Source organism: Sturnira hondurensis, unplaced genomic scaffold (genome assembly GCF_014824575.4).
Source record: "Sturnira hondurensis isolate 20B ecotype Veracruz unplaced genomic scaffold, ASM1482457v3 Scaffold0006413, whole genome shotgun sequence".
NCBI lineage: Eukaryota > Metazoa > Chordata > Mammalia > Chiroptera > Phyllostomidae > Sturnira > Sturnira hondurensis.
The window spans coordinates 927,110-978,960 of record NW_028079044.1 but is presented as its reverse complement, the minus strand read 5'-3'; the positions used below and the strand labels follow the sequence as shown (position 1 = coordinate 978,960).

The 51,851-nt window shown below is 43.2% G+C and overlaps 1 pseudogene; it reads right to left on the bottom strand.

Annotated features, from left to right (window-relative positions):
- Positions 1–37,854: 37,854 nt before the first annotated feature.
- LOC118989043 (uncharacterized) lies at positions 37,855–37,969 on the bottom strand (annotated as a pseudogene).
- Positions 37,970–51,851: the final 13,882 nt, after the last annotated feature.

Below are 51,851 nucleotides of genomic sequence, written 5' to 3'. Positions count from 1 at the left end.
TGGGAAGGAACCAGTGACCCTTTGAGTCCCAGGCTGGTACTAAATCCACACCAGCCAGGGTAGGAAGGCTTTTCTCAAATCAGCAAACACATTTATAGGGAGCTAAATTCAGTGTTTCGAAACCCTTCGTACAAAGTCTTCCTACATTCTCTGTATCTGAACAGAAACAACTGGTTCCAGAGGACCAATCCCTCTTCTCCCTAAAGAGGGATTATACAGGCAGCATCTCTAGGTGGTGCCTCAGTACCAGAGGGGTGACCTGGATGAAACCAACAAAAACAAGCACCAAAGATACACAACCAAAGGAAATTTCGACGTATTATTCCAAACTGCTGTTTCTCTGAAACTTATTTCAACCTCAAACACCACTGAGAGGGCCAATGACCCTCAGACATCTCTTAAAGTATCCATGCCTCCAGAAGTGACATTCAAAATATTAACCACCAGTACAACCCAGATACTGATCTCTGAAAATGGACACTGGCTGTGAACGATCTCTTCGGCCATCCTGGCACAAAGTGGGTGAATGCCACCCCTGCGTTGTTTCTTCCCAACCCCTGACCCCAACTTAGACCTGGTCACATGTCACCTCTCCTCCAACTTTCACCCTTCAGTCCTGTCCTGGCCAGCCTCTCACACTGCCTTCATCCGCTGACCCTTTCCTCCAGATTCTCTTTCACCGAATCCCAAGAAGCAGTTAATACAATACAGAATACTACTTGGAGGGGTCAGAGTAATAATTAAATAATTCCAGAAACTCTAGAGAACAATGAACTGGGTACAGAGGCTAACAGACAATCTTTATTTTGCCACACACAGGACTAGTAGCCACGGCACTGGACGTTGTACTCAACAAGGGGTGGGGGGGGAGCACGTGTCAAACACAGGGAGCCCTGCAGACTTGTCTCTAGAAGGAAGACACGGAGGGAGGAACAAAGCAAGAGGAAAGGCCCTTCTGCTCTTGCATCTCCAAGATGTGACCCATCTTAAGAGAAGTGACGCTCTGCGTTGTTTAGGCTAGCCTCAAATAGCCCTCATTAGAAAATCAAAAAAATCACTGAAACTGATTTTTCTTCAATTCTAGGGAGACAGCCAAGAGCTTTGGGCTCATAAAGTATTTAATCTTATTATAAAAGTTTATAAAGACCGGCAAGGAATAAACTTCCAGCTTCTGGATAATAAGGGGAATTGGAGAAAGAAGACAAATATATAGGATGTTTTGTCTGTTTAATATCTCAAAGAAACTAACTAAAGGCATAAAATAAAGCCAACCGTGAGATTGTGCTCACTAATTCTCATCAAATGCTTTCAGCTGCAAGAAGCAGACACTCCAAAAATGGCTGAAACAATGAGGTCAATTACATGAGAGGCTACAGACTTGCATGGGAAGCTCAGTGGTCTCAAGGACCCAGGACCTCTGCGTGTTTTTGCCCTACCATCCTTGGAGTGTTCACCTACAATTCATGAGAGTGGTAGCAAGGCTGCTCTAGCAATTCCAGATGCCACATATGGGCATGACCAAATCCAGAAACAAAGAAGAAAGGTCTTTCCTTCCATGCAACTCTCTTTTCAGGGGAAGAAAACTTCTTCCCAAAGATCCTCGGCAAACATTCCTTCCTACCCATTATTCATGATCACTGCCCTGGCTGCAAGACAGGTGGCAAAAAGAATCTTGGCCACATTTGGCCTCCAGAGGTGGAAGGCAGGACGGTGGAAGGGGCAGCTGCAGTGGGAGGAATGTTGGGAAGGCGATCTCGTCCCCCAACCTGAGTAAACCCAGATCCTCTATCATGGGATGAAGCCCATGGAGCTCAAGGTCCAGGTACATGTGGCCCCTACACACCTCATTGTATGTCCTCTTCCCTCTCTCCTCTCCCTACACCCTATATGCCAGCCCCTGCTCCCCACGTTTGTCATTTTATTCCTCCTTAGAACAAATTCAAAAGTTGCTTAGATCTGAAGGCAACCATTGGACTCGGACACTGCCCAAGAAATGCCCTGTTTAAGGCAAAATGTAAAAAGGAAAGAGAGAAAGAAAAGAAATTAAAAAATGAAGTCACAAATAAAAGAAATGCGCCAAGATAGAAAGAGGGGAGATATGAGGAGAAGAGAGGGAGAAAGGCAGGACAAACTAAAGAAAGGAGCAACGTGGAAGGGCGCCAGGCCCTGACGGTATCTCTTTGAGCTAGTACTTGCTTGTCTTGGTCTCAAAACCCTTTCAACGTGTTGCAAGATTTCAACTCAAAACATGAATAGGCTCAGTCTCAGATGCCAGAAGAAAGGCCCACTGCTCATATCATGACGTTCCAGACTGCCCAGGGCTCCACACACCACAGTCTGGGCCCCTGAGAGCTAGTTTAAAGAATGGGTAATAGAAAAGTATTTCTGGAGGTTTTCAAAGGCTCCTCACTTCAAACATCAGACAATGCAAGAACACCTGGACCCTTTTCATGAAGACCCACAGTCTTCATAAGATTCTATTCTCTCCAACAGCACTACCCACGGCCCCTGTGCATCCTGTTCTGGGATAGATAATCCTCAAAAATTCACTAAATTCCGAAGTGTGTAGGTACTCTGTGTTCTCTTGCTTCCTATTTTTTTGTTGTTGTTCTCTGTGCAACACAGAATCTTGAGACATTCCCTTTAAACAAACACAAAGGGAGAAAAATATCATAAAAATCATCTTATTTTTAGCGATAGTTTCCACATAATAAGATGCAAACACATTTTCAGCTCCGCATTTAGAGAATTTTCAGGCAATTTTTCCCCCATGTATCATTAGCTAGGGTCATTTAAACTTCCAGGTACTAATAATTTGCATGAAGATGAGGTTTGGGTACACAAGGTTTTAAAGTTGTCTCATAAACGGCAGAAGCTATGCTGCAGGGTTCCTGTCTCTGAAGAATGAATCTACCAAAGAGCTATATGTTCCTGATTTACATAAAGTGAGGGGAGGGGAGGAAAAAAAAGAAGAAAAGGAAGGGGAAAAACTCGAAAAACACCAATTATAATACACTGCCTCAGTGTATAAAGTGATGGGAACACTTCCTAGGACACATCCCTGCAGAAATTCCAACAAAATTATCCCCTCCATCTCCTCCAAGTACATCATGAGCTTTTTCCAGCCCAGGCTCCCCAGTACCATAAGCCAAGGTAGCAGACCCTCAGGACACCGCCCAGGAAGACCTCCATCCACATTGAGCTTACCCACTTTGGGCTGTGGGCCAATCAGGCTAGTGTGATAAGCCCTCTTTTCTAGAATACCTGAAGTACTTAAGGCAGCTTGTTTTCTTTGTATTACAGTGAACATCTTTCTATCAAAATTCAAGAGTCTAATCAAAAGACATAGTGCTTTGCATTTGAAATTGTGCAAATATCGGGTGTTAGGATAAATTATATCTCACTGGTGACCACTTATAGAAATCAAAAACAAACTACGAAGAAACCCCCCACAGTTCTGTTTTCCTTTCATCCATTCACTCATTCAATAAATATTTAATGAATGTCTACTCTAAGCCAAGCATGATTCCAATCACTGGAAATACAGTGGCAAATAACCAGACAAAATTCTGCCCTCATGGAGCTTACATTCAAGTAGAAGTTCCAGAGGATGTACAAGCTAAATAAGTTAAATGTATTGAATGCTAGACACAAATTAATGACAAAACACAAATCAGGGAAGCAAGACATGATGTGAAATGTCAGAGGATAACTTAAGTCCTCCCTGAAAAAGTGGCTTTGGACTAAAGGCAGGAAGAAAGTAGGAAGTGAGACATATGGGTATTGAGGGAAGGGTGTTCCGGGCAGAGGGAACAGCAAGTGCAAAAAGCTTTCAGGCTAAACTGAGCTTGTTGTGTCCTAGAAAAATAAGGTCAGTGTGGCTGGTGCCACACTGAGAAAAGGGGGCGAGAGAAAATAGTAAGGGGCAAGGACAAAAGAAAATGCAAGCGGCCAGATCATGTTGATTTCTTTACTTCCAAAAAGGTGAAGGTGAAGTGGTAGAAAAATATCCGAAAGTTTAAAGTAAGTGTTCATTGAGCCCATGGGCATAGATGTCCTAGGCTACTACTAAGCACTTAGGAGATCTCAAATTCCAGGCACTTTCCATCTCTGTAACAGCTGTTCCTCCTCCTCCTCCTCCTCCTCCTCCTCGGTCCTCATCTTCCTGGTCTCCCCAGCCCCCCACCCCTTTTCATCCTTCACATCATCTCTCCACCCTCCCGATAGCAAACTTCCTCTCGTACAGGCCTGTCACTTGGTGAGGGATATGATAAATGGTTCACACCACACTGATAATAATCTCTTACATTTCAATGGGCTTTACACATTCTTGAAGACTTTTACTTGCACTGGCTCATTAGGTCCTTAAAATATTCCTGGGAGGTAGAAGGATTCTCTTGTTATAAGGGAAGAAATCACATTTAGAGGTTAAGTAACCTATCTAGGGTTAGGCAGTAAACAGAAGGCACAGCAAGATTAGAATTTTAGTCGCCCACCGCCCCCTTCCTAGAGGTACACAGAAGTGGAGACACTGGAAACACCGGCCTTAGCCTGAACGAAGGGCAGCGGCCCATATCAGACGCCTCTGACACAGGACCAGCCCAGCAGCTACCCAGCTGCCTGTGCTCACAGAGCTCCTGCTCACGGGTCCCACTGAAGCCCTGATGGTGCAATGTGGATTAGAGGGACACAAAAAATGGAGTCTGGAAGCACAGCATAGCACTCAGGTGAGCAGGAATTTTCCTAATTCCCTGTAACGCCATTTCTCCTCCTGACCCTAAACACAGGGCCACCCTGACTGGCACACAGCTAAGCTCAGCAAAAGGCAGAGTGAGAAAAAAGTCCATGCAGTGCACTCTAACCCAGTGGAGCCCTAACTCACAGGCAAAATCTGGCCGTGGGCCGAGGTAGTTAAGAAGGAGTTTGAACACTCTAAGGTATTTCCTCAAGAAGGTCATAACCTTTAAGTGTATTTTTGATCATCCCTATAAGAGCCCATTGGTATGAAAAGTGACCTGAGCTCTTTTCTCTGCCATAATGAATCATTTCACGAGTGAAACAATATGAAGACAGCAGTGCCCTTAGACCCTGCCCAACACACCACTGCAGCGGCCCCACTCTGGCCACGCCCCACTCACCGCTTAAGGAGCCCAGCAGCCCCCAGGGCCCAGCAGACAAGACCACCCAAGCCTGCACTGAACATGTCAATACTTGTGGCCCCAAAGTCTCTGCCAAAATACTCAGGGCCTGCCTTGTCCTCCCTACAGTGAGCCATACCCCCAGAGTACATACCACAAGGCCTGGGGATCACTGTTTGCAGAGTGTTGATGGAGCCCAGAGGCGTAGGCCCCATGCACGCTCGATGGAATCAGGATGGGGAGAGAAGGGAAGGGAGGAGCTGTGGGCCAGTACCCCTACTTGCCCCCTGCCCTGAGTCCTGCAGATGCTGATGGTGGTCTGCATGGAAGAGCAGGGTTGAACTGGTGCCCTCCCATCCCCACTCCTGAGAAAACTATTCAAGGCTTTCAAGGTCGATTTTTCTCCCCTAGGTAAAGTGCTTTTTATTTTTAGACCAACCAAACATATTTAATATACACACCTTCCAATATACAAGCTGCAATCACAAGAGGATCCACAAAGCAGCAAGGCGATAGGGTGCAGTGGGGAGCATGGCAGGGGAGAGGAAGGCTTTCAGGGCCCCGACTGCTTCTCTTGCCCACTATCACTCTGTGGCCTGTTAGAGCACAAGGCCTCACATCTCTAAGGGCCAATCAAGGCAGCCAGAGGCAGAGGGACCCTGATGCCAACCCTGAGACACACAGCACAGCAAGTCCCCACAACGTGCCACCCCACAACATGACATCCCCACAACATACCTTCTCCCCACAAAGCGGCATCCCCACAATGTGCCATCTTCCACCGTGTCAGCCTCCAGTTAAAGCCAGATGTGGTAGGAAGGAAACAGGAAGGCACGTGGCTCAGAGGAGAGCCAGCCACCACTCCTCAGCATCCTTCTCATCACACCTTTGGGAACAGAGTTTTCCACGTGCTGTTAAGTCGAAAGGACCAAAAAATCATCCTATTCCTTCACAGCTTGCAGGCCGGTATTGCCACCTTCATTAGGGACACATCCATGTGGACCCTGCTCTGCCCTTCAGAGGAGTCCACCATATTTAGTAACATTCTGGCATAATAGGGGCACTTGTTAAAACCTTTGTCTCCATCTGCTTCCCCAGTGTTGCACCTTCCTGGTGACTCTGGCATCTCCGTGGATCCCCCAGCCTGGACCTCAGCCTCACAATTCTTTAACTTACTCACCCCCAGTGCCTTACACCTTCATAAACTTTGGTAACATGTAACTACAATTCTGATCTTATAATCTCCAGAAATAGTCCCCATCCCTCAGAAGTGTTCCCCCAAAAATCTGCTCCCTGATCCCCTCACTATTCTACTGCCTTTCTCAATCTAAACCTTCCCTCCTGGAACCTGCCTGCCTTTCAGGCTGCTGTGCCTTTGCATTTGCTATGCTCCCTATCTAGAAGACACTCCCTGCCTACCCTGACTGCCCAATAAGCCCAGCTCATCTGCAAAAACTCAGCTCAAACATCACTTCTCTATGTAATGTACATCGATTGAGCACCTACTTGGGAGCAAGCTGTGCTAAGCAACAAGATTACAACAATGAGTACAACATCTTCCTTTCCCTGTAGAGACCAGCTCAGGAAACAGACAGGGGAACATATAATTCCAACTGCAGGAACTCACCGTGACTAGACTTGCCCTACAAGAAATGCTAAAGGGCATTCTTCAACTGGAAATAAACGTATGCTAATTAACATCATAAAAATGTGTGAATATATGTGTGTAAAATTCACTGGCTCAGGTGAATACATAGCCAAAGTCAGGTTATCTAGTATTGTAATGGTGGTGCACACTTTACTTAAAATTAGTAACAAATGTATTAAAAAGAACTATCAATACATGGTGTCAGAAGATGATTGCACTTTGGGTGGTGGGCACACAATGCAATACACAGATCATGTATCGTGCAAATGTGCACTTGAAACCTACGTGACCTTATTAACCAATAAAAGTAAAATAAAAAATAACTACAGCAATTTTTAGTGGATGCACAATATAAGTATGTAGCATCAACAGCCTAAAATGTGAGGAGAAAAGAATAATGTTTCTATATGCGAAGGAAGATAGGTTGTTATCAGCTTAAACTAAGACGTCACAAAAATAACATATTTTCTATAAGCCTCACGGTGACCACAGAGGACAAACCTCCAGCAGATCCACCATGGACGAGATACAGGACACGGAGCAAACCCCCGAAAGAGTCATCGAGCTGCAATGGAAGACCGCGAGACAGACAAGACACGAAGGCTCTACAAAACAGTCAGAAAACAACAAACAAAGCCGCAATAGAATGTCCTTGCTATCAATAGTTTCTTTAAACATAAATAAATTAAAATCCCCAATCAACAGACATAGGATGGCTGAATGGATTTTCTTAAAAGCCCCAAAAACTAGATCCAACATTATGCTGCTTACAAGAAACTCATTTTAACTTTGAGGACATGCACAGACTGAGAGTAAAGGGGTGGAAAAACAGTATTTACAGGAAATGGCAACCAAAAGAAAGCAGAAGTAACTGCACGCTAAGCTGGAAATGGTCAAAAGAGACAAACACCGCCATTTTATAATGATAAAGGAGTCAATCCATCAGGAAGATACTGCAATTGTAAGTAGTTATGCACCCCGCATCATAGCACCTATATAAAGAGAGCAAATTCTAACAGAACATTCTTCTCAATACATCTATCTGACTAAGGATTCATAGCCAGAATACATAAAGAACTCCTATAAATGAACAATAAAAAGATAAACAATACAACAAATAAGGAAAACAAATGCATTTCCCATATGTCCTAGCAACTCCCAGGTATTTCTACAAGAGATTTTTTTAAATACATGACAAAAAGACATGTATATAGAAACCTTACCTGTAAAACCAAGAGCATTTCCAAATGCAAATGTACATCAAAAGGTGAATGGATCAACAAATGTCAGTATATTTAAACAATGGAATATTACTCAGCCAGAGACATGAGCAAACTACTGATGCATATTTCACACTGATGAATCTCAAAAGCGTTGCATGAAGTAAACAAAGCAAGATACAAAGGACTGAATACTGTATCATTACATTTATATAAAGATCAACAATAGGTAAAGTGGCTATCTTGGGCCCTGGCTGGTGTAGCTCAGTGGATTGAGTGCAGGCCTTCGAACCAGAGGATCACAGTTCAATTCCCAGTCAGGGCACATGCCTGAGTTGCAGGTCAGTTCCCAGCAGGGGGCATACAAGAGACGACCATACATTGATATTTCTCTCTCTCTCTCCTTCCCTTCCCCTCTAAAAGATAAATAAATATTTTTTTAAAAAGTGGTTGTCTTGGGGTAAGGTTTTGCCTGGACAGGGGGACTTTGAATAGTGATGGAAGCAGGTTGTGTGTTATGTGGTGGCTACACTGATGCAAACAATTATCGAACCTGTCAAACTGAACACCTAAGACCTGTGCATTTTATTGCATGTCATACCTCAATTTTTTGACAATCTGCCAAAGAAGTACGGTTCTGTTCCTTTAGTAACAATTAGCATATTTAGTAGAGGAGGAAAGGAGAACCCTCATAATAGTAAAATACATAGGAATGATTATTTTTAAAAGTTCAAGACTTCCACAAAGAAAATTATAAAACAGGGAAGACCTAAATGACAATCGATTATGTTCAACAACGTGAACTTCCAATATCCTAAAGCTATCATTCACCTCCAAGTGAGAATACAAATTCAATGTGGTTTCAATAAAATCCCAACTTTAGTTCACAGGTAGGGATTTATGAAACCTTGGAAATCAGTTTGGCTATATCAAAACAAGGAAAGATGCCTGTATCATAAAACTCAGAATTTTTACTTCTAGGAATACATTCCAAGAAAAGACTCACTCTAATGCACAAAGACAGTAGATGATCATTGAACCATTCTTTAACAAAGACCAATAAACATATAAGTTGCTTTTAATTACTGTATTTTTAGACCATAATATGCACCTAGATTTTAGAAGAGAATAGGAAAAAAATTTTAAGCAAAAAATGTGTTAAAATATTTAATAACATAAATAACATAATATTTCACCAATGTAAATGCAAACAGAACTCAACAGCAGCATTAACAACCATTATTCCTCCCAAATTTGTGGGGAGAGGGGGGCCAGGGGAAGGGTGTGCCTTACAGTCTGAAAAATACGGTTGGACTCTTTCTTTACAGTTGAAGAAACGGTAGAAGGTTGATTGTTTGAAATTGAATGATAAATCCTTTCTGACCTAACATGGCAAATTTTTTTAAAGTCATCATTTTCACTCAAAATGATGTACATTCTCTGTTTATTTGTTACTTATTTACCTTTCTTCCTGGAAATAATTGCTCCCTCCCAGACTTGTCTCGCTTCTAACTAAAGTCTAGCCCCTGGAGGTTCTTCTGAAGTGAAGCCTTGGTAGTAATTACTAGGAGATACTGTATGCCCCCAAATATCTGTGTTCCAGCCTCACATCTAAATAACAGTTTTGCTCATTATACAATTCTACTTTTACTGTCTTTTCTTCAACACTCTGAAGATATCGATTCACTTCTCTCCCATACCAAGTATGGCCGTCAGTTATCTGTATGAATTTATCAAGTATGTAAGTATAACCATATAATCTGATTATAATCTGACACACTCTTGTTTCTTCTGGGCAGTATGCTTTTATCTTTAAAATCTTTTAGAATTTCCTCTTTTTCTTAGCCATCCTTTCCTGTTGCCGTGGAACTTCTCTGGGTGAGGCCTTCTTGCCCACTCAGCACAATCTCCATCTTTCCAGTTTCAGGTCTTTTCTTCCGTGAGTCTGTTGAGGGAAATTTGTGCTTCTGCTTCAGTTCCCCCATGCCTCTCATCTCCCCATCTCCCTTCCTTTTCCAATGCCCTCTGAGAAAACCCCTGTCCCAGCATCTCGGTCCAGTGCGTTCCTGGGCTGTATCCATTCTCACGTGCAGTCCATCCACTGCATTCTTTACTTCAACAATTATCTTTAGGTGTCTGGCATTCCCAGTTTGTTTTGCTTCCTATTGCTTTTTTCCTGCTTTATTTTTCAATATTCTCCTCTTTAAGGATAATTACCATGTCTATGTGTTAAATTATTCATTCCTCTGGTTTGGTTTATTAATTTGGTTAAATATCATTCATAGAACTTTCACTCTTCACACGCCTCACCATTTTTTGTTAGCTCACTTTTATTCCTTGAGGACTACCACCTATTTTGCAAATAATGTCTTCCTGGGAGAGATGCAAAAAACGTAGGCTTTGCTTGTTCTCCGAGTGAGTTAAAGAAGGATGGTCTTAAAGAGCCAGTCTCCAAGGTTACAGTCTGAATTCACCCATGCCCTGATCACCACCACCACCACACATTCCCCTGGCCTTCAGGGAACACTTCGTCACCTTTCTGGACACGTTCTCCTAAGTAAAGATAGCCTCTGCTACAATGCCTCGCTCACTGAATGCAAAGAGAAGGCAGGAGACGGGAATGATCAGAGGGCATAGAGCTGATGGGCCTACTGGCTTCTCACTTCGGTGCCCCCACGCTACCCTCCCTCGTGCTGCCACATCTGCCTGGCTCTGCTGCTTGCCTAACCACAAAGACAGGCAATGGGTCACCCAAGTAACAAAGGAAGAAAAAGGACACATTCAAAATTTCCCTGCCAGTCAATCCACTGGGTGGCCCTTGCCTTCTTCCTCTCCAGTCCCTCATTTGTCTCTAGGGTTCTCACAGTTTTCACCACAGTTAATGAAAATAGTTGAGATCCAATGGTCTTTACTCCCTGTGACATCTCCACTGTTAGGTTCAAAGAAGAAGAAAACACCATGCAAAGACAGAGCCATGTGGGACTCCAGATCCACTAAGATTATATGATAAAAACTTCATTAAGAGATTTTTTTAAATATACTATAAGACCAGGATATTTATGACCGCGTGTAGAACTGGATTATGTGTCAGCTCCTAGTTCCGGCTACACAGCTTTTCTGACCACCCTCAAAATGAAGAAAGAATTTCAGCGTAGGTTTAATCTAATCAAAGCCCCCCAGGAGCGCTGGAGAGAGAATGTTTGGCTGCTTCCTGCAGTTGTTCAAAGGCAATGACTCCTGAAAGGACTGGATAGACAATCACAGAAATATGTCCCATAGGACATAGTACCTGCCCTCATCTAACTCACTCTTTCTCTTAATGTATCTTTTCAAACTTGTATCACTCTCTCTCTGTTCCTTTCCCTCTCTGATACTGAATCTTTGTCTAGTTTTATTTATTTTGTTCCAATGAAAAGGTGTGGGCAATGGCTAGAATAAAGAGTCGCCAGTGGGTTCTAATATGAGAAGGACCACAATTCAGTCCCTTCAGTGAAGTCTGGGCAAACACTAGTTACTCTGAGACAAAGCAAGACACTCTTCATGGGTCAATTACGGAAAGCCTGGATTACAGAGGACAGAATCTAGTTCCTTCTTTCTGCCAAAGGCAATTCAGCACTTGCACCGTATCCTACAGAAAGCTGAGGAAAGCAGCCGTGGCTTGAGCATCCTGGAAATTTGCCTGCTACAGACATTCTTTTCTTCTAATGAAACAGTATCAGTTTAAAACCCAAATCACTTCCGGATAAATTTCTAAAGTGTTCCTCATATAAGGCCCTATGACTACACATAGAGTAAAAAGGCTGTCATTATATTAATGATGAGATTGATAATAAATCTTTAAATACATTGAGTATCATGAGACTGCTCCCAAGCCCCTAAACTGTAGCGCACGGACACAAAACCGTCATCTTCACAGGTTATGAGGATTCAAAATAACTGAGGATATCTTGACCAATCAATAATAATAATTCCCAGAAATGATGTGCATTTTTTATTTCTCCTTCTTTCTGTGATTCTGGACCTACGCAGACCCATAGGCAGACACACGCACATACACACACCACACCACACCACACCACAGCACACCACACCACACCACAATACCATTATAGAACTTGCCCCCTTGCAGCCTTTACCTCTGTCCCCTCGCCTACTCCCAACTTGTGGCGAAAACTCACGCCCATGGTTCTCCCAATGAAAGAAGCATCTACGAAGCCTCCACCCACCTGATCAAGTACCAGAGTTAAAAAGTACACCGTGACCGACCAACATTCTTTAATCCCTTCTTTATTTTCCTTTCAGAGATGCTAAAGCTCAGCCTCTTTTTTGGCTTCACTGGTAAAACAGAAGGTCTTGGGGAAAACTGGCCCAGTCTCAGACAAGTTAGGTATTAACCTCTCCCATTTTACAGAGGAAGCAACTGAGGCCCCTAGAAGTTAAATGACTTGGCAAAAATGTCACAAGCACATGGCAACAGCTGACCTAGAAATGAAGGGCTTATGCTTCAGAAAACAGTACTCTCATGCGCCACACTGCAGGTTTTTAGCCTGATATTCCTGTATTCTCAGTTTATCATAGTCTGTGCAGAGTTGGGAAGACACTGGTATTCCTCAATTTGTATACATCAACCATTTTATTTCTCAACATTACAAAAGCTTCTCTGTTTCACTGTGGTGGGTTTCAACTGCCTGTAATTGACGCTCTGCCACCCTTTGTTAATGGGCAATTCACCAGGCCAGTGCAAGGTCACCATCTAGTGGTGAAAGCCACTAACTGCTGGCCACACAGCACTTCTTGACAGATTCTTCTCTGTGCCCTCTTTGCCGTCTTTCCACACTCACCTCCCAAGCCAGCACTTATTTCCAGCAATCTTCCAGAAATGAAGGAAATAAGAAACTTTTAGTTACATAAAACATAAAGTGATTTTTTTTAGTCATTTTCTGGATTAGGCATTTACTAAATTGATACACTTAGACTCTTAGCAAGGTAACCATCTACCCTACCAGCAGCGTGCTCATAGCAGCCTAGAGCTTGATGTGCAAGGAGACATCAAGCAAATACTACATATGGACCACATGGTGGATCTTTGTTGTAAATACAACTTGAGGGCAGTGCTAGATCTGACTGCACTGAAGGAGCTCTAGGATCTGAGCAACTTCCTGAGAATGCGGCAGGTACTGAAAACTGAGAAGAGCAAAAAGAGCTACTTCTAAAAAAATATATAAACTCTGTGTCTACTCTCAAATGAGTATTTCTTGAACACCCACTATAGGCTTAAATAATAATATGAGGTATGTTATGTAAGTATTAAACAATCCTCTAGCAATCTTGCTTTTGCCCACAACTCGCAACTCCATAGAATCTGCTATCTCAGTCAACAACACTCTAATAACTAAGCACAGTGTCGGATGGGTACGAGATTTCTTGAGAATGATCACTTAGTTATATAAGGTCTAATCACTGGGGTGTACACCTAAAACTAGTAATTGTATGTCAACTGTAGTTGAAAATTAAAAAGATTTAATTTTTTAAAGAGTCTACAATCTTCGTATTAAATCTTTTAGATGCCAGATTCTATCCTTTTTTCTGATCCTAAACATCACGAGCTTCTCTGCAGACAGCACCACTGACCGCATGCTCTTCCTAAGGCTTCCCCTGTCTTTGACTCCTTCACCTACTGTACTCTCTTCATTGTATGCCTACGATGCTGATCACACCTTCAGTTTTTAGCAGCCCTGACTCTTGAGGTATGTATTTCCCAGGGATTCAGCCTGGGGCTCCTTGTCTTTTCATTCTTTTCACTTTATCTTGACAATCTATCAAGCTGAATGCAAAATTTGATACAGATTTGTTGCTCTATTCACTCAGTCATCTTGAATGTGACAACCACACAGTACACATGCTCACTCAGTGGCATCTACCACCCCCGACCGACTAGCACAGTGAAATCATTGTTCATGCATGTGCATTCCAGTCCACTCTCCTTGGCTCCAGGTCACATTGATGTCACACAAACTGTTCTCATTATATTAACAATGACTGGACTTCTCCTGGACGGACCTCATAATATCTCTATCACTGACTTTTCTTCTAAGCTCTACTCCAGCGCTACATTTCAACTGCCTACTGGGTATCTCTCCCTGGAATGTCACACTCAACTTGCCTACGTCAGGAGTCAGCACCTTCCCCTCCAAACTCAACTGCTCTTTGTTCACAACGTCAGTGCAACAGGATCCACACTTTATTCCGACACTAACTCCCTCCTTTCCCAGGGCACTCTCATCTAATCAGTCCCAGGCCAGGCAGTCCTGTGTCTGCACTGATCTCTTACCATCCCTTCCTCCCTCTTCCCCCAAGGCCATTGCTCTGATTCAGGTCCTCATTCTCTTCCGCTCTGACCACACTGTTTGAATATTATTCATTCTATGTATATTTTTTGAAAGGTCAATGTATACCAGGCATTTATTAGGTACCAGGAACACAGCAGGGACCAAATGAGACAGCAGCCTTGTTCTGGCGGGGTTTAGAGCTTATTGCAGGGAAAAAGAAAACAAAGATAAGTAATGATGAAAGGTAAAAAAAAAATAATTCTCATTCTTGCCTCCTTGATTCAACAAAACAAGATCTCTATCATTATCTTGACCCTTTAGTTTTTTAGTTATTCTATTCTACCCATTTAAGTGACATGTAATGAAACCCCTCAAAATTCAAAGTTTGTACATAGTTGATGAGAAAAGAGTGGGAAAGCAAAAGTGTAAATTATTTCCCTAAACCTCTAACTCTTCAACTTTAAAGTTATTTTCATAAATTAAGAAACAACTTCTAAACTTCTGAGGATGAATAGAGTTAATTAGGCAAAAAGTTATACCTGTGCCTTGTCATAGCAAATGCTATGAAAAAACTACCTTTTGTTACGAGGAGGCAGATTTGTAGTGTAGGCCTGTTTTGATCATTTATTGGAAAACTAAAAGTCTAAATTATTTGTATTGTCCTCACTAAACTGACACTTACTAAGCCTCAGAAGCAATTGACAAGACTTGTTTGTTCATAATCTCAGTATTAATTGCTGAGTCTTAAGTCTTTATATACTTGAGTGACTCATTCTCTTTCACTAAACAAACATGTATACCAATCCCACTATGCACCACATGAGTCTGGCTTCTGCGGTGAGGTATATGGCATTGTAATTACCCTCAAGAAATCTGAAGACTGGTGTGACAAGGATTTGTGAAACAGTGAGAGAGATGAGAATTACAACAAAAACTCAAAGTTCTCCGAGACGAAAATGGGCAGGGATTAAGCAAAACTTCATCAGAGACACTTAGACTGGGTGGTCTTGAGGGATGAGTGTTTTCCGTGACGATGGAGACATTGCAGACGGAAGGAAAAAAGACGCACCCAGAGCCGTGACACAGCAGGCCATTCTCCACTGGGTCAACTGCCAATACATGACAGACAGCCCCAACGTTAGATAACAGTTATCAGACTTGAACAGAAATGTCAATACAGTGTCATACTTGGGCGAAATCAAGGTACTAGCCAGTTTCCAATGTCAGCTTGTTTGACAGGCGCTCAGGTCACCATGCGCAGTATGAAAAGACAAACACATGAATCTACTCCCAAAGCACAAACTACTGGTAACTTTTCAGCTGGACTCTGCCTTTAATCATTTCATAATTCTTCCAAGATCTTAAATTAATACACCACCGTGTGCCCAGGTTTCTCAAGGCAACCATGAATTTATTTTTTAATGGAACTTTAGCTCTGCCCACTGGTTTGTGTTATATAGCATTTTGATGTCTATGTTGTTACCACAGCAATAGGTAGAGAGTTAAACTTGGCATAGAACATGAGGCGCTGCTAACATTGTTTTATGAAGTACTTCCTGGTACTATTTCACCCGAAAGAGGTAGAGATAATACATTGAGCCGCTGCCTCTGAGGAAGAATCAAAGCCGGAGCAGAGTGGGTAGATAAGGAGCTGGGTTCCAAAAGGGTCCCATGGACCACATCCTGTGGCCAGGAATTAACAGCGCTCACCAGAAAAGTCTCTGAGGCAAAGAGTGGGGTGAACGCTGATAATAACGCCGATGTGACCGTGGCGTCCCAAAGAAGGAAAGGTTCTTGGGCTTTCCAGCCTAATTGAACCCGGTCACTTTTTCACTGTAGGCTCAGGGACCTTCTGTGAAACAAACACTGAGCAAATAATGAGTTAGATAATATTATAGTTTCAAAAAAAACTATATTAAGAACCTTACGTAAACATTACTAAGTGAAAGAAGCCAACGTGCAAAGACCACAAACTGTTTGATTCCAACCATATGACATTCTAGAAAAGGTAAAAAAAAAAAAGAAGAAGAAAAACAAATCAGTGGTTTCCAGGGGCTGGGGAGCAATGACTAGGCAGAGCACAGAGGAGTTTTAGAGCAATGAGATGATTCTGTAACGGCAGATGGATGTCGTTATACATTTGTCCAAATGCACAGAAAGTACAGGCCACCAACAATGAACCCTAATGTAAATGATGGGCTTCGGATAACGACGAAGTGTCGGCGCAGGTCCATCAACAGTGACAAATGACCACTCTGGTGGGGAATGTTAACAGTGCAGGCGGCTGTGATGTGTTGGGTCACAGGGCATATGGAAAATTCTCTGCACTTTCCGCTAACTTAAGCTGTGATACGGTTTCTCTAAAAAATAAAGTCCCTTTTAAAACCTCTATTACATACATTCTATATAGGAAAACTACAAAATAAAAGGGACGTCCTCTCACTGAGCCGTGACCCCCAAAGTCCTGTCTCTGTGTATTGAAAACAGTGCCCTGGGCGGACAACTGCTGACTGAGCCCTGGGCCAGTCACCGCAGTGGAAACCGCAGTGGGAGAAGCAGGAATCTTGTTCCCGAGTCTCATCTGACTGGGAAAGGGGAAAATCAGCTGTGAAACAATTGGAAAAGCATATTCAGCTAGTATGTGTTAGGTATAACTCAAGTGCCAGGCACAACGGGAGTAGGCTCGGGTATTTAGTCGTGACTTGTGGTCCTCTCCATGGAGCTGACAGTCTAGGTGGAGGGAAAAATAGTAAATCGGCAAAAACACAAATCGAATGCATGTTATACAGCCTGACGTAAGCAGCTACAGAGTACAATCTGCTATAGAAGGCCTTTCTGAGGAAGTGACATTTGAACTTACGCACACTAGTCAGTTGAAAAGTCAGGGGGACCAAATGTGTGAAAGCCCTGAGGTGCGGACAGCTTTCCGTTCTGGAAGGAGAAGCACACTTTCTGAAGGGGGTGCGTGTGAGAGGAAAAGGGAGATCTGGGCAGCACCCAGCGTGCAGGGCCACGAGGACGGGTCGAGGAGTTCGTCTTCTGTCCCTCGGAAAAGGGAACCTTCCAACAGTCTTCGGCAGAGAAGCGTCCAAACATGCTCAGTTTCCACAGCACAAGGAGTTAGGAATCACTCACTCATCAAGTTTGCTGATCCAGTCACCGATTCAGTCTCTTGTGAAATGGAAGTCCAGAGAAAAAGGGAACCACTTGGGTTGAAGCTTACGTCTGACTTTGGTCAAAAACTCCAGAAGGTTGGTGTTGCGGTGAAGGGGGTGCAGGTGCACTTATTAGGAAGCTTATCACACAGCTGCAAGAAGCTCCCATCAGCAGGCCAGTGTCTCTGCATGTGTGTGTCGTGCAGGAGGGGTGTAGGTTTTCCATCCACAGAGCTTGCTGTGAGCCAGCGAGAGAGAAAGGTGCTGTGTGAGGGGGAAGGACAAACTGAAAGTCACAGTAGTCCCCTAGCATCAGGGCATTGCATCTCTGCCCAGTCTCTGCTATTGTAACCCAGTTTTCTCTGAGAAACACAACATCATCACTAGTCACCAACTAATGCCTTGGCCAGGAAATAATTAAGAGTCAGTTAAAAGCAATGTGGGTCTCAAGTGAATGGAACTTGGACAGGGGAAAGAAACAGTGGCAAGGTGGGCCAGGCCTCCCCTCCTCTGCATCTTTTTCTTTCCAGTGCTTCACTAGGTATCAGGAAGCTCAGTTCCATACCCTGCAGTTGCAGTCTGGCTGTGTGACCTTAAGTCAGTCCCTTCACTTCTCTGAGCGTATCACTTCATCGCTCCAGTGAGAGTTGGACTACATGCTCACAGAGGGCCTTTTTCATTCTCAGAGTGATCCTCTTCACTGAAAGTCTGTCCTTGAGACTTCTCACAGCAGAAATGGGGCAGAGAGCGGGGAGGGGGCACAACAGAGAGGGGACTGGAAGGGTTCTGCATTTTAACAGCTGCTGAGCTCACATCAGCCTTGTGGTCTGTCTGTGTCACTCTCTGGCAACAAGCACCCAGCTCGTTAAAGAACAGCCCAGGGGCTAGGAGAGTGCCCGGAAGCGTTCTGCTGCGTGCTCCACGCTGCCCGTTTCATTTGTCATCCTCCGAGCGAGTCCATTAAGTGCGAACCGACCTCACACTGCAAGGTGGGGAGAGCCACCGGCATTTTGGAGTTAGAAGGCCTGCTCCCCGGGGTCACGGATGATCACCAAACTCTCAGATAAGATTGCTTTTGAAAATATCTGAAGTTTAGGTTTTATAGATTCAAAAATATCCTATTTTATTCAGTTGTCTTTGAAATAGGTTTGCATTTTGACACATAATGTTCTCATACATTAAACAGTCTATGAGGGGGATGTCAAGATAAGATTTGCTTTATAATGAGAATTGTTGCAACTTTGAGATTGGTACATGGGGATTCAAGATACTCTTCCTTTTGGTTTCACATCTGTTTTTAAATGTTGCCTGCTAAAGTTTTAAAAACAGAGTGAATTTGGAAACTAAAAGTACCCATATTGGATTTTCCAAATATATGTGCAAATTCCATGAATAGAACTAGATGGCTCAATAGATTAGGGATTGGTAAACTAGGTATGACCCGTGGGCCAACTCTGGCCTGCTTCCTGGTTTTGTAAACAAAGTTTTATTGGAACATAGACATGCTTGGTTTTGTACGTATTGTCTATGGGTGTGTTTGGCAAATTGAGTCATTGCAACAGATCATTTGGCCTTTACAGAAAAAGTTTACCAACCACCACTCTACAGAGTCTAGTTTAAGTTACCTTTGCCTGATGTGTCCCACAGACCACCGACACCTGGTCCCAACCTCATCCCTCCTATGGCACCGAATGTTCAATAGGAACAGAAAGGCAGGTCAGGGCTGTCCAACAGAACTTCCTGTGGTGGCAGCAATGTTCTACACCTGCACGGACTCACGCAGCAGCCCCTGGCCTCATGTTACTGCTGAGTACTTAAATGTGGCTGGGGAGATAGAGAACTAAAGGAATTCCTAATTTTATTTATTTTAATTAAATGTGAATAGCCACAGATGGATAGTGACTACCATAACAGACGGCACAGAGCTAGAATTTTGATGCCTTAGCCAATGAAGGTGCTGATAAATGTTTAATAACAACGCATGTGTAATATACCTATACACACATGCGCGTACACACACACACACATCCTTGATCTCTAAGTTTGCCAAGTTCGCTGGTTCACTACGGTGTAAATACTCTCACTACGGTAAATTACAGACTACCAAGTGCAGACCTGAGAAGAGACACACAGAGCTGGTTCTCATGGGCCAGTGCCTGCCAGTGGCTGGCCTCGGCTCGGGGGGGCTAGTGCGTATGAGGTAGCAAAGAAGCTCAGAAAAGCCAGAGGCGAGCCAAGACGCAGGATTCTTTTGTGGCTCTGAATTAAGGCAGGAAAAGAGAACAAGAGCCAAGAGTAAAATTGTCAAAACACAGGCAGGGCAACAAAGGAAGGAAGTGAAACCTGAAAGGGCAGTGCAGGGAAATAAATTACTACAGAGCAGCCTCCTTCCATCTTAGCCTCATCTTCTTTGAGGAATATCTGTGTTGAGCAAGATTCCTTTCCCCGGGAAATAGGTCTGGGACACTTGGTGCCCAGGAAGACCAAGAACAGTGTTACTCACTTCTCAGATCCAGAATGCATGAAGATTCAGAAGTTGAATGTTGTCAACAGACATTGGCCCAGCAGTAACCCTGCTTCAAACCTGCTGCCATTAAAAGGGCCAGACTGCAGAGGGAAAGGAGCAGAGGCTAAGACGTACAAACATGCAGTCCTGCTAAAAAGTGATTCGTCACCAACTGAAAATTAAAGCAGACATCTAGGCTGGCAAGGCCTGGTCTCCCATCACTCTTACTCCCAAGTCTTACAGACTTTTCTTGAGCTACATTTTCACAGAAGAAACCACCTACTTGCCTTAGGCACTGTTTTAAGATGGGGAAAAGTGGGAAGAGAAATTAAGCTATTGGGCACAGGACACAATGAGAGCTGGGGAGCAGAGAGGAGAAATGGTAGGATGAGCTTGAGGGAAGTGAAAAAGGGGAGGAGGAAAATCAGGGGACATGGAATACCAGAAATAAGAAGTCAACACTGACCTAGATACAGGCAATTCTTCTACAGTGTTACTATAAGAGACACTAAAGACCCAAGGCTCCAGAAAAGGCTGGGAGAGGAGGAAATCAGTGTAGCACTCAGTGAATAATGGGAGCCATGATCACCAAGCTGGGTACCATTGGGGTCAAGGTAAACCCAAGGTTCAGTCTCTGAGCCCTGGATGCATACTCATGAGGGAGAATGAGAGAGTTGTAAATGGGAAATTATAATATGACATGATGTCTTTGATAGGGAAGGAAAGGTTTGGAAGTGGGGCATCAAACCCAGCCCCAGGGGCACCAAGGAAGTCTTCCTAAAAGAATCGTCAGTATCAAGACCAAAACCTAAAAAATGAGTGAACAGGAACTAACCAGGGGAAGGCAGGGGGAGGCAGGGGAAGGATATTCTGGACAGCTGTAATGACATAACAGAGGCCTAGAGCCAACGTGTTCCTGGTCCACTGGTATGTGCCCATAGAATCCTGTGTGTCTGGCATGGCCCTGGCTTATTCTTGTTATCTAGGAGTAATTATCAATAACTAATATCAAAAGACACATTAAAAAGTGTCCCCATTTTAGTAAGTTGTGTGCTTTTTCTCTCCTCTGGCCGAATGTGAAGAAAAATAAAAAAGAGACAAAGACAGTGGCTACCTCCCTCTACCCCCTACCCCCAACCACCTGCTTTCTGCTGCAAAAGGAAGCTACGCTGAGTCCCCAGGGCCTGGCCACGGTGTAGGTGTATGCTGGAAGTGTGTCCAGCAAAATAGTGAGTGGCAAGCCAAACAAAGGACAGGTCCCGCTAGTACTGGAAACAAAGGGGAAAAGTAAGAGTGAAGGACAAGTGTTCCTGAGAGCCTGGACCTAGCAGAGCAGTGAAAGCCCTGCTGCTCCAGAAAGTGGCACAAAAGTGCCTCCAGGCAAAACCAGAGAGAAACCTGACGACTACTGACCAGGTGGCGGAGGATTTCAACCCTCCATATAAATTATTTGGGGCAAACTTACAGGGGAATTTAATTTTAGAAAATGGGCAAAGAAAGTCAGATCTAAACTTCCTCGCTCCAACACACATAGTGCAGGTAGAGAAGCCAGAGGGGAGCTGAGGTTCCTAAAATGTTCAATCCCTCGCAGCAGAAGAGAATATAACTTCTCTTACTGGGTAGGCAATCATGTGAGCGCTCTTGAAAACCTAAGGCCTTTCATGAGTTGGAGATGATGGAGCAATATAATGAAGAAAAGATGATTCTTTTATCACCTGGAAATAAGTGTTACTTCTCAAACAACATTTCTATGCCTCAATGCCTGGGCGATATTTTTCAATGACAACCATTGGGCTTAGGAATAGAAATTATGTCGTCCTGTTCAAGGTGACTGAGATCTGGCCTTTGGGCCAGGTTTCAGGTGGGTAAGAGCAGACCTGAGAGACTGAGACAGGACATGTGAGGTGCCCAGAATTGTCCTCAATGGCTGGTTCCAGCTTAATTCTTTGAGCGAGATGGGGAGCCGGGGAGCCTTGCCTTGGCGCCTCAGTTTGCCTTCTTTCTGAGCCCTCGTGGCGTCTCCTCTCCCATCTGATGCCTGATGCCTACTCTTTCTTTTATTTGGGTTCTGAGCAATTTCTAAACTACCCTCAGAATCACTGGGAATCGACCAGGGTAACCAATGACTGGTTCTATCACTTGTCATTATTTCGCTAGACTTTCCTGGTCTTGACCAGTCATGCCTTCACGTGCACCCATATCTCCATTCAGGGCCCAGGAGAGATTTTGGCAGTCAGGTGGTATCCTTTACAGAGAAACCTAATTCGCCAAAATATTCAAGGAGGGAGAACCGCTTACTCCAGTTAATCTGATGCTCTAGTAAACAGACGATTCAAGCCCAGGGCCAGAACTGAAGTGGGCTGTGGTATGATGAGATGTGAGGAAGACCATCATTTTTGATGGTCTTACCTGTTGTTCATGTCTAAAATCCACGGGCTCTTAGAACATCAGAGAGCTTATAAATAGTTTAGAAATCATCTAGTCCAGTTCATTCACTTTGCAGATAAAGAAACTGAGGCCTAGAGATTATTACCCAAATTCACATATTTCATCCTAACAAAAGGGTATTTGTTACAATAGGAATGCCATATGTAATAGGCAGAGATGGGACCATTTTGAGCAACTTCTGATGACCAGCAGGGTCTCCTATTGACAGTGATGCATGGTTATTGGTCAAAAGTCTAACATGTGGTCCCCAGCCTGCTACCAAGAAGGGGGGCACAGAGGCTGGCACTCAGAGAGGTGGTGACATTCTCTGGATGTGGGGTCATTCATTCCAGCATCTCTTAAGAAATTTTTCTATCTGGGTCAAGGTTATATTTCCTGGAGGGCTGGAAGACTTACAAGAGAAAAACTATTGGCCTGGTCAGTTATGCTTAGTTAGTCCAAGAAAAGGACAAAAATTGTTCTGCTTAGCCATAGCAAGTAAGGTGTGGCCAGTAAAAATCAGCAGTTATATGAACTTCAAGCAAGTGCAAATATTTAGAATTTGTTGGTACACTGCAATATCAAGTAAGATCACTACTAAAAATGATAGAAAAATGGGCTCTGGCTGGTGTAGCTCAGTGGATTGAGCACATCCTTTTGAACCAAAGAGTCACAGGTTCAATTCTGAGTCAGGGCACATGCCTGGGTTGCAAGCTGGGTCCCCAGTGAGCGGTGAGCAAGAGGCAACCACACATTGATGTTTCTCTCCCTCTTTCTCCTTCCCTACCCCTCTGTCTAAAAATAAATAAAATCTTTAAGAAATGAAAGGAAAATGGGAAATTAGGGATACAACGCTAAAAAAAAACAATAGGTTTATTGTTTATATTCTACTGAAACATCATACTAATAACTCTGAAGCTGGAACCAGGCACATTTTTCCGGTTAAAAATTACCTATTTATACCAAAGTGCCCTGTGGGAATGCCATCCCAAGCAGTACCATGGCCAACAGCAAGTTTGTTGGTGTAAAACCTATAAAACAATGACTGAGCCAGAGGACTTCTCAGAGAGAGGTCACACTTAGACAGGCATGGTCCAGTAAACCAAATGTATTTTCCAGGTGAGTTTGCTTGTGATTATCAAATACTGAGAATAGGGATACATGTGTTGAAATTTCTTCCTTCCCTATCCACTTTCCTCATGCTGGCAGTGCCTAGAGTACCTGCCTCTTTAATCCCAACCTTCCCCCAGTCCCAAAAATCTCTTCCCCTAGCTCTATCCCACGCCCCTCATTTCCCTCATCACTTTACCCTCCACCCAACCACCCAGCAGGGGCAGAACACTATCTCAAAAAAAGGCAGAGAAGAAATTGAGCAAGCAAAGCCAGACCAGCCCCTCCCCCTCCCTTTAGCAGCATAGATGCAGGAAAGGCTGCAGGCACTCTCGTTTGTGGATAAATTTGACCCATCGAAAGTGAGATACGGGTATGTTTGTTAAACATTTAAAATAAGCCATTAAAGGATAATTTTAGAAAAGATAACAGCATGATTCTGGTACGTATGTAAGATGAAGCTGTATGACAAATATTATTTAACTTATTAGTTAATGAGGAAACCCGGCAGATGTTACAAATTCAAGGGAGAATCAAGAGCAGACATATACAGGCATTTGAGAATGCTGAAATGAGGCAAGTTCAAGGGTGATGAAAGATACACAACCCAAGAAGATCAGATAACCCAGAAGGGGGCACTATACAACCCCTAGTAATCCACTGAAAAGACCCTGTAATCTTTTTTTCTTTTCCTTCCCCCCAACCCTAGTTAAAAGTTGTTCAATTTTTCCTGACAAAGTCTAGCATTTCTGCAATGACAAGGGCCCTACCAAAGGCTTCTTTCTATGGATATCTGCCTGATTTCCGTGCCAAAATGGCTAATTCAGATGTGGAAAAGCTCATCTTTGTAGAATTCACTGGTACTCAGTCCCACCGTGCTATCCAAAAAAGCAGGAAAGAATCCCACTCCCTGGACTTTATCTTATTTTGCTACCTAAGTCCCTAAGAAAGGATGCCTTTTACCACTAATGATACATGGTGAGTTTGGTGACATAATTCACCCAGTCTTTAGTTTTAGACTTGTCTAGCACCTAGGTATCCTTCCATGGGGACTGGGGCCGTCAATGGCTTGAATGTCTACCACCACTGTCTATTAATATATTCAAAATCTGGACTCCTTTTCAACTGGAACACTTTAACCCTGACTGACAGAACCCAATTCATTTCCTCCCCTGCCCCACCCCCACACACGCACATACACACATGGTTAGTTCCCACATTCTCCCTGATCCCCCATGCACATAGATTTCAGGCATACTTCAGGGATATTGTGGCTTCAAAAAAAGTATCACCATAAAGTGAGTTGTAATCCTGTTGTTGCTAGTGGAGAATCTAGCCTTCAATTCATTAAAAAATGCGACATCTTTGAAGAGCAATAAAGCTAAGTGCAACAAAGCTAGGTATACTTGTATTGGCAAGTACAATTCACCATTCCTTGAGACTCATCTCAATCCTAAGGTTAGAACAGTTATCATTTATAATGGTAGGGCAGACAAAGTGCTTCCCAGATAAAGTAGTTAAAGGAGTTCGTCATCACCAAGCCCTGATTATACGAAATGTTAAAGGGACTTATCTAAGAAATAGAAGAAGATCAAAAACTATGAACAATAAAATGACAACAAACTCACAGCTATCAACAACTGAGCCTAAAAACAAAAACTAAGCAAACAACTAGAACCAAAACAAATCACAGAAATGCAGATCACATGGAGGCTTATCAGTGGGGAGGGGGAGTGGGGAGACTGGGGGAAAGGGTACAGGGAATAAGAACCATAATTGGTAGACATAAAATAGACTGGGAGAGGATAAGAATGGTACAGGAAACAGAGACATCAAAGAACTAATATGTACAACCCATGGACAAGAACTAAGGGGGGAATGCTGGAGGTTTGGGGGTACAGTGTGGAGGGGGATAGAGGGGAGAAAATATTGGGAAAACAGTAATAGCATAATCAATAATATATACGTTTTTTTAAAAAGTGGGTTCATCTCAAGCTAACAGCCCTTCTCCTTAAAAATGTCTTCCTAGAGAAGCAATGTAATGCTGTAGAGAATTCAACCCCTTTCCTCAGACAGACCAAGAATTTAGTCCCAGGTCTGTTATTAAAATCAGATTAATAACATCAACCTTTCGGGGTTGTTATGAAGACAAAAATGAAAAAGTGTATGTAAACCACTCAGCAAAGGTATCTGTTATTGTTATTGTTCTTATCATTTTGGTCACAGGGACTGGTAGCTGCCTGGCTTTGCTCCGACGATATGATCATCGGTTGCATTCTGCACCTCACCTCCCTCCCAGGTGGTTCGTGTGTCTCCTGTCTCCCCTTGCTCCAGGCTCAATGTCTTCCGATTCACCTGCTGATGACCATGTACGCAGCTGACGGTCTGTCCACTGTACGAATTCCTGCACTGACACTGGCCCTCGGCAGTTACGCACCCATAAAAAGAAAAGCTGCTTCATCCCCTTTACCCAACGCCCATGGCATGCAGTCCCTGAGCCACTGAAAATGCCCTGGTTTTGAATGAAAGTTTGTCTAATCTTCATAAAGGGCTCATATGCAATTCCATTATGAAGAGGATTCTCTAGAAATGACAATGGTAATGAAAAATATTGACTAAAGCAGCAAATCTCAATTTTTAGCAGTCAAAATTATTACCTTTTCATTAAATTGAGGCCCTAGAGAGCAAAAATGATAATTAAACAAATTTCTGATGAAAAATTTCACAGAACATCCTCCTGCCCAAAGCGATCAGAAGCATAGACGCTCAGAGAAGAAAGTACGATGTGCAGAAATCTGGGTGAGCGGCCTGCACGGGGGCATTTACACTGTGATCCCTCCCCACTGCGGCCTCCCCCTCGCCACTCCTCAGAGGCAACCTCTGGATCAGTGTAAGAGTAGCATGTGGCACCTGGGACCTCCAGGAGAGACACAGGCAGCTCAACAGCAACAAACAGAGGCCATGGGAGAAGGTCCAGAAGGCAGTGTCCATGTTTGCGCAGAAGATCACTCATTGCTCTGCTTGCGACTCACCAGGGGTGGGCAGTCCCCTGCTATATCTAGCCCTAACTGCTTATCTTGACACCGAAGGTCCTCTCCAGGCCAGCACGGGCCTGCTTTCCTCATCCGTGCTCCAGTGCTTTCCAACACCGCCCCTCCCCGCTCGTTAATCAATTCCTTCTCCACACCATTCTGCTTCTGCCACCTCATCTTTGTTCATGTTGTACCCCTAATCACCTTTTCCAAACCTCACTGACACCTTGCTTCTCCAAACTCCTATTGCACTGATGTCTTTGATCTGTTACTACCCTCCTCAGCTAGACTGAGCATTCACCAAAAGCAGGCTTGGGAACATGTACATATCTCTATGTTATAGCCCACGGTCTCTCCCTCAAGGCTGAAATTATGTGTTCAATAAATGTCACTGAGTAGTTAACACTCATCTGGGTAAACAGGCTTGAATTTAAATTAATATACTTTATGAGAAAAATAGAGGGAAACAAAAAGAAATAATGTTTGATGAATACTGACTAGGAACTATATTGTCATCTCATGAATCCTTCCAGTAAGCCTATAAAATTGTTACCCCATTTAACAGATTTAAAAAAAATCCAGGGTGGTTAAGCAACTCTGCCAAGAGTGGGACAATTTGCCAATGACAGATAAGCGTTCAAACTCAGGTCAGTTTGACTCCAAAGCATGTGCTCATTCCGAGACTTCTTATCATTGCCCTCACTGCCACCCTGGCCACGCTCATCTGCAGTGGCATTGGGCCTTCTAGCTACAGAGACCCTTAACTGCCACTCTGCGTTTGCAGGAGATGGTCCCGAGATGAACAATAGAAGCTGTAAACTTATCCATGACAGACACAATCCTTCACAGTTTCCTTGGCCCCTTTCCAGAAGAATCCACCAAACAGGCAAAGACTGCCAGTTCCAACAGGCCCTCTCCCACATCTGGATTCTCTGACCTTTCACCAGTTCACTGTCTGGGGCAATGGTGAAGCTTTGGGTCATCTGAATACACAAATAACTAAAAAGTAGCACACAAAAAAGGTAAGTCCTTGCTCTACTACACCCTAGCTGTGTGTCCCTGGGTAAGCCTCTTCACATCCCTGAGCCTCATCAGCAACTTCAGGTCCTTGGAGGCTCCACAAAATTGTGTGACACTAAGTGCTATACAAATGTTGACAATTAAGATCCTAAATGCTCACAGTCTTACCTCCTTTGGAGAAGATATTTAACCAAATAATCAAGTGATTTTTGAAGAACAATAATTTTCAAAGGATAAAAATCATCCCTTTTGCACTAAATGTGTGTCAAATATTTTATTTAAATCACTAAGTAATGAGGGAACTAGTACAATGATACAATTAATTCGAAGGAGAATTCAAAGAACACACAGACACAGGAACTCTAGAATGCATTTACAAAGAGATGTGGTCAATATCTGTGTGGCAATAATCACTTGCATTTTGTGGGACAAATCTTCATTTGCATTTCTACAGACAGGAAATCATTTGTGTTATACTTAGAGTTCTATAATTTGCAGATTAAATAACATATCAAAGATCATGGAAGTAGACCACTATAGAATCAGATAATTCAGGTCAGTATGCTAGACAAGACCTAGAATTTCATAGGGTACCCAGTAATTTTTTATTGCCATTGTAAAATCTTTTACAATTTTTCCTTCCATGATTAATAGGTATCCCATATTTCCAAGATCCTGTCCTGTGGGAGAGGCAAGAAAACAGTGCCAGAGTCAACACCGAAAGAAGGAAAATTCACCGGAAGAGTCAGAGCTCTGTAAACCAGACCTGGCTTCCCTGACCTCACTGGACTTTCCCTGTTCAGGGAACCCACCTTGGGTGAGTGTTCTTGAGCATCTTTCCATGCCTTAACCCAGCATCCTCTCTGAAGAAGGTATTCAGGAATGGTTTAGGTTTAGGTCCTTGCTACTTGATAAACCAGTGTTGCCCAATAAACTGTACCATTGATATATTACCCAGATCATGTAAGAATGCAGATTTTCAGGTCATGCCGCTGGCCTTGTGAATCAAAATCTACATTTTTTAAACATAGGTCTTTATGTGATTTGTATGGAAATGAAAGTTTGAGAAGAAGTGGTTTGAGTAATCATGACACAGCTCCACCACTAATTAACTATGTCACCTTGAACAAGTCAATTCAAATCTCTAGGCCTCAGTTTCCTCATCTGTAAAATAAGAAGGCCAAGTCACTGGTCTTAGAGGTCTCCTACTTCTCTCTGAACCCATCTTACAAAGGGTTTTGTTGTTGTTTTTGATCTGATGTCCATTTCTAAAAGCTAATGCCAGGCCACCAACTACTGGAGCTCCAGGCACACAGATTTAGATAAAACTTACTTATGTTTTCCTCTCGTGTCCGTCTCTGGAGAAGATAAATTGACACAGAAACCTAAAGACATTAGCCTGCTTTCTGGAGCACCAACAATGTGCCCAGATTTCCTGAGAGCCAAATGAGTAAGAAATCTCACCATCTGCTTTCAAGTCAGGATTTTCCACAGTTTTGCTCCCTGATTGAGTGTATTGCTTTTTAAAGTCCCAAAATAATCAATCCTGACAAGAAAGATTCAGATATGCTTTTCAAAGTATAAAAACACACACAACACACACAAATTTCCTGACAACCTGATAAGATGAGAAAGTGAATTACCAGCTTGTTATTTTTAAACGTATTTGTTTTCTTCAAGCAAGCCTACTTGTTCTGCAGCAAACCTCTGACCTCAGTTACAGCACATGGCACAGAACTTTGCAAAGCCCTGTCCTCACCATGGCAACATAGAGCCCCCTCTGTAGTGAGCCAAAACTACACTCAGTCCATATTTGAGGGATGGGGGGAGAGGGAGAATCATGTAAGGAAGCTTCCAGGTAGAGGCAAACAGTGCTACCTACATGCAGATGAGGTGTTTTCCCCCACTGTCCCTAGTTACATGCATGTTGCTACTATCCAAGAGTGGGTTCCAACTGAATTCAATGTCTACTAGAAATCCATGCAGAGCACAATGATTCTGGTACCAGTGGGTTCCACAACAACATTTAAGCCCTTACTGCACCTGTAAGCATCACTGCTCCAACTGAGAAGGGCTAGTTGCAGCCATTTCCTACATGTGTCTATTCGGTTCCCCACCCTCCACCCCTTGGGTACCAGACCCCACATGCTGTCAGACTGATCTGTCTCTTCAGATTACTCAACAGTTTGATGAGAAATTGCAGAATTCTTTTCTCTGCCAAGCCCTGTGCTTTAAGCTTGAGTCTTGATGGTGGTCAACACAGACATTGCCCCAAATCTCTAGCAAAGCTCAGAGTTTGGTGGGACACACAGACCTGGCAATAGCAGAGACACAATCACTTCAGCATGTAATTTCAGCCCGTAACGCTTGAGCCTGAGCTGGTCCTGACATTGAAAAAAGCTTTTATAGTGGATTAACTTTTTTGAATCAGCAAAACCCACAATTTCTCATGAGTTCCCTATAGGGTTGGAGGCATTCAATAGTCTAAAAAAGGAATAGAGTTTTCATAGCAAGAATATAAAAATACAGTCCATTCTAGGTTTCTGAGTTTCAAAATAAGCCTAGACTTAAATATCAATAGCAAAATCTCAACGGAGTCAGAGTACCAGATTACTCTATGACAATTCTACAAAATGAAGATAATTAAAGAGTCAATTTATACATTTACTTGGCCCCAAGGAGCCCATTGTGAGGGAGAGTCAACACGCTTGTGGATGTGTTGTGACCAAGAAAAGCAGCATGTCGGCAGAGGCGGGGTAGTGCATTGCCCGCCATGGATGGTATAAAGGTGTAGTTAATTCTCCTGACAAGGACCACCCCCATGGTCAGGCAAGATGGCACACCTTGACAGCAGCCAGACATCAGGATGCCATGACCAGAGATGTATCAAAAAGCAGTCATGGGAACAAATATTTCATGGCTAGAAACCAGGGAGTTGATGTTCTCCCAAACGCCTTGAAAATATGTAAGTACACCTGCAAATTAGGGGCAGCCTCACAGAGACCCAAAGGTGGGGAAACACCTGAGGTAATTAAGTTTAATTCTGGAATTGGAGGAAATCTTGAAAGTGATTGGGTTTAATGGATTAACAGAATTGTAGGTTTTCCTGCTATTAGACATAAATAGGGAATACGAGTGAAATAGTTGATATGTAAAAATAGTTGATATGTAAAAAGTAATAGTTGATATGTAAAATAGTTGATATGTAAAAAGTAAATTCCATTTGTTTCACGCCTGGGTTTTGTGGCTTAAACACATGACACCTGCTCTACTTCCTGCTCCATGAAGTGACAACTGAAGTGGTGATCTATGTGATAAGTAGGTATTTGCCGAGGGAGACAAACATTTTAAGAGGAAGCAATACAAATGAGGCCAAAGCCTTAAATCAACATGGGATGTGATTAAGTTAAGCAATTTAAGGTCATTGTGCCTAGAACTGGTGGAGACATGACATGACATGACATGACATGAGGCTAAAGCTACTGGACTTCGTCCTCAGAGCAAGCAGAGGGAGGCACTTAAAGATTGTAAACAAGATAACTGTGCCTCCAGATTTTGTTTTCCAACATCATTCTCTGCTGCCACGAACCCCTCCCAACCCACACCCTCATCCACATTCGTCTGGCAGAAGGCGCTCCTATTCCACTGCCCTACGTTCCAGAACAGAATCCTGTCTCCCAGCTGGTGGGTTTTTCTCCCCCTCCCTACAGAGTTGTCCCTGCCCCTGGTCTTTACAACATCCCAGTGAGGTTATTTATTGAGAAGTAAATATGAAGGTACCAGGTGCTACTATGGTATTATTGTCAGGAACAAAAGAATGACTTCATCATGCCCTGTTATTACCCACCCCATCCCTTCCCAGCAAAGTTCTAGGAAGGTATTTCAAGGAACAAACGCAGAATGGAAATCAGAGCATCATTGTATGTACATTGGAGCAAGTGTGGCTTACACAGGTGCATAGCTCTAATTAAAGGCTGAGTTGGGTCAACTTTCAAGGTGAAAGTGGGGTCTCTTACTAACTCCCTCCCTCCCAATTCTAAACATAGCAAAGATGCTCAGACGTGTCAATTGGGAATGAAAGAAATAGCTGAGCCCATACAAGACAAGACTGGATCCTGACCTATTTAGGCACAGTGAGCCCCCACCCCACTTTGAAGCCTCTAATCAAAGACCCTGGCTCTGACTCATAACCTTAGCGGAGGGGGTTGTGCTTGGAAGCTCAGGCCTGACAAAGAGCATCCACCACATCCGCTTCTTTGCCATATTTTGGATCGCATCTTAATCCATTGTACTGACTTCCCAGTCAAACATCCACCACAATCGTTGCTGTCACCCTTGGGGGAAGAATAAGAAAATTCTTGGGAGGTTTTGTTCAAAGGACGGCTGTGAGAATCAAATGAGAGGAAGAACGGCTGAGAGGTCCGTATGCACTTGAAACTCTGCCTTAGCGCTCTGGAAGGGCACGGAGATCGGCTCCCAGTCCCACAGGGAGACGCAACCAGAAGGGCACGCAACCAGAAGGGCACACAACCAGAAGGACACGCTGCTTTTGGCCAGGGAGGCCTTCCAGGAGCTCTCGATGGTCACACCCCAGATTAACACCTCTTCATCTTTCTTGAAAGGCCAGACCTGGGACGATTTTATTAGAAAGTTGATTCGAGGAGAAAAAAAATTACACAATATTTTCTCTACATGTGCTACCAATAAACCATGACCAAAGTCTAAACTTTATTTCCCAATTTTCTCCCAACATACTAGCTCGAACACATGATTTGCAGTCTGTCTTTTACCATTTGACAGGGAAAAGATAAAGTCACTATTTTTTTTTCTAGAAGCAAACACTGGAGACATGGTTGTTATATCTTATAATTTTTTTAATGAAAACTACTGATGTAAAAATCTGAATGCCGGCCTCATGGGGAAACAGAGGAGTCAGAGATAAAATGATCTGGCCCCAGGAGGGGAGGACTCTCTGCTTTTCAGCCCGCCAAGACGAGGGACACTCCCAGCCACGGCAGAGGCCATCTCCCCCTGTCTCCTCTGAGGCAATCTGGAAATGATGGTTTGAACATGGTGGCAAATAATCAACCTTCCCTTCTTATTTCTCTGAAAAATGATACAAAACTATCTGAAAATAGCAAGAATAAAAAGAAACCAAAAGACAAAACTGGGAGACAATAAAAACCTCAGATTCCTTACACCGACCACTCCCCTTTCTCCACCTAATGGTTAGGTGAAAGCTTCGAACAAGTTTTAATTAAGAAGGGGCAATGTAAAAAGGAGCAGCGGAAAAAAAAGACGCTGAGGAGGAATACTCAGCTATAAGAGTGTGAGGAAATATACACTTTCTCAATATGAGCGGTACCTAGGAAGGGCCACATACTGCAATGCACGTGTTAGTTTGCAGCAGGAAGGGCAGGGACACCAGGCAGGGCAGGGGGAGTGGTACACGGTGAGAGCCTGGAGACAAGAGTCTGGGCTAAACAAAGAATCCCATGCCATAGTTTCAGCCTGTGTCTGTGGCATCAGAGAAGAAGAGAGCCATGCCTTAAGAATAAATACCAAATAAAAAGCAATGGAGTTTTCTTTATTGGGTAAAAAGAATCAAAGTCCAAATGAACTCACAGTTCATTTTCTTATGAAACCTGGATCATAAGACAAATTTCACCTAATCTAAATAGCCTTGGCTCGCCCTTACGCATTTTAGTGGGCCAAGAATAACTCGCCTCTTCAGTTGAGTAATAAAACAGCATAGGCTCTACACAAAGATAATACAGAATTTTTTTAAAGTGAGGAAAGGATCAAGAAAAGAAAATGGCAATGAGGAACACAGATCAGTGTTGCCACTGAGAAAACGAAAATTTTTAATAGCTGGTAAAGAAATTTCCTCTATTGAACATGAGTGCAAAGCACAGATGCAAAAGCCCAGGGAATAAATAACACAAGTGAGAGATTAAATATGGGCTGGCAGCCTTCTGGAAAGAAGTAGAAGAAGTAAAAATAAAGCAATCACAGAAATAAAGGCAAAATCAGAATGGGTAAAAGGGAAAATAAATGCAGAGGACACGGCCTGAGATACAAGGAAGAGAAATTTTAAAAAGGAAAAAATGAAGTGGAAGTTTAAAAGGACTTGAGGGGAGAGGGTAGGGAATCACAGGGGAAAAGGGGCTGGACTCCCATGAACAAGTATAAAGGACACATGGACAATATCTAAGGTGGGGGGTGGAAATGGGAGGGAGGTGGGGAGCACTGGGCGGGGCAGGGCTGGGAATATAAGACAGAAAACTGTACTTGAACAAGAATTAAATAAAATTTTAAAAAAGTAAATAAATAAAGGGACTTGATAGAAGATGATGATATGGAAGACAGTTAAAGGATGGCCACAGTAAATATTATAAGTATGCCAAGAAAAAAAGCTTAAATAATGGGAAAAATAAAAATCGAAAGCTCAAATTTACCAACAATATCCGGACATATATAAAACACCAGCCCAGGAAACCAAACAACCCCTCATAGCAATTAGTCCAAAATGTCCATGTTTGGATCAATGACTGGCAGCTTCCTTAATTTCTGCCTCAGTTTCCCATTAGAAACAATCAGAGAAAATCAAATATGCTCCTGAACCAATCACGTTAGGATGCCCCACTTATAGTTAGCCTACCTATTTTTTCCCCATGCCCAAACCTTCCCCCAACAGGTCACACCCGAATCCTTCCATTTGCACCAAAAAGCTTTCCCACTTCTCTTCTTGCCTTTGCGTGACTGCCAAACACAGGTGATGGTGGCTGACTTGCTTGTATTGGAAGCTCTGACTCAACAGCCCTTGCCTGTATTCAGTTGTTTGGTCTTTTATTTCTACAATATTGTGAGCTTTAATTCAAGAAACTTGAATCTATCTATCAAAAGAGCACGCCAGTTCCTCAAGGTAAATGACTCTGAACAGCCTATACAAACTCGTATCCTGATAAATATTCTAGACATCAAAGATGAAGAAGGAAACTTTTGGAAAGCTGGACAATAATGTAAGAGTCACAAATTCAAAGTGAAAACCAGCCTAGCCTCGAACCTCTTCACAGCAATTGTTCAGTAGTAGATACAAGAGTGGCACAATACCCATGAAATCCTTCAAAAAAATAAACTGGGATTTTGGATTTTATGTAAACCAGCAAAACTTTGAGTTACATTCAAATAAAACAAACAGGATCATGTGCCTAAGCCCTTCTAAGGAATTTACTAAAAGTCAAACTTCATCCAACCAAGAGACTACTGAAACAATGCAAAGAGACTGGTGGAATGCAGCCTCCTCTGCTTAAGTGGGTTACGTACTAAGACTAAAACCAATCTGAGTACAAGGTAATAGAACAAAAGGTCAATGTCATATGCCCTGAAAATACGGAATTAAAACAAAAGTTGACAGAGGAACGAGAAAAGAAGATAGAAGTAGGGTAGAGACAATAATCCTGCTGAGGACAAAGTCTATCACTTAAGCTTTATAAAAACTCAAGTGACAAAGACCAAATTTTACAGAATAATACAATGGCAAACAGTAAGAAAGATATGTAATTGTATTAGGGGATGGAACAGGAGACAACGAAGAAAAGATAATACACTAATTCTCTCCATTGGCCACAATAGAAAATAATTTTTAAAGTGTCTACTATAAAAAAGAAATACAGGACTGGGGCATTGGGGTGTTCTGTATTTCTCAAATAAACAAATATGAAAGAGCTAAACTCACCTTTTCAAAGAAAACTATATTCCTCTGTGAACCAGAGAATTGCGGTTCAATTCCCAATCAGGGCACATGCCTGGGTTGCAGGCCAGTTCCCTGCAGGCCAACTCCCAGCAGGGGACGCACAAAAGGCAACCATACATTGATGTTTCTCTCCCTCTCTCCTTCCCCTCTAAAGATAAATAAATAAATAAATAAAATCTTTAAAAAAAAAACTATATTCCTATTGGATCATAGCATACAGTTCTTTGCCAAATACAGATTCTCAGAAAGGGGTGAAGATGATATAACAGGCAAACATATATTACGCAAATATATATGAAAAGAAAAAATAATAATCTGAATATTGCTCAAAGTTGGATTCAGGCCAAAAGAACTTAATAAGACAAGGAAGGCTACTTCATAATGCCAAAGGGTACAAATCTCAAAGAAGATAAAATAGTGTGTACATCTTAGAGTATTACTCATAAAATACATTTGTTAGGAGATTCAGAGAGAATTAGAGAAAAACACTTCAGTCTTAGGAAATTAACCTCAGTACATGAGAAACAAGCAAATAAAAAGGTTTTAAATAAAACATTATAGAAGTCAACATAATAAAGCCGACTGATTTTACATATAATATGAATTTCTAGTTCCTTAATATGATGTGGGCACTGACAAGCAGTGCCCACGGTGTCATGGATGAGACATGAGACAAATTCACATGGACTACCGAGTCCTGTGGAGGAAAAGGGCCAGCAAGGCTACTCCCTCAAGGAGGAGAGCCTCAGAACAGCCTCACCACCCTCTCAAGGGGAGAGCAGCTTGGAATGGCCCGGCAACTCTCTCACCAAGGGAGAGAGAGTGCACCGACCCTTGCCTAGTCGGGCTTTTATTGGGGTTTTTGCACAGGAGTTCAGGTACAGCTTATTAACCATTGTCAAGCAGTAAACAGTACATAGTATACAAAGAACCATTAGGGCTTCTTCTAAATCAGGGCCTGGCAGCTAAAAGGCTACAGAACTTTGGGAACATAAACTCTTCTTCTGCTTGGGTCCTTATCATCTAACTAAAAGCATTCTTAAACAAAGCAGGTCTCACAGGGTTTCACATATTTCTTCTCAGGCCTAATTACCCAGGGAGCCCACCATTCTCAGCACAGTGCTTGTACTACCTTCTCCATTATAGGTTTTTAGGCTTAAGTGGATTGGAGCCAGGAAGCACTTCTCCCAGAGGACAAGGGGACTAGACAAAGGGACTCGGGCTTTGTCGGGGGNGAGCCAGGAAGCACTTCTCCCAGAGGACAAGGGGACTAGACAAAGGGACTCGGGCTTCATCGTGGGGTGGGGAGGGATGGGGGGGTGAGGATCCATGACTCCCTCTTTGTCGCAGCCCCCTGAGTCCTTCCCTGATGGCCTCCCAAGTGATCATGTCTGGCCTAGGTTGCCCCTCCTCTGAGAGGTCTCACCTGTCTCTGACCACCCTACCGACCATACTTTGGGGGCAGGGAGATGAAGCAGGGGCAGCATCTGCTGCCAGAGACAAGCCTTGTCTCCTCAGTGGCTCGCATTCCGGAGGTCACGCACAGCCTTAGACATGGGAGACGGTTTACAATTCCTGAAACGGGGCAGGGCGGTCCCCAACATTAATATAAATAATATATTTTCTTTTCAAGTGGTTTTTGGAAGGGCCATAAAATTGATTAGGTCACAAAGAAAATGTTAATAAATTGCCCAAAGTAGTAGTATAAACAGTATCTTCTGATCCCAAGGCAGCAAACAAGAAATTAACAACAAAACAGAAAAAGAAAACTTTTTTCTTAAGCAATTCTTGATTCAAGAAGAAAATCCAAACTGAACTTACAGCTTACATAGAAAATGTAAGAANGGTTGTGGGAGAAGGCACAGTGTTTCCACCTATGCCTCCATCTTGGCGGAAGTCAGCAATTCTTGATTCAAGAAGAAAATCCAAACTGAACTTACAGCTTACATAGAAAATGTAAGAACCAACAAGAAAACAAACTACCTATCAGAACCAACAAGAAAAGCTAAGTGTTCAGAGAAATAATCATTGCCTTAAATACTTTGTTTTTTAAAAAAGAAAGATTAAAATAAATGTAATCAGCTTCCAACTCAAAAAATTAATAAAATCAAGTAAACCAAAAAAAAAAAACTAGAGAGAGAATAAAGAGAGATGAAAAAACAAGAATCAGAAAGGAGGCTAATACTCTGGCACAGGGCTGACTAAAATTCATACTCAGAAAACGTAAGGAACACCTACAAATCCATAAACAGAAACACAACCCAATATACAAATAGTAAGGAACCTAAGGAGTCAGCAGAAAATATATCCAAATGGCTAATAAATATATGAAAGGTTGCTAACCCTCATCAACCTTTAGGGAAATTAAAATTTAAAACACGAGAGTTCATTCCCACGGAAATAGCTAAAATTAAGCAGATTAACATACCAGGTGTTGGTGAGAATGAGGATCAATAAGAACATTCATGTCCTGATGGTACAAGCATAAACTTATACAACCACTTGAAAAACTTATAGCATTTTTCAATAATGAAATTCTTAAATACATATCACTAGAAATGGATATGTATTTTAAACTGATAAGAACAGATACTACACTTGATCTTAGCCAAAAGGCCGAGAAGCAATGGATATACACTTTATATATGTGTGTGTATATGTACCAAAAAATATATAAGAATCTTCATAGCAGCATGCTTCATAATAACTCAAATATCTATCAACAAGGAACAAATATACAGGATCTGGCACAAATAAAGCCCCTGTTATTACAAAATCATAAGCATGTAATTCTGTAACATAACAGTATCACACTCAAGCCCACCATATGACATTCTAGGTGAAATGTTCAAATTGCGGTCCATCTCGTGTGAGATATTCACATCCCCTGCCAGCCACACTCAAGCCAGCCTTACTTCTGCTGGACCCTGTATTTTGATATATTCATGTAATAAAACAGCATGAAGCAATCAAAATTCATGAACTATTGCCACATGCAACAGCATGTATGAATCTACCAACTGAATCTCTCATTCAGAGAAGACACACATAAAAGAATACATACAATGGGTTTCCCTTTATAGAAAATGCTAAAAATGAGCAAAACTAATGTACGATATTACAAGTCAGAATGGTAGTTTCTGTCGGTAATTTGGGGAAAGTGTCTCTGGGTACTGGTTACTTGAGTGTTCATTTTTTTTAATAACTTGAGCTACAAATTTTTGATGTGTGTATTTCCAACAAGGCTGTAACTTCAGTTTTAACAATCTATTTGAAAAAGGAAAAACTTTAATGGTCAAAAGTATTTTTATATTTTATTTTTATATATATTTTACTGACTATGCCATTACAGTTGTCCCATTTCTACCCCTTCATTCCCCTCCCCCCTGCACAACCCCTCCCCACCACCTTCCCCCCACTTTAGTCCATGTCCATGTGTCACAAGTTCTTTAGCTTCTACATTTCCCACACCACTCTTGCCCTCCCCCTATTTTCCAACCCACTGTCTATGCTACTTATTCTCTGTACCTTCTCCCCCCCTCTCCTCCTCCCACTCCCTATTGCTAACCCTCCATGTGATCTCCATTTCCATGGTTCCACTCCTGATCTAGCTGTCCTCTTAGTTTGCTTTTGTTTTAGGTGTGGTTGTTAATAACTGTGAGTTTGCTGTCCTTTCACTGTTCGTATTTTTTATCTTCTTTTTCTTGGATAAGTCCCTTTAACATTTCATATAATAAGGGCTTGGTGATGATGAACTCCTTGAATTTGACATTATCTAAGAACCACTTTATCTGCCTTTTCATTCTAAATGAAATCTTTGCTGGATAGAGCAATCTTGGCTGTAGGTCCTTGCATTTCATATTTGGAATACTTCTTTCCAACCCCTTCTTGCCTAGAAGGTCTCTTTTGAGAAATCCGCTGACAGTCTGATGGGAGCTCCTTTGTAGGTGACTGTCCCCTTATCTCTTGCTGCTTCTAGGATTCTCTCCTTCATTTTAATCTTGGCTAATGTAATTATGATGTGCCTTGGTGTGTTCCTTCTTGGGTCCAACTTCTTTGGGACTCTTCTGAGCTTCCTGGACTTCCTGGAAGTGTATCTCCTTTGCCAGATTGGGGAAGTTCTCCTTTATTATTTGTTCAAATAAGTTTTCTACTTGTGGCTCTTCCTCTTCTCCTTCTGGTGCCCCTATAATTCAGATGTTGGGATGTTTAAAGATGTCCTGGATGTTCCTAAGCCTCTCCTCAGTTTTTTGAATTCTTGTTTCTTCATTCTTTTCTGTTTGGTTGTTTCTTTCTTCCTTCTGGTCCACTCCATTGATCTGAGTCCCAGTTTTCTTCCCAACACTATTGGTTCCCTGTGCATTTTCCTTCATTTCACTTAGTGTAACCTTCATTTTTTCATCTAATTTGTGACTAAAATTAACCAGTTCTGTGAGCATCCTGATCACCGGTATTTTGAACTGTGCATCTGATAGGTTGGCTATCTCTTGGTCACTTAAAAGTATTGGCTCTGGGGCTTTGATTTGTTCTTCGGTTTGAGCCATAATTTTTTGGTCTGGTTGCACCTGTTATATATGAGGGGCAAAGCCTTAGGTGTTCCCCAGGGCAGGGCAACCCAGTGGCTGGGTTGTGATGCTGTATGTGGGGGTGGGGTCAGAGAGGGAACAATGGCACTTGTTCTGCTTTCTATTGGATTTCAGTCCCTTCTGCCACTTCCCACAAGCAAATTGGGCCCTTCTGGTGCTGGTTCCTAGGTGGGTGGGCTTGTGTACCTTCTAGGACCCTGTGAATCTCTCCAACAAACTCTCCTATGAGGTTGGGAGTCTCTCACAGCACCTCAACCCCCACAAGTGTTTTCAATTGATGCTTTTAGGCTTTATTTCCCAGTGCCGGGGCCCTGGTTGTGCAGTCTGTCTCACTGCCTGTTTTTGCCTAGTTTATCTGTGCACAAATGTGTGACCGTGGTCAGCCAACCGCCTTGCACACCTCACTGGGTTTGCTCATTTCCTCCCTGTGCCTGGGGTCTGCTAGCCCCATGCGGCCTGTGTGCCTGGGTCCACCAGCCACTGCTTTTTCCTGCCGAGACCCCTCTCCGCCAACCACCGACTCCAACCCCACCCCTCTTACTGGTCTGGATGAATGGTTGTTGGACTTCCATACAGTTCAATTTTATGTCTGTTCTGGTTGTGTTTTCATTTCTAAATCTTTGTTGTTCTTAAATTTGGTTGTGCGAGGAGGCACAGTATTTCCACCTATGCCTCCATTTTGGCCAGAAGTCAGTATTCCTATCTTTTAAATATGATTATTTCTACTGTGTTTAACCCACTGGAATTGTGGGGTTTGTTACAACAGCTAAAACTATCCTAATACAGAACCTTAGCAGTTGTCAATATTCATTGTCTAGATAAGGGAACTATGCCCTGGAAAATTAAGGAACTTACCCAATGTCACAGAGCTAGTTAGTAAAAATCTCTTGTTGTTAAACTACAAATCCAGCTGGTCATTTTCTTTCCTCTATCATTCTGTCTCACTTGACACTCTCGTCCCACTTGGCTCCCAGTAAATAACCCATAATAAACAGTGATATCCACCCACTCAGCAGACAATTTCATATGACAGTGCCGGCCCTGAAATTGCTCCTGAAATTACCCAAATGTCTTTCTGTAAACTTTGATCATCGAGTTGGGTATAACACACTTTGAAAAATAACACTTTTCCCAAAATGAAAAATTTATCAACTAATCCCAGGGGCTTGGTTACCCCAAATTCATATGCATATTTTGCAATTTTTTCACCTATTTGCATCAAGATAAACTGGATTATTAGGATTAAGCCTAATTATGCCCTGTGTCTGTAAAAAGCAGTATGAAAGGAAAACTTCTTTAAAATAAACACATCAGGATAAAAAAAATAGTATAAAGAAAAAATTACATCTTAGCTACCCAATAAAAGCAAACTACATAATCTTAAGAATTCTTAGAGAGCCTAGTAGAATTTGGGGGTGTTTTTCTCCCAGTAAAAAAAAAAACCTTAGCCAGGCCTATGCAGCTGTCCTGAATTTCATGTAAGTAAGACACCCACTGGAGGCTGAGAGTGGCAGAGAGGAACCCCACCTACCCAGCATCCTTCCCAGCGAAGGCTGGTACGCTGGGATATGGGAGTTAAATGCAGAGGCTTCCCAGTGAGAGCTGCTCTGATCTTAACAACAAGGACAACTCAGCAAAGCAGGTTTGTGACATAATGAAACTAGACTTCCAGGTCTCCATTTTTAAAATCCCCCTCTGTTTTCTTGTATTTTGCTAGAAAGAAGGACTAGACTGTCTCCCTCGAAAATTTACATGTTGAAGCCCTAACCACAGTGTAAGTGTATTTGGAAATATGACCATTTTAACCTTAATTATTTCACTAAAGGTCCTAAGGGTGAGGCCCTAATCCAGTAAGACTAATGACTTTATAAGAAGGGGAAGAGACACCAGAGATTTCTCTCCCTCCTCCTGCAAAAAAAAAGCCTCAAGAGGACACAGAGAAAAAGTGGCTACGTACAAGCCAGGAAGAGACCCCTCACTAGAAATTCGATCAGCTGGTGCCTTGATCATGGACCTCAGTCCTGGAGAACGGTTAGAAAACAAACATCTGTTGTTTAAGCCACCCAGCTTGTGGTATTTTGTCGAAGTAGCCTAAGCCTAATACACTTGCTACTTGGACAACTGTTTGTGCTACCAGATCATGTCCAGGCAAAGTCCTCTGTTAGTGGTATTTGCATGTTCAGAGACCCCACTTGGAGACCCGAAAGTCTTCAGCATCGAAGAGCTCGACCCGAATGGTGACATTCCAGACATGACAGACCTTGCAGGGGGTTATGTATAAGAAATAGACCGGCAAGTTAGATGAGGACGGATCAGAGAAATTTAAACGTTCAGCTACGATGTGTAGAATTTCTTTTAGAGACAATGAGTCACTGAAAGTTTTTGAGGAGGAGGTATTATATAATAACTGAAACTTTACTGCAGAGAGATAACTGTGCCAACAGAAGAAACAATTTTTTATTATTACTATTAATTACAGTGATTTTTATAACTAGCATTTATTGAACACCTACTCTTTGCCAAGCACTCTGGATGCATTCTCACTAATTAAGTGCAGGACATCGTGAGAAAGACTTCGAAATGGACCAAAAAGGTTACTGGTTATCTTCGATGGAAAACTCAGTATGATCTAAATTACAATTTTTTGGAAATATCCTACAACTCTGTAAGATATAGAAAACTGATAGCAAATAACTTTGTCCATTGAGATGCAAATGAAATGTGCACAGTGGAATGCAATCAATTATTGCCTTTTGGATAAATTCAGTGCGCAACCTATTTTTAAATTCATTGCAACATTAATGCCTATATCATATGTGGTTCTTTGAATTCTCCTTTAAGCCTATTGTATCACCTTACTGGTTCCTTTAATTAAAAAGTTACATAAAGTCTTTGACACATATTCATTTTGTATTGCTATGTCATAATTTTACCTTCCAATATTCTCACAATTCTATGAAATTAGTCCTATTATTGTCTCCAGCTAATAAGAAACTGAGATTTCAGGAAGAAAAGTAACTTGCCAAGGTCACAGTGACCTTGCAACTGGGATGGGATGGCAGATTACTTGCCTTTTCTGACCCCCAGATCACCACCTTCATACCTGATCCCCGGAACTTGTCTCTGAAGTCCTTCCCATCACCTGTCAGCTGAGTAAGAAGTCCCCTGCTCTACCATATTATCACTGTCCACAATATTCCCACCATCATCTGAGCCATCTGACCAAGTAATAGAAAAGTAATAGCCAGAACTGATGTTCTGTAACTGAGATTTAAGCAGACAGAAACTGCATCTTTTCTGCACATTCTGTCAGCCACCCATTTGGGCACACGTAGGTGGGAAATGGCTGTGGGACAAAGGGACGGACCACGTCAGTGACCACTTACTCTTTCTGATAACAAACAGACTAACACCATCCACCACCATGAACAGAGGCTCCACTTCTCTGCTTCTAATAGCAGCACTGGAAGTATTAAAGCGATTGTTCATGATGCCGATTCCTAGTCATTCCCTTTCACATACCCTCAGTGTATGGATTTGTGAAAAAAGCACTGGCAACCTTCCCAGGTAAAATCATAAGGTGACAATGATGATTCCTTAACAGTGCATGATACTGTATGTTTTAAGCCCTTTCGTGTCTATTTTTATGAAATAGCCTTGGGAAACAAACCAAATTTATATTATCTCTGTATTACAGATAAAGAAATTAAGTTCTATACAGATGAAGCAACTTGTCTAAAGTCAGCCAGTAAAATATGGCAAAAAAAATGGATTCTTCTCCCTAATCCAGATCAGGTCTCCCTTTACCACTCCAACCCACCCCATCGCATCAGGTCCTCCTTTCCCCCTTACACACACGGACATGTGCTCACACATTTGCGGTATTAACCTTGGGCCATATCTGCAGGTCAGTACGCACAGCCTCTAGGCCTATGTCCCACACTGTCACCCTCAGCCCCAGCCCCACTGCTCCATGCTAGCTAATTCCTCCTCCATGGGGACCTGATTTACATACCCCATCTTTCTCTGTCCTGGACTGCATTAGCTGTTCCCTCCCACTTGCTCCTGTGATGCCCTACGCTCCCTCCACCAACGCATTTGTCACACCACAAGGTAATTGCCTCTTTACTTGCCTGTGTCACCTAATAAATTGTGAGCTCTATAAATGCAGAAACGAGGCACACTGAAGATGATCAATAAACGCCTCAAGAACAGCAGCAACCTCAGGTCAGAACCAAATCCTCCTTGTGAGTCTGAAATGTTAACCAACAGCTGGGCTCAGGCATGGCTTCTAGTGAAGCTGAGCAGGCGCGTCTCCTGAATCTCCAACAAGCCACATTTTCTATAAGAAACAAAACTGTTCCCCCTCAGGGCCAGCACTTCCCCAGGCCCAAATATATTCCCAAAGAGCAAATTAAGCTGTTCAGAAAGCCGCTTTCCAGATTGCAGGCACCCAGGGAGCAGCACTCGTGCTTTCCGGTAAGTCAAGGGATAAAAATTTTGCCCTTGGCTGTGTCACTAGTGAAACAGGATGAGTCAAGCCTCCTGCCATGGCTGGGAGGGAGAATGCATTTGGCCTGAATTCTCTTTCCTGCCTCTGAGATCTGGCTTCTCCTCTCTGACTATCCAAATGCTCTTAGTCTTCAATTAAAAACAGCTAATAGTTACTTAGCTCTTTCTAGGTGTTAAGCACTGTTTTCAACACTTAGGATGTACCAATTCATTTAATCCTCACAATAATCCTATTAGGTAGGTACTAAAGTTCCAACTTTACAAATGAGGAGACTGAGATACAGAAAGACTAAGTGACCTACTAAGGTCACACAGCCTAACATTCACCTGCTCTGAGGACAAGTTCAGGCCTCACCGGGTTAGGGACCATATCCTCCAAGAAACCCACAGGAGCACACCAGCCCAGGTACAAAAACGGAAGTTCTCTAGCAATTATTTTTAGCACTGCTTATTTGGGAATTAATTTCCTATGTGATGGTCTTATATAGAAGTCAAGGCTAAAAGATGCTGTCCCCTCTCCTTCCCTCAGCCCCAGAGGCAGCTTTCACCACACCAGGTATTTTGTCTTCACAAAGAGAATGGCAATGGCGGGGGTGAAGGGTCAAGGGAGGGTGGGCCTGAGATATGCAAAAAGAGAGCTGGATCATTAATTAGCTAAGAGAACACCTGTCTCCACCCAGGGGCACCTGGGTGTAATCCTAAAGAAAATCTCCCCAAGGCCATTCCGCAAGTTGTCTCAGCTCTGAGAGAAGAGTTTCTCACCGACGCAAAACAACAGACCCACCACGTCCCGTTAGGACGAGAGCCCTGCGGCACCAGTAGGAGGCAGTAGAACGTGGAGGTTAAGCTCTGGGCACCAGAGCCTGTTTCCTCATTTCCATGTTATAAAAGCTTCATCATTAATAATGCAGAGATGACAATCTGTCCTAGTTAGCCAATTATTTTGTTGAAATCAGTAGTCTGTCAGGGGAAATCCTTTGGGGCAGAAACTGTTTCATCATCTTCATTATCATCATCATTACCATCATGATAGACAGCATTTAGTGGATTCTTGTGTGCCAGGCACTGTTTATGAATGGGCACATCTCATCTCCTATCCTTGGAAAACGTTTTAGTAACTCTGCGCTGGCATGAGGCACTGGCTCTTCACATTCAACCAAACCAGTGTGGGTCCTCAGACAGTCTTATTTCAAGCTGCCAGACAGCAGACCCGCAGAGCGGAACGACATAACCTCCAGCATGCGCATTATTAAAAAACGTGTTTTCTACATAAGTTGTGGTGTGATTTACAGTGGCCTAAGGAGTGGGTTTGAATCCTTCCTCGGCCACTCACTAGCTGTGTGACAACAAGCAAGTTATCTTTTCTCTCTGAGCCCATTCCCCTAAAGATAAAACAAACTTACGTCATCTCACCAAGCTGTGATGATCCAATGATACAACGGCTGAGGGCACCTAATGCAAGAAGCCCCCAGGAGAGGGGGCTTGCTGCCCAACGTTTAGGGAAATCTTTCTAAAATTCTTCCCTGATTTATTAAACAGGAAAAAAATTACATCCTTTAACCCTCTCTTAATGCCTCTAATCTTCGTACTGATTTTCCTACCACATCGTAATACAGGCGTAAGACTGTTTGCCCTGCACTGAGTGGCCTCCCCCTGTTGCTCTGCTACCTTCCTCCTCTTTGCAGGGGCTTCTCGGAGTGTCTGCTTCAAGCAGTGCTCCCTCCCTCCATCTTCTGGCAACCTCAGTGTTTACAAAATGACAACCCAAAATTGATTCTGGCCGGGAGGTGCCTCTGCTGTGCCTCCTGCAGAGTGATATTCACAGGCTTTGTGCCGGGCGCCTCTCCTTTGTTGTCAGGGGTCTTTGGGTCAGACTCCCATTTGGGGTGTTTTTCAGATTGTTGAAGTGCTCTCCCCAAATTTAGGGAAAACCTGAAGTGGATGTCACTACAGACATGCATAATTTACAGCTTTTATTTTCTCATGGGGCCTGTGGTAATGACTCAGTCACTAAGCCCTAGGGGACTGGGCAGAAAGTAGGAGGAGACAGAGACAGCTTTCTGATGATGCCTTTTTCCTTTCTTTTTCCCTTATATTCCCAAATACTTGGTGTGGACACATGCAGCTAAAACTGAGCATAGCTCTGAAATCTTTAACAGTTCTCCCGTTCAATGGCAGGCAAGTCCTGCCTGAACTCCAAAGCAGTCCTCACCTGACGTGTTCCCCCTCCCTCTCTGCCTGTGCAAACCAAACCCATGCCTGCAGGCCCAGTTAAAACCCTGTCTCTACCTGGAGCCTTCCCTGACCAGCACAGTGCAAGCTGAGCAGCCCTGCTCTGAACACTAGCTCTTACTCTCTAACTCACAGTTTCTTATCCCCTTGAGATCACCCTTGCAAGGTTACCTCCTACTTGTATTTAATTCTTCAACTGGGACCTTTTCACTTTATATTCTAACCTCCCTCTGACCGCTTACACTACCTGAACATTTTACTTCAGTCTTCTTCAACAATGAATTTGTAGAAATGTCTGCCCCATCCCAACCCCACCATCTATTCTCGAGTTATTAAAGTGTAGGGCTTCCTGGCTCAGTCTGTACAGAGGGGCATACCTGGGTGGCTGCCCCCAGGGGGAAGAGGATTCGCCCCACCTCTTCCCCACATACACACTTCCTGGAGACCACAGGCCAGAGGGGAAGCTGCAGGCAGATGAAAACCTCTTGTCTCCCACGGCCCTGCTGTCACCGGGGTGGGATGATTCAGCTGGTTTGGGTGCACAACTAACTCTGAGACAAAGTAAAACTCCAGCCTTCCCGAGTGTGAAGAGCTAATAAATCCTTAGTGAATAAGCCTTTCTAAATTGAGTTTCCTTTAGGAGGCCATCCACGAGCACTTCTGGGTTTTTCTACTGAAGCAGCAAACTGCAACTATAAATATTAACACGATGGTAGATGGGGCTGAGGGTGTGGGCACAGAGAAACTGGGACCCAAACACACTTCCTAACCAGCATTGCCCAGTTTAGCAGGGTTCCTCCTCCCCACCTCTTGTTCACTAACCCAGGCTGCCTTTAGGGAAATGCAGTTCCAGAAGAGAGAGAACCACCTGGGCTCCAATGGAAAGGATAGCATCTCATTATGCGAAAACCACGGGCGTGTAAATATTGTGAACACTATTAATTCTGTGGTGGATCGACAAGGTTCTATCCTGAAGAGAGATTCTCCTATTACCCGAGTCACCAGTAATGTGTTGTGTGTGTGCATGGTTGTTGCTATTCTGCGGTTTTGGTGAATAAACACAGGGCATTTTTTCCTTAAGAATACAAATAATTTAATATTTTTATTTCAAAAACCTCACTTGGCGATGTTAGGTCAATAATAAATATAACAAGTTCAGAAACTTGGGGTTGAGTGTTTCTGAGTACCAAGTACTATCTTTCTGGAAGTTTCCACATACTAATTTCACAAGAGTAATGGTTATAGAGAAATAGAACATGCTATACAGGGATTATCTCAGTTAATCATGTTGCTATTATCCCACACTAAAGATGGAAAAACTAAGGCCCAGAAAAAAGTCACGGCTCAAGGCTATACAATTTGCAATTTAAAGGGTAGAGATTCAAACCTAGGTTGCCTCGCTCTAGGGATAAGGCTCCTAACCCCTGCTGCTTTCCACTGCAGGGAGCCAACAGCCAACGTACCAAAGCAAGAAGCACAAAGGTTCAAAACAGTTTATGAGACTTACCAGAGCTACTCTGAGGTCCTCACTCTTCTGAGAGTAGGTTTCTCCACTAGGGCAAAATGACTGCAATGCAAGAGGCCTTTCTTGGTGATAGGAACACCCCCTGAGATCTGCTAGTCCCAGGAGTCCGGCAACGTGCATTCCTCCCTGGGCTTCACCCTCAACTGCTGTTTATGCCTGGGCAACCCAGCCCATCTACATACACAGGTTCAACAGTGCAGTGATATATCTCATGAGAAGCTGAGAAAAGGCCCAGTCAGGGCCATGAAACAGGGCATGTTTTGTGGGTTCCACAGTGTGAGTCAAAGTGTGAGTATAGCATCTCAGGAAGCCCCTCCTGTTCCCAGGAGGGCACTATGCCCTTGCCAAGTGCCTGTGGGTTAGGGATTCAGATTCGCATATTATGTCCCACCCCTAGGAGACTGCAGTCAGCTCTGGGGTCACCTCGGCCAAAGGATTCTAGCACTGTAGCAGACATCAGGTATCAGGTAGCCTTACCTCCATCCACTTATCCCCCCTACCCCTATACTTTGCTTTTTTCAACTGTGCCAACCACAAACTCCCCCCCCCTCCACTTGGTGCTTAATTGTGGTGGGTACACTCTCACCAATTGCTGTCAAATTTTCTGTGTCTCTACTCAGCAAAGCGGCCTACTGAAGAATAGCGATCAGGTTCGGATGCATCATGCCCAGGATAGTAGAAGAGCACACTTTGTGCTGCAGCTTTGATGGAGGTGCCATAGATATCTTAGTTACCAGGATTTCAAGGGAGGTGGGAGGCAGGCCTCCCAAGCAGACATGCTTCACGTAAGAATTCACAAAGAAAAGGAAGAGAACCTGGGCCATGATGTGTGGACCCTCAACAAGATCAAAGATACAAAAGTGCATAAAAGGAGGATTTTAAGAGAGGTTGGTTGAGCAGTTTCTTTATAGAAAGGTGTTGCAGGTTACAATTCCCCACCCTACTCTCTGTTCAGGGGCAGGGATATGCTATCTCTCACAATTCACCTAGAGAAACTCTCCAGGGCAATCACTCAGGACGCTCCAGGTGTGATTTCTGTGACTGGACCATGCCAAAGACTGGCACCTGACTCACTCCTAGAAAGAGGAATGTAGACTGAGGTCTGACTCCTGCCCAGGAAAAGTCGGTGAGAAAAGAGCAACTGTTTGGTAGGAGTTGAGAGAGGCAAGCTGTGTTGGACAAGCTTGTATTTCCAAGAAACACGGGAGGTCTCCCTGTGAGCTTCATGTGTGCCACCCAGGAAAGACAACTGTCATCAGGTCATCATGAATGAGGGTGCCAATAGGGACGAGGAAGCCTCAGCTGAAAGATGTATACCCACGTCCAGGAGCTGAGGAAGGAATCTCAAGTGAACATCCAGAACAGCAGGACAAGGACCCAGCAGGGAAACCCAAAGAGCCTACAAAGTCCTCAATAGAGAAAGGCCTTTAAAACCACTTTCCAAGCCCCCAGAAAGAACAGAGCCGCCCAATGAACTCTGTCCTGTATCCTCACCTCTCCTCACACCAATCCCCGAAGGGTCAAACCAACAGCAAACAAAGGGGGTTAGAGAGGGAGAGGGGAAGCAGAAGACGAGTCCCCATTCCCACTTGGAAAACGTCCAGGTGGAGCCAAGGGATGTTTCATGTTGGTCAAGTTCAGAGGTTTTCTGTATATATTTTGGACTGGATATTCTCACTTCTGAATCAACTCAGTATATCTAACTGAATCCATTGGACTGTATTTCCTAAGGAGCTTGCCAGAATCTTCCTCCAGAGGCAGAGAAAGATCTCTCCACTGAATTAAATCTGAACGTGGGCAATGTGGTGTTCTCTTTCCCACACAAGTCCTCTTCTTGAACATGCTAGTTATACATTTTTCAGAAAACATATACATCCACAATCTGGGCTCCAGCACCCTCTGTCCTTCATTACACCAGGCCCTCCACACTCACCACCTGACCGCAGTTATCCAGGGGGCATTCGCGGAGAAAGAGTTACCACCTGGTGGGTCAAGAGCGGGGACCAATGACTCTAACTCCCCAATATTGTTTCAAACCCCTTGAGCTCTGTGGGGTATGATTTGGAGTACTTCCCAGAAATCCTCTGGCTCATAAATTCCTCTCCTTCATCTTTCTCATGGCCTGCTGCATTGCAGAAATCTTATCATTCCTTTGTGATAGCCACATGCTAAAATTAAAATATTCTGTGGAAGGTCAGGCATTTTACATTCATCTTTCACACCTTACTGTGAATTATTATATTTCTTAAAATTTCAACATATTACTCCTTTTAGACAAACAGATATTTATGCATGCCTTTAATATTTATTATCATGATTTACATATCATCACTAAAACAAATCCAAATCATTATAATACTGAATGTGCTTTTGAAAAAAATTCACATGCTCTCCAGAACTGACCCTTCCATCTCATAAAACTCAAACAGCCACCACACCGCATCACCTTGGTCAAGCCCCATATTAAAACTGGCTGAGAGTATAGTTCAGGAAAAAAAGTAAAACTGTTTAGTATTTGTTGGTCAGAGGGCAGGGGAAAATGGGAGTGGAGTTGCTGAAAATTGTAGCAAAATAATGGGGTGTCATCTGGAGATAGCCGAGGAGACACAGTAGGTATGTCGGGGCTTTAGGGTTCAATTTTCTGAATACTGCTACAGAACAATAATTTTTTTCCAAAAGGACAGAGGATGATATGTTTAGATTTGTGACTGTAAAACTCAGCCTCACAAAATAGATCCCATTTCTTATAATAATTCCCTGTTCATTTATTGTACTGAGGTATTTCAGAAAACCTGCAGGGATCAGAGCAGGGAGGAGGTGGCTTTGAAACCACAATCCAGCACCTCTTAAGAGCTGCATGACCCTGGGCATATGCCTTACCTGCTCCAGGCCTATTTTCTCTTCTGAAGAAATGGGATAAAAATAGATACCCGGAAACCGTCCGCTGTGGACCTTGAACCATCGCTAGGTAAGTGTCAAGCGCAGTGCATCGTCGCACACACTAAGGGTTTGATGTCACTTTCGGCAGTGTGTATAAGGGACCACAGAAGATTCTTGCATTCCAGGAGAAACAGAAACATGAAAGCTTAAGGACCCCCAAAGATAAACCATAAAGTGAGCAGGGATGTCCCCCAGGGGATTGATAATGATGTAGTCCTGCTGCTGGCTGTTTGGAGAGCGGCTGACGGGCTAGCATCGGCGCAGGCGGTAGCCCTTCCTCCTTACAGTCTTGGGATTCTAGGAATCACCCTGAAAGTCATGGGGTAACCTCAGCCGCAGCTCACCCACGTCAACCCCCAAGGGAAAGGGGTGTGGGGAAATCCAAAGGTGCTGAGTACTGAGAAGGACAGAACCTTGGAGAGAGGAAATGGGAAACTGATACAGGGTGCAGCCAAGGGGGGGCCCAGAAAAGATTTGGAATGGTGTCCAGAACTCAAGGTGTACAGGAATATTGGAGGAAATATTGAGATGTCCTCACCCCCCCCCCAGGTGTCAGTTGGGGGAAGGGATGAATGGAGCAGGGCCATTGAGAGCTGTTTTGCATAGCAACAGTTTTGTAGCTAACCTCTGGAATGGCATTTAACATATCTATAACCTTTAACTGGTTTCATAGATATGTTAAATAGCTGTGGCCAAGTTTTGGGCCAGGGAGAAG